This window comes from Microchirus variegatus (assembly GCF_963457635.1).
Source record: "Microchirus variegatus genome assembly, chromosome: 7".
NCBI lineage: Eukaryota > Metazoa > Chordata > Actinopteri > Pleuronectiformes > Soleidae > Microchirus > Microchirus variegatus.
The window spans coordinates 26,411,694-26,482,598 of NC_139808.1; the positions used below are offsets into that span (position 1 = coordinate 26,411,694).

The window sequence follows — 70,905 nt, forward strand, 5'->3', positions numbered from 1 at the left end:
TTTAGAGAAAGGGTCCTATGTTCCCCGCTTTGTATGAGACCGGGGAACATAGGACCCGGGGGAACGATTTTCGCGAGATGTTTTCTTCATCCAAAAGGGGGCATAACAGAAAATAATTGAGAAGCACTGGATTAGACCAAGTGCTGACTACGCACAAGATGCCTGTTTCTCTAGAAGTTAGAGCTTAGATTGGGCCCAAAAAATCAGGCCCGACCCGAGCCTGTGCACGTTTTCTCCGAGCCCGACCCGGACCCGACACATTAACCGTAATTGAACGCATATGTTGCTAATGGCGATACACTTCCTGGTTTTTATATGACGTTCACGGCTGCAGGTTTTTACACCTTCACACAATACGACGTGCTATACCATACACACGGACACGACGAGGGAGAAAAAATACAAATGCTTGATCAAGGGCCTGACCCGAGGATAGTGGCGGGAAATATTGGTCGGGCTCGGGCACGGAATCTAAACTCTACTAGAAGTTCTTCCAAATGTGCTGTCCTAAACCTACCAAACAACTGACTTCAAGTGGAAGCCTTTCACAAATATATATATATATATATGTATATGTAGGATTTTAAACCGTTGCATGTTGTATCTGTGACTTTAAAGGAGAGTCAAACACTCAGAATATCCAGGAGAATGTGCGCTCTGCAACTGGAGGGAACATGTCACTGTTCTCTCTTGGATTTGGTAACGGCGTGGATTACGCTTTCCTGGACGTGATGAGCAAACAAAACAAAGGGCTCGCCCGCAGAATATACGAAGCTTCAGATGCAACGCTTCAACTCCAGGTGAAAGCTTTAGAATATGATTAATAGTTTTCTCTTCATTGTGGACAGTGCTTTATGAGTCACTTGTCAAGGTTGAAGCCTGTCAAGGAAACCGTTTGAAAGATGTGCAATAAACTGTATGTTACATTTCTACCAATAACTTATCCAAACACCATCAAGTGGGCACTGGCCTTAGTTATTTACCTGCTCATGTTGAAGCCTGTCAAAATTGACAGTTTTGCAAGTACAGGTACCTGGCCAATCACAAGACAGTTGAGAAAGCTGTCGTTGGCTGGCCAATCACAACACAGTCTGGCTACTGGGGTGAGATTTCAGTCTGAAACAGCGCGGCTGACGAGAGCTTCAGTGAGGAGAGATTTTGATCGGCTCGTTTGAAGCAACTAGGAGGTTTTTGACCATGAAAACAAGTTAATGTATGTAAGCAGACCTCCATAACTCACATATATGTGCGACAGGACCACTCTATGGGAGCTTTAATAAACACAGAGTTACCAAATAAGGAAGTAGCAGACCAGCAGTGAAATCTATATGTCAGTAAAAATACTTTATTATCTCTTTAAATCACATTGTACCAGCTTCGTCACCTTCATCCACAATTATAAACATCTGTAAAAACCTGTGTACAAACTTTGTTTGCGTGCTTTTATTTCAGGGCTTCTATGATGAAGTTGCCAGTCCTCTGCTTCTGGAGGTGGACCTGCGTTATCCTGACAACACAGTGGATATGTTGACCACAAACCACTTCAGCCAGTTGTTTAACGGCTCAGAGATCGTGGTGGCTGGTCGGCTGACCGACAACGACCTGGACAACTTCATGGTGGACGTGATGGGTCAGGGGGTGAGAAGAAGAAGAAGACAACTGCAGAAATGACTGCTGTGTCTGTTATTTACTTTGTTGATTTGACGTAAACTCTTCCCTGTAGTTTGAGGAGGAGTACAAAGCACAGGGTCTGGCCAGTCCTGTGAACTGGACCGACATATACCCAGATGAGGAGTACATCTTTGGGGATTTCACAGAGCGTCTGTGGGCCTATCTGACCATCCAGCAGTTACTGGAGACGAGGTATTATTGACGAATTATGAATGTGTCGCCACTTTCTTAAAAAATCAGACTCTCGTGCACCGAAGTCCACGGAGAAAATCAATGATTTTACATCAGAGCACAGAGGCATTATTGATCATGTCAAATTTTGGTCAAAAAACATTAAAACTTTTTGTCAAATGTTGGACGACATACTATAGGATGACTTTTCTGTCAAATTTTGGACAATTATTTATTTATTTATTTTGTTGTTTGTCAAATATTGGACATGTTTTTTTTTTGACAAATTTGGGACAAAATTTTTTTTTTTTTCCTTTTGTCAAATTTTGGAGAGCGTATCAGTGTCTCAGGCTGGTTCACCGCTATTTCACTGCCATAACCTTTTGTTTTTACTTTTTTGTCAAATTGTATAAGTCATACTAATGTATACTTTTTTTGGTCAAATTATAGAAACATTTTTTTTTTACTTTTTTGTCAGATTTTGGACAAAACATTTTTTTTTCTTTTACTTTTTTGTCAATTTTTGGAGAGAGCCTATCAGCGCCTCAGGCTATTTCACTGCCACTGCCTTTTGTTGAAACCTTAAACAGCCATATTTGTCACTCCTGCAGTAAGAGTGGTCCCTCAGATGAGAAGGAAAACGCCACAGCCAGGGCATTGGACATGTCTCTGAAGTACAGCTTCGTCACCCCTCTCACCTCCATGGTGGTCATCAAGCCTGAGACTGAGGATGGAACAGACAGCCCTCTTATTGCAGACAAGCTGACTGAAGGTGAAGATGGAAATGAACGTTATTAGTATTATTATTATTATATTATGAACCTGCACCACTGGCTGTTGAATTGATATTTTCCAACATTATTTCTCTTTGCTCGACTATAACAGTGGTGGTTCGTGCTTCACTGTGAACTGTGGAAAGTAATAAGCTGTTGTTTTCTTTTATTTGGCAGAACAAAGACAAGCGGCAGAAAGAAGAGGTGAAACGGTCATACGTTTTTACCATAAAGCAAAAAAGATTTATGTTCATGGACTGCACCAACTAACTTGGTTTTATCATTCCTGTATATAGGGTATTACCACACGCCTTCAAGCCCTCCAGTGTACGGTTTCTATCGTCTACCATCACCAACATATTTTGGTCAGTCAATTTTTGTTTTTCTCATACTGTGTGTTATTTGATGCTTTGTGAAAGTTTATTTACAGACATACATGTTCCTCAGAAGCTGACTTTAGTCATCCTCTGCGAAGGAGCTTGGCTGCTGTCTCTTAGCAGTGTTGTCTGTCCTCTACTGTTATTGTGATCATTTGCAGTGGACGGAGATCCTCATTTCATGATAGAGCTGCCAGAGAAAGAAGACGCTCTGTGCTTCAACATAAACGACAAACCAGGAACCATTTTCTCTCTGGTTAAAGACCCAGAATCAGGTCAGTCCTGAGTCCTGATCATCATCAAGACTACTTGGTCTCCTTCTTTTTGACCAATATTTGAATATTTATATGACTGAACATATCGTTTCCCTCAGGTATTTTGGTCAACGGCCAGATAATCGGAGACAAGAAAATCCCTCCTGATGGTCAAATTAACACGTATTTCTGGCGGTTTGGGATCGTCCACCAGACTCTGGGGGTGAGGCTGGAGGTGAGCACTCATGACATCTCAGTGTTCCAGGACAGCAAATGGGTCAAACTGCTGTGGTCGGACTCTGCCTCTCTCAAAGGACTCAAGTGAGCGGCTGCACCATCACTTTCTCTTAGTGAGAGAAACATTTTCCTTTAACCAGTTCAGAATAATCTCCTCCTCCTCCTCCTCCCACAGTGTGGATCTTCTTGTGACCAAGGATCGCAGCCTGGCGGTGACTCTGAAAGATTCGGTCAAGTTTGTCATCCTGCTACACAAAGTGTGGGAGAAGCATCCGTACCATCGGGACTATTTAGGTTTCTACACAGTGGACAGTCATCTCCTCCCCTCTGGTGTTCACGGCCTGCTGGGTACAAACATGACACTCTTAGCAGGAAGTAGATCATCACATGGTTTAAGATTATAGCAGCTCAAGAGTTATCCTGGTTATTCTGACATCCCTTTGTCAAGCACGTCAGAGAACTACAGTGGCTCAGCCCTAAAAAAGATGTTGACCTTCTTTGTTTGGGTAGTGAGTTTCTGCTTTAAATACTAAAAAGCACACTCCGACTGGTTTGTCTGTTTGGGCGACTGTAGAAACATGGTGGTGCAAGATGGTGGCCTCCATAAAGCAAGAAGCTTAGACTTACGGACAGTAGATTTAAGTTCTGACAATACACACTACCAAATGTAGTTTCCCTTCAAAGGGTTCGAGAATATTTACTCATTCATGAATCGGCTTGTCCTACAGGTCAGTTCTACCACGGGATTGAATATGAGGTGTCTGAGCTGCGTCCAGGTGAAGTCCCAGAGAAACCGGACGCCACCATGTTTGTGAAAGGTCAGCAGCTCAATGTGACCAGGTACATGCCTCAGATTGGTGGTTCCCAAACACTGAGTCGAGACCCACAGATGGGTTGCAGGAGATTTAGCCAAAAGGTCGCTATATTCTGTTTTAATCCAGTTTTTTTCCGTCCACAGAGGCTGGCAGAGAGACTTCAGGAACGACGTGAAGAACGGGGAAAACGTTCCCTGCTGGTTCATTCACAATAACGGAACCGGCCTCATCGATGGAGACGCGACAGACTACGTTGTGTCAGGACTTTTCAAAACTGTCTAAAACCAGGTTAAACATCGTTACCTACCGAAGACGTCATCAAAATGTAATGAAATGAACATTTCATATGTCGATAAAATTTCTCCGTTATCCGAGTCATAATCTTCTTCAATAATTAGCTGTAGGCGACAGGACAGAACAGCACATTATGTAAAGAGAAACATTTTTGGAAATATGAGAATGGGAAGAATAGTGAAAGGCCCCATTCACACCTGGCATTAAACCCTAACCCATACCCATGCATTGAGAGCAGATTGTTATCCAATCTGCCAAACCACTTCGGGAGGTGGTTGAAGAACGGAAGTGTAAATACAACGATTCTCCGATGCTGGGGAAGATCAGATAGCAATTAGATCTTGATGTGGACACCGAACGACGCATGTTAATACCAAATTCAAACTCAATTCAAATTCATCTCATTGTCGGCTTCACGACAAAAAATCCTTGTTCTTCCTTTTCACATTTGTTGTGGGAATACTTGAATGTTTTGTGACAAATGCTGTGGCTCTGCTCTCGATGCGTACATTTAAATGCCTTTCTTTCGCAGTGTGGGCCAATGATTAAAACAACCACTGAAAGACAAATGCCAATGTAGTGGGAAACTCATTCCTCGATGGTCAAAGAAAAACTTTCTCTGTGTTCCAGGTGTCTCTTTGTCACTCTTTTACTCCACAAACATTCTTCACGTGACGTGTCGAGAAGATGATTTGTGGAAATGTTAGCGGTGACGTGCTAAATGCACAACGTAGCGGGCAAGTCAGGACTGGCTGCACCCACACACACAATGTATGGGAAAACCACTTCACCCAAAATCTAACCGGTGGGGATTGACGCCGGGCAGACGTCGAAGCAGAACTGCAGCACGTAACGTGTCCAGTGGAAATCCGGGGAAGTGCTAACATAATACAAACACTGTGCAACCTCATAGTGTAGCTAGATGTTGTGAGCGTCAGCCCGGTGGCGTGGCTAATCGAAAATGGAAACATTTGCGTATAAATACTGTGCAACCTCATTTCCTAATGAGGTTGCACAGTATTTATATTATGTTGGCCTTTACGTTCCTTATAATGCATGGGACCGTAACTATGTTCCCCGGGTCCTAGGTTCCCCGGGTCCTAGGTTCCCCGGGTCCTATGTTCCCCGCTTAGTTATGTGACCGGGGAACACAGGACCCTTTCTCTAAAAAAGGGTTCTATGTTCCATGTTCAATAAATGCGTTGTTTGCCAAATATCCGAAAAATAGATTTTAAATCCAATATCTGCCGACACCAATGTTGAGACGATAATATTGCGCATCTCTAATTTATATCGAGTTAAATGAATGAAAAAAATAATATTGACTTACAGTGAGTGGTTTCACCCAGTGGTGAAACCTTGGTACTGCAATAAAAAAAAAAAAAAAAAAAAAGCACAAACACATAAATGGCTGTTTAATCATGTTGCCGTCATTCTTTTGCTCTTTTTGGAAGTAATAATGTAACAATGGACTTGTTGTTGTGTTGTGAATCGTTTTATTGGATCCACGGTTGTTTTGCAATGATGCGTCAGCATTTCTACCTCAGGGTCTCCAGAGCACAGAGCTCAGGTCTGTATGTCAACATACACACACACTTTCTGACCCTCCCCCTGGACAGAGAGCTTTTTTCCCCCTCAGTACTGAAGTCAGTTAGTGTTCAGTGGACGTTTGGTCATGTCTGGACTGCTGCGTGTTCATCTGCTGCTGCTGCTGTCGGGCTGCGTCTGCCTCTGGCTGCCCAGTCTGAGCCGGGCAGCTCTGGTCATCTCTGAGGACCATGAAGCTCCACAGGTGAACTCACTCACACACACACACACACACACACACACTGATCTTTTTGTTCCCTGACTTTAATCCAAACCTTTTTCAGAAATTGAGTTTAACTCTGTCCCTATTTGTTTTTATCGAGTACTTTCCAGGACCAATTCCCTCAAAGTCAAGGACTTAAGATGGGAGGGCGACTTGTCAACAAGTGATTGTCTTTCAAGCAGCTGAAATATGAAAGAGCTTGTTTTCAAACGCTACGATTCATTTAATTATCGATTAATAATTAATGAATCTTTACAGCCCATAATTACAATTAGTAAAATATTTCACTATTACATTTACTGCAGTTTAACTGTAGAGTGTGGGGGTGTGTTTGTCTTGTGTGGGGGCGTCATGGCCGTTGAACTCACTCTGCTGTGTTTGCGCTTCAGGAGACGAGAGGAGCTGCCAGGTCACTGCAGGTATTTGATAGAAACGCATTCACACACAGAAATTCAGTTGGCTTAAACCACAATATTGTAAATAAACTGAAAAATACTCAAATACTTCGTTTTTCCTTTGTTTTTCTTACAGAAAAGAAGCGCCAACGAGGCTACGGTAAGATAATTTTGCTTGATGTTCATGTCGAGACTCTTGTGTCACATATGAAGTTTCGAGGCGATCGATCAATGTATGGCGAAGTTATGGGGCGCTTCCTGTTTCATGGCGAATGGATGCAATTCACCAAATCTGAGAAAACCTTTGATGCATGGATAAAAAAAATTATGCATTTTTTATGTTGGTATTTACGAAACGTGCAAATCACCAAGATATATTGTGAGCTTTCCACTCACTGGGGTTCCGGAAGGACGACGAGATGGCTGAGAGTGAGTAAATTGACCAGTTTATTGCAACAGAAATAACCAAAACAAACAAAGGTAGACAGTGTTGCTGCGTCCGTGCTCTGCTGCGCTTTCTCCGCAAATGTTCACTTTTCTTCTCTCCGTCTCTCCGTCTCTCTCTCTCTCTCTTTCTCTCTGTCCGTGTGTGGACCCAGCCTACTGCAAGAGACCAGAACCAGGTTACAAACGTGCTTATATAGCTGACTGATTACCTGATTCTGTCCAGCTGTCTGATCACCGGCTGAGCCACTCCTCCCTTCTCTCCAGCAGCCGTCGCTCTAACCAAGCCCCACTGCCACATACCCCCACCGCCCGACTTAGGCCGGCACCCCGCCGGCCGCAAGCCCACTCCCCCCCCCCCTCCGCAGAGCGGGAGAAGAAGTCGGCCACGGCCATGCGGTTCCCCGGCCTATGGATCACCTTGAACCGGAAAGGCTGTAACGCCAGATACCAGCGAGTGATCCGCGCGTTGGCATCTTTCATGCGGTGGAGCCATTGGATCGGGGCATGGTCCGACCAGAGGGTGAATGGGCGTCCCAGGAGATAGTAGCGGAGGGCACCGACCGCCCACCGTATGGCGAGGCACTCTTTCTCCACCGTACTGTAGCTCACCTCCCGCTGAGCTAGCTTCCGGCTGATGTACAGTACGGGGCGGTCGACCCCCTCCACCTCCTGGGACAAAACAGCCCCCAGCCCGCTGTTCGAGGCGTCGGTCTGCAGGATGAAAGGGAGAGAAAAGTAAGGTGTATATAAAAGTGGCTCCCCACAGAGGGCTTGCTTTACCCTCTCAAACGCCAGCTGACACGGCTCCGTCCACTGGACCGGATCTGAGGCACCTTTTCGGGTCAGGTCGGTTAGGGGGCTGACCAGCTCCGAGAAGGCCGGGATGAACCTCCTATAGTAACCGGCCAGCCCCAGAAACCTCCTAACCTCTTTTTTGGACTTGGGTCTTGGGCAGGCTGCAACCGCTGCGGTCTTTTGTATCTGTGGCCGCACCTGCCCTCCCCCCAAGTGGTACCCCAAATACCGTACCTCCCTCCGTCCAACTGCACACTTCCTTGGATTGGCCGTGAGCCCCGCCTTCCTCAGGGACTCCAGCACTGCTCCCACCTGCTGCATATGCTGCTCCCAGGTCTCACTATGGATGATGACATCATCCAAGTAGGCCGCAGCATATGCAGAGTGAGGCCGCAACACCCGGTCCATGAGGCGCTGGAACGTAGCTGGGGCCCCGAACAAACCAAACGGAAGCGTGACAAATTGGTACAAACCATACGGAGTGGAGAAGGCCGTTTTCTCCCTGGACTCTGGCGACAAGGGAATCTGCCAGTAGCCCTTGGTCAAATCCAGTGTCGTGAAAAAGCGAGCCGTGCCCAGCCGATCCAGGAGTTCGTCGACCCGGGGCATTGGATAGGCATCGAATTTGGACACCTCGTTGACTCTACGGTAGTCCACACAGAACCGTATTGACCCATCGGACTTGCGAACCAGTACAATGGGGCAACACCAGTCACTGTTGGACTGTTCTGTTACCCCCATCTCTAACATGGCCTGAAGTTCTGCCTGAACAGTTTTCCTCTTGTGTTCTGGCAGCCGATAGGGTCGTGAACGCACTGTCACACCCGGGGAAGTTTCTATGTGGTGGTGTATGAGGTTCGTGCGCCCTGGCAGGGGAGAGAACACGTCGGCAAACTGCCGCTGCAACGAGGCCACGTCTGCTCTCTGGCCCGGCGAGAGATGATCGTCAACGGGGACCGGCGCCGACCTGTTTGATTTAGTCACCTCCGGTCCCAGTTCATCTCTCTCAATCACCGTGGTGGCCAGAGAAACAGACGCCACCTCCCTCCAGGCTTTGAGGAGGTTAAGGTGGTAAATCTGTGTTGCTCCGCCCCTGTCAGAACGCACAACTTCATAGTCGACATCCCCCACTCGCCGTGTGACCACAAAGGGCCCTTGCCACTTGGCGAGTAATTTGGAGCTAGACGATGGTAGCAATAGAAGCACTTTATCTCCCGGTGAAAACTGTCTAAGTTTAGCCCCTCTGTTGTACAGCCGCTGTTGACGTCCCTGGGCCTGGAGCAAATTCTCCCGTGATAACTGACCCAGTGAATGGAGCTTTGCTCGCAGGTCCAGGACGTGCTGTACCTCGTTTTTACTGGTGCTTGGACCTGCCTCCCAGTTTTCCTTAACCAGGTCCAAGACACCCCGAGGTTTTCTGCCAAACAAGAGTTCAAAGGGCGAAAAACCCGTGGAGGCCTGGGGCACCTCCCTCACTGCAAACAACAGAGGGTCCAACCATTTATCCCAATTACGACTATCCTCGTGCACGAACTTACGAATCATGTTCTTTAGTGTTTTGTTAAACCGCTCCACCGGGCCGTCAGTCTGGGGATGGTACACACTAGTCCGAATTGAGCGGACGCCCAGTAATTCGTATAGTTTGCGTAGTGTACGTGACATAAACGATGTGCCCTGGTCAGTCAGGATCTCTTTCGGGATCCCAACTCGGGAGATGACCTGAAACAGTGCCTGTGCAACACTCTTCGCCGAGATGCTGCGCAGGGGCACTGCCTCGGGATAGCGCGTTGCATAGTCCACTAGAACTAATACAAAGCGATATCCCCGTGCGCTCCGGTCTAATGGCCCGATGAGGTCCATGGCAAGTCTATCAAAAGGGACCTCCATTAACGGTAATGGGCGCAAGGGCGCTTTTGGGGTGGCCGGAGGGTTGAGTAATTGACATTCGCGGCAGGATGCACACCACCGACTTACATCCGCCCGAATGCCCGGCCAATAAAATCGGGCCATGATCCGGTTCAGTGTCTTATCATATCCGAGGTGACCCGCCATGGGGTTGTGGTGAGCCGCCTGGAAAATAGTTTCTCGGCGGATTTTTGGGACTAACAACTGGGAGAGCTCTTCCCCTGTTTTAGTGTCACGACTCACTCTGTATAATCGGTCTTTAACGACCACAAAGTAGGGGTGAGTGAGTGCTGCGTTAGGGTGAACCGGACAACCATCAATTTCCATCACTCGGTCAAAGGCGTGGCGGAGGGTCTCATCCCGAGACTGTGCAAGTGGAAAATCTTCCATGGGAGCCATCTGTGCCCCCCCCCCCCAGCAGCGTCGGGACGCGGCACCTCCGCCTCACCACAAAGGACAGCACATAACCCACATTTCCCTGACTTACGTGACCGCACCCTCATGGTTTCCCCCGCTAAGCTCGTAAACCCCGGCCAATTTGTTCCCAAAATTAGAGGGTGCGTGAGGCGAGTACTAACTCCAGCCTTTACTCTATGTTTTTTTCCCTTAAAATAAATTTCCAGAGCCACCACCGGATAATCGTGAATATCCCCATGCACACACCTCACCCTCACCCACGATGCCTCCAACAATGCCCCGGGTCGAACCAAGCGCTGATGGATCATGGTCTGTTCACAACCAGTATCCGGCAGAGCTTGGTGTGTACCCCCTTGTATACATACCGGTATACGGTACGTCCCTCCCGAACCGGGGGAGGCGGCCGGCGGCCCAGCAACCCGAACCACTTGCCCCACTTCCATGAGTGGGCACTCAGCTCTGATGTGGCCGGGCTGCCCACACCGCCAGCACACCTGCCCTGGCGTCTGAGGAGCCCCCCGGGGTGCCAGGTGATCAGACACGTAGGCTGGGCCCTGTGGGAAAGACGGCAGAGAGTAATTAGTGGACCGGAGCGATGCATGCTCCGGCTGTGTGTGTGTGGGGTTGTGTGTGTGTGGGTGTGGGTGTGGTGCAGGAGCCACTGCCGCTGCCGCTGGGAACCTCCTCCTCGGGGCTGGGGTAGGACGGCCTGCAGGGGTCGTCGCTGGCTTGGTTTCCTCCCTCATGCTCCGCCGGGGAAGAGAGAGATGGTCCTCCGCGAGGACGATCGCTGCCTCGATGTTGGCGGGGCGGTGGCACTGGACCCAATTGGCCGTAGATGATGGTAATCCCGCGATGAACTGCTCCAGTGCCACCTGTCCAACGACGTCCTCGGCGGAGTGGGTCCCCGGCTGGAGCCAGCGCCTCGCTGCGTCCAGGAGCTGCTGCGCATATGCAAAGGGGCGCCCGGCTTCTTCAAACGAGAGCCCCCTGAACCGCCACCGGTGTCCCTCCGACGTACTGCCCAGCCGGTCCAGGATGGCTCTCCTCAGCTGTGTGTAGTTGTGGCGCGCGGCCGCCGGCAGGCTGTGCACGGCCAGCTGCGCCACGTCGGTGAGCAGTGGAAGAAGCCGGACCGCTCTCTCCTCCTCCGGCCACCCACACGCATCCGCCGTGCCATCAAAGTGCTCTGCTGCGCTTTCTCCGCAAATGTTCACTTTTCTTCTCTCCGTCTCTCCGTCTCTCTCTCTCTCTCTTTCTCTCTGTCCGTGTGTGGACCCAGCCTACTGCAAGAGACCAGAACCAGGTTACAAACGTGCTTATATAGCTGACTGATTATCTGATTCTGTCCAGCTGTCTGATCACCGGCTGAGCCACTCCTCCCTTCTCTCCAGCAGCCGTCGCTCTAACCAAGCCCCACTGCCACATATATATATATATATAAATATATATATTCAATGGCTTTAATGGCTAGAAAAACATCTGTGTCAGACTCTGGTATCAGCACTGGTTTTTGCTGAAAAACACATTGACATTGAAGCATTTAGGATTTTCAGCTTTTACCCAAAGCGACTTCCAAACAGGAAGAAACTGCATAAAAGAAGTCTTGGAAAGAAATCCACTAGATAGGAAGTGAGTGGACTGACAGAGGGTGAGGGTGCCGGGGTGGATCCAAGTGCAGAAGGAGATAAGGGTTAAGGTAAGTGCTAGGACAGACGATGCTCTTGGGACACCCCTGTTCTGGTGGCACTCCGTAGGTCATTCTACCAGCGTGGAAAGACACATGAAGTAATCGAGGGGCAACATAAGCCTTTATACCCATGAAGGACTTTGTAGGCTAGCATCAGTTATTTGAATTGGACGCGGGCGGCTAACAGTAGCCAGTGGAGCTCAGTTAACAGAGGGGTGTGGCATGTGCCCTTGTAGGCCGATTGAAGACCAGGCGCGGCCACCACGTTCTGGACCATCTGTAGTGGTTTCACAGCACAAGTCAGGAGACCTGTTATCAGGGCGTTGTAGTAGTCAAGGCAGGAGACGATCAAAGCCTGTGCTAGGATCTGGGTAGCTTGTTGAGTTCAGTACGGTCTGATTTGTCTTATATTGAATGCAACACATGGTACAGAGTCCTCTCTAGTTAAAAGGTCCTGAGATTGACTGACCAGAATGCAAAATTGTCTTTGCTGAGCAGCCAACATGTTGTGTCCATGTCCTTCTCCTTCTGCGTCAGGTGGAGGTTCACAGCGTCACCGTGGACTGCACTGTGACGTCTCGTTTCGCCCGCACCGTCATGACGTCCGTGGCTCTGAACAAAGCAAACACCTCGCAGGAAATCTTCTTTGAAGTGGACCTGCCCAAGACGGCCTTCATCACCAACTTCAGCATGTCTGTGCCTCTACACACTCTAAACTTCCACTGTCTCCACACTCGCAGAACTTTTCTTCCTGAAAACAAGCTGAATTTTATTGTCTTGTGGCGTCTTTGTCCGTCTTTGTGCCTCGCAGGGAAATTGAAGGTCGGGTGTATGTTGGGGATGTGAAGGAGAAAGAAAAAGCCAAGAAACAGTACGAGAAAGCTGTTTCCTCTGGACAGACTGCTGGACTGGTCAAGTGAGTCGGTCAAGATGAAAATGAATTTAAATTGATCATTATGTGTGAATGGTTGTTTGTCTCTCTCTGTTTTGGCCCTGCAATAAACTGGCAACCTGTCCACGGTGTGAGCCTTGCCTTTTGCCCGGTGTTCCCAGTGGCCCTCGTGTGGAGGATGAAACGGTAGAAAATGAACGAATGAAACCGACACAGTGATCATGACTGTGTTTTATTTCAGGGCCTCTGGGAGAAAGATGGAGAAGTTTTCAGTGTCTGTCAACATCGCAGCTCAAAGTAACGTGACCTTCGTTCTGACCCACGAGGAGCTGCTGCAGAGGAAACTGGGCCAATATGAGATTCTAACACGAGTTAAACCCAAATCACGGGTGCAGAAATTCCAGGTGTGTCTCTGCTCGTGATTCAAATCTCACGCTGAATTCCTTCACAATGGTCACTTTAAGACTTGATAGTGGGTGGACCTAACACTTGTTGCTAGTGGTAGCCAGCTAGGTTAGCAGGGCAGTGTCTGTCATGGCTAATTACGCAGCAAGAGTTGCTAACGTTGCTATAGTTGTTGGATAAAACATTTTCTGACAACAAACCTCAGTCATGGTGTTTTAGCCCGATATTTATCGTGATTTGATTAACTTGACCTGATCAGCTGACACTCACTGGAAAGTTGTGCTAAACACAACGTGAGCAAAGCAAAACAACGGACCCACAAGTTTCTGGTTATACCGCCACTAAGCGTCACAGGGATTTTATTTGTTTCTGTGTTGAAACAGATCGTGGCAAACATCTACGAGCCACAGGGCATCTTGTTTGTTGATGCACACGCAACCTTCCTCAGCAATGACCTGCTCCCCCTGGTGGAGAAAACTGTCACAGACAAAAAGGTGAGCAATAAGAAAGGCCTTCAAATATTCATGGTTGTTCATTAGTTTCCTTTAATTTTGTCTTCACATTTACTACGTTTTGTGTTCATGTCCTCCTCAGGCACATATCTCCTTCTCACCAACGATGGAGCAGCAGAGGAAGTGTCCAGACTGTGATGGAACGCTCATCGATGGAGATTTCATCATCAAATACGACGTAAACAGAGGAAAGAGCTTTGGGGACCTTCAGGTCAGCTGTCAATCAACAATCTGTGATGACATGTAACTGTAGAGCGAGGTTTGCTGTCAGACTGACTATATCTGAACATTATTATATCCAACGTTATTCCAGACCGGCATCGCTGTGACATCTTCAGCTTTCTAATAAACTTTTCCTCATTCTGCACTGGAGATCATCACAATTAAAGCATGCAAAAGAAACACGATACTTCAGTTAATTAGTGTTGGAGTCTATGGAGTTGGCATTCAGATTCACACATTCCTGGTTTAAGGGAAACTTAACTTGACAACGATCATGCCCCGAACTTTGTCCAAACAACATGGAGGTTTTATTCAAGTGTAACTAAACCCGTTCTTCTTCGAGGCTAACTCTACCCAACATAAACAGATAAAACATGCAATGTTGACTTCCGCACTCGTTGCTACGTCACAATGAGACATTCCTGGAATTGTTGTCTAGCAGAGCTCCGCTTTGTCCCTAAAAACAACCGTGAGAGTCAAGCGAGAATAGTGTCCGGAAGATCGGAAGTAGTCTGCGAAGTGTTCTATTCTTGACGGCGCAGTGCAGCACAGAGTTCTACACAAACTTCCAGCCTCATTACGTGTCCAGTGGATACATTTGGCAATAATGATGGCTTTTCCAAATGCTAACTGCTGTTAGCTGCCAGAGCCTCAGTGACGCCGACGTAGTTTCCTGTGTCTCATTTGCATATTTAAAGAGACAGGCACTCAAAAGCGAGCGTTCTGAACAGGGCTGTTTTGGCAGGGCGCTTCATCCTTAAGGTATTTTGACCAAAGCATGTCAGAGACATGTTCATTAGGACACCAGGGAAATAGGTTAACTCGGTTTAATATGTCTACTTTAAACACTGTTTGTGATTCTCTTTCCCTCAGATTGTGAACGGGTATTTTGTCCACTTCTTTGCGCCTCCTGACCTGCGCAGAGTCCCTAAGAATGTGGTATTTGTAATAGACATAAGCGGATCGATGCATGGGAGAAAGATGGATCAGGTGAGCGACTGCTGAGGCGACTGTAAAAATATCAACGCACACACTTGTACCTCTGACCTTTGATCTCTGACCCTTTCTAGACACGAGAGGCGATGTTGCAAATCGTCAAAGACCTCCACGAGGACGACCACTTTGCCCTCATCAAGTTTGATGACACCATTTACACCTGGAGGGACTCACTCAGCAAAGCAACCAAAGAAAATTTAACTGAGGCCATTAAATATGTGGAGGGCCTCCAGAGCAACGGAAGTCAGTTTAGAAATATGACTTGGGCTCCAAACGCTGTCCTTCTGTGTCACAAACAATATATTTTGACTCTCGATTGCATGTTTTACTTTCAGTGACCAACATCAACGACGCAGTGTTAAGAGCGGTGAACATGCTGATCAAAGACAGGAAGGAGAAGAAGCTCCCTGAGAGGAGCGTTGATATTATCATTTTACTGACTGATGGGATGCCAAATATGGGTGAGTAACTGGAGACTTCCTTACTTAGCATTCACGTCCTTCACGTATCTGTTAAAGGAACACTTCAAACTATTGCTCTTAAGCACCTTTGCTCGTGCTTTGCTTGTGGACAGTTGAATGAAATAAACAAAGTAAAGAATTAATAATAGTAGGCAATATCATAGGGCTGCAGCGATAACTCGTTTTAGCACACGGCACATCCGGGTTTCAGCTGGCACGATGGCAGAGACGCAGAGTGAAACTGTCAATGAAATGGCATTTCACGCTTCAACAAGAAGCCAACATGGTGCAGTGTAACCGCTCCAAATATAATGCATTATCATTATTATTATTATTATTATAATTACAGCTGGCGTACCACAACAGCACGTCCTCAATGATTCAGCATCTGAGCCCAAAGCATCCAGTTGCTCACGCTTCCGGCACATGAGCTAACATAGCTTCCAGCTAACATAAACATTAATGTTAGCTCAAAAAAAAAATCTTTTTTTTTTAGTTTTTTCAAAAAGAAAACTTTTTTCAAAAAGAAAACTTTTTTCAAAAATAACTAAAAAAAACTTTTTACAGAAAAACTTTTTACAAAAAGAAAACTTTTTGCAAAAAGAAAACTTTTTTCAAAAATAACTAAAAAAAACTTTTACAGAAAAACTTTTACAAAAAGAAAACTTTTTACAAAAAGAAAACTTTTTACAAAAAGAAAACTTTTTACAAAAAGAAAACTTTTTACAAAAAGAAAACTTTTTACAAAAAAAAATTCTGAAAAAACTTTTCGAAAAAAAATAACTGTGAAAAAACGTAAAATATTTTTTGGAAAAATAATTAATTTTTGGAAAAAAGAATACATAAAAAAAAATTATTGTTTGAATACAGCTGAAAGAGAAAGTCACATTTGAATGAGGAACTTCATAAACAATGTAGGATTAAAACTGTGCATGTTGTATCTGTGACTTTAAAGGAGAGTCAAACACTCAGAATATCCAGGAGAATGTGCGCTCTGCAACTGGAGGGAAAATGTCTCTGTTCTCTCTTGGATTTGGTAACAGCGTGGATTACGCTTTCCTGGACGTGATGAGCAAACAAAACAAAGGGCTCGCCCGCAGAATATACGAAGCTTCAGATGCAACGCTTCAACTCCAGGTGAAAGCTTTAGAATATGATTAATAGTTTTCTCTTCATTGTGGACAGTGCTTTATGAGTCACTTGTCAAGGTTGAAGCCTGTCAAGGAAACCGTTTGAAAGATGTGCAATAAACTGTATGTTGCATTTCTACCAATAACTTATCCAAACACCATCAAGTGGGCACTGGCCTTAGTTATTTACCTGCTCATGTTGAAGCCTGTCAAAATTGTTGGACAGTTTTGCAAGTACAGGTACCTGGCCAATCACAAGACAGTTGAGAAAGCTGTCGTTGGCTGGCCAATCACAACACAGTCTGTCTTCTGGGGTTAGATTTCAGTCTGAAACAGCGCGGCTGACGAGAGCTTCAGTGAGGAGAGATTTTGATCGGCTCGTTTGAAGCAGCTAGGAGGTTTTTGACCATGAAAACAAGTTAATGTATGTAAGCAGACCTCCATAACTCACATATATGTGCAACAGGACCATCAGTGAAATTTATATGTCAGTAAAAATACTTTATTATCTCTTTAAATCACATTGTACCAGCTTCGTCACCTTCATCCACAATTATATACATCTGTAAAAACCTGTGTACAAACTTTGTGTGCGTGCTTTTATTTCAGGGCTTCTATGATGAAGTTGCCAGTCCTCTGCTTCTGGAGGTGGACCTGCGTTATCCTGACAACACAGTGGATATGTTGACCACAAACCACTTCAGCCAGTTGTTTAACGGCTCAGAGATCGTGGTGGCTGGTCGGCTGACCGACAACGACCTGGACAACTTCATGGTGGACGTGATGGGTCAGGGGGTGAGAAGAAGAAGAAGACAACTGCAGAAATGACTGCTGTGTCTGTTATTTACTTTGTTGATTTGACGTAAACTCTTCCCTGTAGTTTGAGGAGGAGTACAAAGCACAGGGTCTGGCCAGTCCTGTGAACTGGACCGACATATACCCAGATGAGGAGTACATCTTTGGGGATTTCACAGAGCGTCTGTGGGCCTATCTGACCATCCAGCAGTTACTGGAGACAAGGTATTATTGACGAATTATGAATGTGTTGCAACTTTTCTTCAACAATCAGACTCTCGTGCACCAAAGTCCACAGAGAAAATCAATGATTTTACATCAGAGCACAGAGGCATTATTGATCATGAAATCCTTAGGTTAAAGTTACCTAATAAACATACATTTATAATGACTCAGCAGTAGACCAGCAGCACCTGTGTGCCTGTGAAACTTTTTTGTCAAATTTTGGTCAAAAAAACAAAAATTGAAACTTTTTTGTCAATTTTTTTACTTTTTTTTTTTTTTACTTTTTTGTCAAATTTTGATTTAAACATTTTTTTTGGACGACATACTATAGGATGACTTTTCTGTCAAATGTTGGACGACATACTAAAAGTATGACTTTTTGTCCAATTTTGGTCAGAAACAAAAACATGTAAACTTTTTTGTAAAATGTTTGACTTTTTGTAAAATTTTGGTTAAAAGAAAAAAAAAGAAAAAACGTTTTTGTCGAATTTTGGACGACATACTAAAAATATGACTTTTTGTCAAATTTTGGAGAGAGCCTATCAGTGTCTCATGCTGGTTCACTGCTATTTCACTGCCACAGCCTTTTGTTTTTGGCCTAAATTTGGTAAAACAAATTTAAAACTTTTTTGTCAAATTTTGGATATTTTTTTGTTTTATTTTTTGTCAAATTTTGGATATTATACTAATGTATTAGTTTTTTTGTCAAATTATGGTAAAAATGTGTTTTACTTTTTTGTCAAATTTTGGACACATTTTTTTTTTTTTTTTTTATGTTTTATCAAATTTTAGACAAAAATATATTTTTTACTTTTTTGTCCAATTTTGGAGAGAGCCTATTAGTGTCTCAGGCTGGTTCACCGCTATTTCACTGCCACTGCCTTTTGTTGCAACCTTAAACAGCCATATTTGTCACTCCTGCAGTAAGAGTGGTCCCTCAGATGAGAAGGAAAACGCCACAGCCAGGGCATTGTACATGTCTCTGAAGTACAGCTTCGTCACCCCTCTCACCTCCATGGTGGTCATCAAGCCTGAGACTGAGGATGGAACAGACAGCCCTCTTATTGCAGACAAGCTGACTGAAGGTGAAGATGGAAATGAACGTTATTAGTATTATTATTATTATATTATGAACCTGCACCACTGGCTGTTGAATTGATATTTTCCAACATTATTTCTCTTTGCTCGACTATAACAGTGGTGGTTTCGTGCTTCACTGTGAACTGTGGAAAGTAATAAGCTGTTGTTTTCTTTTATTTGGCAGAACAAAGACAAGAGGCAGAAAGAGGTGAAACGGTCATTTGTTTTTACCATAAAGCAAAAAAGAGGAAGTCAATGGACTGTACTAATTATCTATCCTTTATCCAGGCAACAGGCATACAAGCAATCTTCAATACGGTTACCAGCAACCGCCTACTTATTCTAGTGAGTCTATTTACGTTGTGTGGTTTTCGGTCACTGTGCCAAGTTATTAGATGCTTTGTGAATTTGTATTTACAGACATTCATGTTCTTCAGAGATTGGGCATGACCATTGAAATGCTGAATATTTCTCACACAGTTAGCGTAGTGGTTAGCGCTCTTGCCTTTGCAGCCAGCAGAAGAACCGGGTGTAAACTGTGTGGTTTGCGTTTCCACCGCACATCAAAGTTATAGAAAACGACACTCGAAGTCCCGCTGAATACGCTCAAAAGAGCCTGGAGCTCGCTGCCCACCCACTCGTCATACGTCCTTTTCGTTTGCTCCATATATTCGAAATGACCGAATAAACGAAATGAGTAAGTTCTCCTGAAACAGCTGCAAAATGTGTACCGCCAATCAGGGTTCTTCTGCAAACAGGCTCCGCTAATCCTGGTTATCTGAAAAGTCCTTACTCAAGAGGAGGCACTTGTTAGGGGTCGAGGGAAAGTTTTTTTCCCCGGGTAATTTCAGTGGAAAAACCCTGTATTTTCAAAAATCCAGGGTAAATGAGAAAAGTTCCTGTGCTAGACACAGGAAACACAAAAAAATATACGGTGTTATACACCGAAAATCTGCGTTGGTTCAAAGGTGAATTTATGCACTCCTTGTGAAGTTGTGTACTTTGAGTTGAGAGTATTAATATGCTGGACTACAAATGACAATATATATATATATATGCTATTCAAAAAAAAAGGATTTCTGGATTGACGTTAATGGGCTGCACTAATTTTATCATTCCTGTATATAGTGCAATCCATACCCATGCCTGCAAGCCCTCCAATGTACCATCATCCTATCATCCCAACATATTTTGGTCAGTCATTTTTTATTATTATTATTATTATTATTATTATTATTATTATTATTATTATTTTGCTGTGTGTTATTAGATGCTTTGTGAAATTTTAATGACAAACATACATGTTCATCAGAAGCTGACTTTAGTGATCCTCTGAGTTCACCTGTAGACCATTTAAAGGTTTAATATTTCCCACAAAGATGTTTGTGTGGTTGTTAATGAGACAATTCTGGGTTTAAAATTGCCCATACTTTACATGTTAGCATGTTATCATTGTTGGCGCTTAGCTCCCAGCTTGGCTGCTGTGTCTTAGGAGTGTTGTCTGTCATCTACTGTTATTGTGATCACTTGCAGTGGATGGAGATCCTCATTTCATGATAGAGCTGCCAGAGAAAGAAGACGCTCTGTGCTTCAACATTAACGACAAACCAGGAACCATTTTCTCTCTGGTTAAAGACCCAGAATCAGGTCAGTCCTGAGTCCTGATCATCATCAAGACTACCTGGTCTACTTCTTATTGACCAATATTTGAATATTTATATGACTGAACATATCGTTTCCCTCAGGTATTTTGGTCAACGGCCAGATAATCGGAGACAAGAAAATCCCTCCTGATGGTCAAATTAACACGTATTTCTGGCGGTTTGGCATCGTCCACCAGACTCTGGGGGTGAGGCTGGAGGTGAGCACTCGTGACATCTCAGTGTTCCAGGACAGCAAATGGATCAAACTGCTGTGGTCGGACTCTGCCTCTCTCAAAGGACTCAAGTGAGCGGCTGCACCATCACTTTCTCTTAGTGAGAGAAACATTTTCCTTTAACCAGTTCAGAATAATCTCCTCCTCCTCCTCCTCCCACAGTGTGGATCTTCTTGTGACCAAGGATCGCAGCCTGACGGTGACTCTGAAAGATTCGGTCAAGTTTGTCATCCTGCTACACAAAGTGTGGGAGAAGCATCCGTACCATCGGGACTATTTAGGTTTCTACACCGTGGACAGTCATCTCCTCTCCTCTGGTGTTCACGGCCTGCTGGGTACAAACATGACACTCTTAAAAGCACACTGCGGCTGGTTTGTCTGTTTGGGCTACTGTAGAAACATGGCGGTGCAAGATGGTGGCCTCCATATAGCAAGAAGCTTGTCTACAGTATTTTTAAAAGTCTTATAGTAGATTCAAGTTCTGCCAATACACCCTACCAAATGTTACACATGTAGTTTCCCTTTAAAGCAGGGGTGTCAAAGTCAAATGACTTGGGGGCCAATGAACAGCTAGTAGAGTCAATAGGGGGCCGGCCTAGAGAACAAAATGTGTGTGTGTGTGTGGGGGGGGGGGGGTAAACAACTTTTGTCAACTTTTCGATGTGTCTAGCTCATATTACGAAGGGTGCATATCGCCAAAATTCAAAAAGGCCGACTTCCTGTTGAGTTGAGGCCATGCATGGTCTTCCCGCCAAATTTTGGGGAAGTTCAGTGGAATTCAATCTATGCCGAAGTTAAAGGGCAATTCCTGTATCGTGGCGAATGGTCGAATTTCGCCAAGGGTTGCCGTGTTCACGACATTTTGAGTCCGTAAAACCTTTTTCCGACAACAATGCTAACATTGCAATGCTACATAGATTTATAGAAACGTAGATAGACTTGTACATAGATTCGCAAATAGCCAAAATGGACCCCAAAATTCAAAAAGGCTGACTTCCTTTTGAGTATGTGTTTAAAAGACAGTGAGGTTGTGGGCCATGTTTTCATTATAACATAATATGCAATCGATTGGGGGGCCGCATATGGCCCGCGGACCGGCAGTTTGACACCTGTGCTTTAAAGGGTTAGGGTTAGAGAATATTGTAATTTACTTGTGCTCGATGTACAGTCAGAAAAATAATATTTCCTGTAAATGTTGCTGTTGTCCTTCAGGTCAGTTCTACCACGGGATTGAATATGAGGTGTCTGAGCTGCGTCCAGGTGAAGTCCCAGAGAAACCGGACGCCACCATGTTTGTGAAAGGCCAGCAGCTCAATGTGACCAGGTACATGCCTCAGATTGGTGGTTCCCAAACACCAAAATCTGTCATTTAAGATTTGTGCGCTATTTTTTTAATTTTCTTAATTTATCTTAAATAACATGCATGGAATCAAGTTTTAATGAACATCTCTTGGAAACGGTCGCTATATTCTGTTTAAATCTATGCCCCCCCCCCCCCCACAGAGGCTGGCAGAGAGACTTCAGGAACGACGTGAAGAACGGTGAAAACGTTCCCTGCTGGTTCATTCACAATAACGGAACCGGCCTCATCGACGGAGATGCGACAGACTACGTTGTGTCAGGACTTTTTAAAACTGTCTAAAAGTTAAACGTCATTACCGACCGAAGATGTCATCAAAATGTAATGAAATGAACATCTTATATGTTGATAAAAGTTCTCCGTCATCTGTGTCATAATCTTATTCAATAATTAGCTGTAGGCGACGGGACTGACTGTGAAAAATCTAACAGCACCGGCTATTGACAAAAGATCGTAAAAAATAAAAATAAATGTTACGCAACAATGACGTCAGTAATCCATAATATGGGCCTAAAATAAGATAATACAATGGTTTTCATCATTTTTATATCTCTATTAACAAAGAAAATAGTTCATTTGTAGCGTACTCGCTTCACTGCTTTCGCCGCCATCTTTGTTATGTCAAAACACGCAATGCATTCTGGGTAGCCCTAGGAAAATCTCAATATTGAGGGCGATACAGCCCTTAAACTTGTCCCTCAACTTAATTCTTCTGGAATTGGAATTCACCCCAAGTTTCTGCTTGACGACAACAGACCAGAAGTAACAGTCGTAAGGTTTCAATAAACATTCCTCGAAGGTCAAAGAGAAAGTTCCTCTGTGTTCCAGGTGTCTCTTTATCACACGTTTTACTCTACAAAACATTCTTCTTCACGTGACGCGCTGAGAAGGTGATTTGTGGAAATGTTAGCTAAATGCACAACGTATCGGGCAAGTCAGGACTGGCTGCACACACACACACACACACACACACACAGTGTATGGGAAAACCACTTCACCCACAGTTGCATAAACAAAGCTAAAGGGACCCTCCTCCTCCAGCAGCACCACGTGGGCGGGGTGTAAGTCTTACGGGAAGACTTGATCCCCACATGCCTCGGATTCCTTCCACACTTGTTTTCAGCCATGCCGGAGCAGGGGCTATTCAGCGTCGCAGGGATGACTGTGGTGTGGAGGAAGCTGCTGCTGCTGCTGCTGCTGCAGGCCTGGGTCTGCATCTGCCTTCCAGCCGAGGCCGGACGAGCTCTGGTTGTTTCCAGGAGCGATGCTCTGACGCAGGTATCCAGTACTTGGCATGTGCACGTGTGTGCAGAAACTGCTTGTTATGTTATGTTGTTGTTTTTGTAATGGTTTGCATTTGAAGTTTTGCTTTCGATTTACCTGCATGTGTTAAAGGTTAAAGTATGAAATGAGAGGATTTGATCATCCATGTGTGGTGTCACACATTCTTTCATCCTTTTCAGCTTCTACAAGTCGAGGCTTTCTCTTAATACCTGAAAAACTAATTAACTAAAACTAAACTGAAATAAAAAAAGCAAACTGAACAACTAAATAAAAATTAATGAAAATTTCAAAACTATAACCTTGGTTCTTACAAAGTGCTTTTCGAGTCACGTCGACCACTCAAAGCTGCTTCACACTGGAGTTTTTGCCGTGTGTTGCCCTGCTGCCTGGGCACAACGGCAGAGTGGCAGAAGTGGGAATTGAACCCACACCTTTTCAAATTGAAAGACAGTTGACACACTCCAGTGTCCTGCCAAGTTTGAAGCCCCGTGGACGGAAGGCGTGTATACTTTGCACACTTGTGCAGTTTAAAGATCACGTCTTTCCCATGCAGATGACTCAGGGGAGCAGGATGATGGCAGCGAGCCATTTGTTTCCTGAGAAAAGAAGAAGACCAATGACACATCTGTTTATGATAAATAAAGCTAAAAGTGGAAGGGGGGGAAGAAAGAAGTCACAGAAAACCATAGTTCAAGCAATACGATTTTAATAATGTCTCCCAAGAGTGTTCTGATGGTACATCTACTTAAGACTACAACGTTCTGCTCCTGGTCTCTGTCTACACTCTTAGAAATAAGGGTTCCAAAAGGGTTATTCTACAAGGGCTGAGGTTCTACCTGGAAACCATTTCTGAAAAACACTTTCCCGAAGAAAGGGTTTATCAAGGGTTCTTGGTAACACTAATGGTTCCAGTAAGAACCATTTTGATCCAGAGAACCCTTTAAAAACCCGTTCCTGAATAAAGGGTTTTAAAAGGGTTCTTGGTGGAACCCTCCAAAAGTGTTCCAGGTGAGGACAAGCCAAAGAACCTGATATGGTTCTACTTAGCACTTTTATTTCTAAGAGTGTATCTATCCAAGTTATTGTGCTAGTTATCATGCTAGTTAACTGTCTACCATGCTAGTTAGATATCTCTCTATCTAGTTAGCATGCTAGTTAACTATCTATCCATTTATCTTGCTAGTTAGATTATCTATCTATCACTAGTTAGCATGCTAGTTAACTTTCTATCCATCTATTTTGCTAGTTGTCTATCTATCTATTTAGCATGCTAGTTAACTAGCTATCCATCTATCATGCTACTTAGCTATCTATCTATCTTGTTAGCATGCTGGTTAACTATCTATCCATTTGTCTTGCCAGTTAGATTATCCCTCTATCTCTCTAGTTAGCATGCTAGTTAACATTCTATCCATCTATCATGCTAGTTAGATGTATGTCTGTCTGTCTGTCTGTCTATGTATCTACCTATCTATCTAGTTAGCATGCTAGTTAACTATCAATCCATTGTTTGTGCTAGTAAGATTATCTATCATCTGTCTATCTATCTCTAGTTATCATGCTAGTTAACTATCCATCTATCGTGCTAGTTGGCATGCTAGTTAACTTTCTATCCATCTATTTTGCTAGTTTTCTATCTATCTATTTAGCATGCTAGTTAACTATCTAGCCTACTCTGTATTCAAACTCCATTTTTCTGTCGTCCTGTTTCCGTTTCTTATTTAAAACAGTGTCGGTGTGGAAAGGAACTTAAAATAAAATGATTAGTATTATCATTTACAGAGCCTTGAGATAATGTGTGTTGTGATTTGGCGCGATAGAAATAAAACTGAATTGCACCAAATTTGTGTGTTTTGGCCCAAGCATCTCGGACCTAATTTTGTCAACACTCAAATTTGGTAAAAGTGGTTCGAATGGTGTTTTTCCTGATTTTTCAGAGACTTTACAAAGTGAGATTGAGATATAGGGAGGTGTATGACTCTGTGGGAAAATGATCAAGTTTTTTTAAATAAAAAAACTGATTCCCAGCTCACACCTCATTTCGCAACGCTGCCTTCATATTCCTGAAGAACCTGCTTTTTTTTTATCTTGACATAACGGGAAAACTGTGACAAGTCACGTCTTGGACTTTTCTAACGTTTAAAGGATTAACTGCGAATGTGCCGGGGAAATATCGGTTCACGGCACATCATACACAGCGCAGGAATCACTGTTTCTCTAAAGTGTGTGTGAGTACTGCAGGTACTGAATAATATTGCTGTAAAATGTGTACGATTTGATTTTAAGAAATTTAAGAAATAACTATTTAAATGATGTTTCTAAGGCTTGATTCAATATTATATAGTGAAGTAAGGTTTCTTGCCCGTTAAAGGCTTCTTCGTGTTGATGTCGGGTTTAATATTGTGACATTTTCTCAGCATAGAGACCTAACATTTCAGTATTTGCACTCGTTTTAATTCCCAAATTGTCCTTTCTGTCGATGGATATGACGATACGTGCTTTGTTGTGAAGCTAAACCTTTCGGATATGAACACATGGAGCCCAGCTGTAATAACCACATGCATGTGGTGAAAGATGTGCAAGCGCACATGATAATAATAACAATAACAATATATATATATGGGAATTTTTGATTATTGAAAGCTTGTGTGTCGATCAGACTCATGATTTAACCCTTTAAGGTGCTACTCAACCATTTGGTCGACCTCACTTTAAGTCACTATATCTCATTGAAAAAATGCATCAAGCTGAACTCACTAACACTTAATTAATGTGACTTGTTATGAATGTTGTACTTTATGAATTATGCAAACCAGGTTTATTATGAACAGATGTCTCAACCGTTTGGTAGAGGCCTGTATCTGAAATACTGTAGGGTCTAATTATCTAATTAACTATCTATCCATTTGTCATGCTAGTTAGATTATCTATCTATCTATCTATCTATCTATCTATCTATCTATCTATCTATCTATCTATCTATCTATCTATCTATCTATCTCTAGTTAGCATGCTAGTTAACTATCCATCTATCGTGCTAGTTGGCATGCTAGTTAACTTTCTATCCATCTATTTTGCTAGTTATTTATCTATCTAATTAGCATTCTAGTTATCTATCTAGCCTACTCTGAACAGACATCTCAACCATTTGGTAGAGGCCTGTATCTAAAATACTGTAGGCTCTAATAAAAAATTTGTCGTTTTTGTTATCATAAATAAATAAAATAAAAAAATAAAAAACACAAATAAATAATTTTTCCTCTGCTTTTTTCTTGGTGCATACCTTAAAGGGTAAAGGTCTGGGTGTGTTTACCACGATTTCAAACAATCATGTAAATGTGTTTTCTTCTCTTCCAGGAGCCCAGAGAATCCATGGACACCAGGTCTATAACGGTATTTCGCTTAAATACTAAGAAATATGATACTGAAAATCCTTCCTAATGCCACTTTCACAAAGCTCAAAGCAATGATAAGTATTTCTCTTTCTGTTTCCCCCTCCCTCAATAGAAACGAAGCACAGACTCTGCAAAAGTAAGAAAGTCATGTTTTTTTAAATGTTGATATAAAACAGCCAGTTCAACACAGTGGTCTGTTGACTGTAAACTTTCTACGTCACTGCCACTGAAATCCAAACGTGAACAGGATAATTGAGTAAACTTGAGGCCGCGGTCGACATGACTGGAAGCTTTGGAGCTTACAGTAGTGGTATTGTTCATTTCCCATAAAGTGCATCACTTCCAGATGCCTCCTGTTCTCTGCGTGCAGTGGCACGCACTTGTGCTTCCAGTTGCTTCGACTGGGGACGGCGCACATGCTGGAGGTTATTTGGGCATCTGTGTTTTATTTCTTCCTGCATGACTTCTGTGACATGAATAAATCTGGGACATCCCAGAGTCCCCAGACTCGCACACGATTCTGAAAAGTTGACGCTCATGTCTCCACACAAAGAACGTCCTTATAGTCAATTAATCTGGCGAATATTTTCTTGGGTTAATTAAAGGTGCATTATGTAATAAATTTAAAGCAACTGGCCATAAAATCCTCTTAATATGTCACAGAGACTCAGGAATAATGTTCATATAACAAACTGAACTCACCAACAACAACAGTACAGACAAAATATTTGCATTAAAAAAAAATTTTTTGCAGACTGCAAATCATGTTTATGTTTTGAAATCATGTTTTTTTTTGCATGTGGCGCCACCTACCGCCGTCCACCAATCATTGCAGTCAGTAGAGTCTCAGCTGCCGAGCGACCACTGGTTGCCAGTTAGGTCAGAAAACGAAAACCTAAAAGACCTCGGTATTTTGAATTTGAATGTAGTAACTGTTTTTGGCCACATTCTTACATATGGCACCTTTAAGTACTTGTTTGGTCCGTAAAAATGTAGATCGGTGTTTCCCACAAACCAAAATGATTCAGTATTAATGATTTATTTGTTATATGGAGAAAATAAAGTAAAACTTAGTTGACTATTCCAAACTTTTCTTTTCTAAGCACAATTCCATTCTTCTCACTCAAAAATGACAGCTATGGAGTAAAGAATTACGGAGTAAAACTGTTTTTTTCTCCAGTGTTTTGTTTGCACATTTGTAGGCGTGTCTAAAAATATGGCTCAATGATGCAATAGAGCCATCGTTAGCATAACTCCTCCTCCAGCTCTGTAACAATATGAAAACCCACAGAGAGTTTTATCAGTTAATCACAGGTAGAGGAAGTTACTGCTCCTGACATGTTTGCCTTTGCTAGTGAAGCTGAGAAGTCTTTGTCCCGAAAACCCCGTCTTAACTCGATGTAAAAACGCATAGAAAATCTCCTAAAGAGGAGGAAACGAAGTGGAGAGAAAGAACGGGACTCCTGCTGTATGGCTGCAGTACCACGGATAGACAAAGAGGGAGACAGAGAGCAGGACTGGAGCTAAACCAGATGTGTGTTCTTTGTACGGTATGTCGTTAAAACTGGGACCAAAATGTTGCGTTTATGTTAATATTCTGTACATTCTGAACATTTACGGACAACGATGAAAACATACTTATAAACCAGTGTGTGTGTGTTTTGGCTCCTCCAGTGGACAGAGCAGAAATTACACTAATAGCAACTTTATTATTAGTAGTTAACTATTATTATTTAGAAGTAAGAAGCAATATTTTCACTTTATAAGGATTTAAAACATTTGATTAAAAAAAATTTGTGCCTGTGATTTATTGATGTTAAGGCCCTACATCACTGGTCTGCAACTGGTGGCCCGTGGGCCAAAAGTGGCCCGCCAGCTTCTGGCCTAGCAAATGATTTAAAAAATCAGATTTTATTATTGTATTTATTTATTTATTTTTTAAATGGCCACGCTTCAGTGTTAAAAAAAAAAAAATCACCCGCAGGATATCCCCTCGTGGGAATACACTACCGTTTAAAAGTTTGAGCTCACTTAGAAATGTCCTTATTTTTAAAGGAATAGCACTTTTTTTCAATGAATATAACATGAAATGAATCAGAAATACACTCTATACATTGTTAATGTGGTAAACGACTATTCTAGCTGCAAACGTCTGGTTTTTAATGGAATATGTACATAGGTGTATAGAGGCACATTTCCAGTGTTCTAATGGTACATTGTGTTTGCTAGGGGCGTTTGAAGGCTATCGGATGATTAGAAAACCCTTGTGCAATGATGTTAGCACAGATGAAAAAAAAAAAAATCTTGTCAGTGTCTTGACTATATTTTCTATTCATTTTGCCTCTTTTGATGAATAAAAGTGACTTTTAATGGAAAACACCAAAAACAAAGATATAGGTGAGCCCAAACTTTTCAACAGTAGAGTAAATGTAGTCATTTTGTGACCCCGATATTTACCCTCCATTCAGACGGTGGAGGTTCAGAGTGTCCTCGTCGCCTGTGCAGTGACGTCTCGCTTCGCCCGCACCGTCATGACCTCGGTGGCGTTGAACAAAGCGAACCACTCGCAGGAAATCTTCTTCAACGTGGAGCTGCCAAAGACGGCCTTCATCACCAACTTCAGCATGTTCGTTTGAAAACCTCAGGGTGTTTTTGTTTTTTTTTTACTTTTAACGATCATGTTTGGTGACGTATCGACTCTAAATGTGTCCTTTTTTTTTTACCTCACAGGGAAATTGAAGGTCAGATGTATGCCGGAGAAGTGAAGGAGAAGGAGAAGGCAAAGAAACAGTACGATAAGGCGGTTTCCTCTGGACGGACTGCTGGACTGGTCAAGTGAGATGAACGACGCGTAAAACGTAAACGCTCAAAGCGACGTCCGCATTTCGGATGCTTTCATTTTTGAAGCCTGTGTTTTTTAACGACAGGGCCTCCGGGCGAAACATGGAGAAGTTCTCGGTGTCCGCGAACATCGCGGCGGAAAGCTACGTCACGTTTGTTCTGACCTACGAGGAGCTGCTTCAGAGGAAATTCGGCCGTTATGAGATCGTGACGCGCGTCAAACCCGAGGCGCTTGTGCAGAACTTTCAGGTGCATTTTCTCTGCTCGTGATTCAAGCCTTCACGGTGATTTGATTTATGCTAAATTAATATATTTTTTGTTTGGAGACAGATTGTGGCAGACATCTATGAGCCTCAGGGCATTTCCTTCGTTGAGGCCACTGCGACGTTCCTCACCAATGACCTGCTTTCTCTGGTGGAGAAAACAGTCACAGACAAAAAGGTAAAGGGTAAAACTACGGTGGCCCTGAGGTGCAAAACACAAACGCAAATCAAAAAACACAAACGCAAATCAAAAAACACAAACGCAAATCAAAAACACAAATGCAAATCAAAAACACAAACACAAATAAAAAACACAAATCACAAACACAAATCACAAACGCAAATCAAAAAACACAAACGCAAAAACACAAAACACAAATCACAAAACACAAAACACAACACAAATCACAAAACACAACACAAATCAAAAAAACACAAACGCAAATCAAAAACACAAACGCAGAAATTTGAGTTAATGTTTTCGTGTTTTCTGCAGTTTGGGGGCCCCCTAGTGGCTGTGGGGCCCTATGCAGCTGCATAGTCCGAATATAGCAAGAAACGGCTCTGATTCAGACCAATGATCCAGATGTAGAGCGACTAAAAATGTGTCACCAAACGGGATTTTCTAGCAACGATGGCTATCTAGTAATGACGTCTAAAGACTTTTGTTGAGATCCCTTAAAATTGAATTATTTTGGAAATGGGGTGTTATATTCAGACCCACAATGGGTTTAGAGTGGTTCGTCCTTTCCGTTTCCGCAGTGGCTACCTGGGTACTAAGTGGGCAAATTATACAGATATATCCCATAGGGGTGTGTGCCAAAAAATCAATTCACATAAGAATCGCAATTCTCATTTACTACGATTCAGAATCGATATAAAATGTCCCAGAATCGATCTTTTTACTAGTTTTTCCTTCTCCAGACAGAACAAGGCAAGGCCTTTTACCAGTTAGCTCCATTAGCTCCGTTAGCTCCATTAGCTCCGTTAGCTGTGTTAGCTCCTTTAGCACTGCAAATGGACCAAAACACCAAACCAAAACATAAACAGCGCTTGTGGCCCACAAATAAAAACAATACAAGTGCTATATATATTCAATATTTCAAATTTCCCAAAAGTAGTGACACATCATTGGTCATTTTGTAACATATCCCTTTTAAGAACACTTTGATTAATATTATTATTATTACTATCTAAAAATGTCTCTCTTTTTCACACAGGCGCACATTTCCTTCTCACCAACACTGGAGCAGCAGAGAAACTGTCCAGGATGCGAAGGCACCGTCATTAACGGGGATTTCGTCATCAACTACGACGTTAAACGAGTAGGAGGCCTCGGGGAAGTGCAGGTCAGCGTCCGAAGTCTTTGGCACACAAAAAAAAGTAATTAGACAAGAATCATAGATTCAGAGCGCTCATCAAAGTCTTCCTCTACCTCCCTTCAGATTGTGAACGGACACTTTGTGCACTTCTTCGCTCCCCCCGATCTGCCCAGAGTTCCAAAGAATGTGGTGTTTGTGATTGACAGGAGTGGATCGATGAGCGGAACCAAGATGAAACAGGTAGAAGAGTGCGTGTGGTTTAAAGGGATAGTTTATAGTTTATAGAGCACGCTCACCTCTTTATTTTACTGTTCGACACGGTTACTGGCTGGAAACATGAGAATTGTAAACTCCTCACTCACCCGCACCAAAATCCAGAGAGGACATTGATGTTTATTCTTGGAAATAACAACACGATCAGCAGTAGAACTTTACTATCGTCAGTGCTGATGATGATGTGTCAATGCTTCCAGGGTCTCTGCAGGTTTCAGCAAGTCAAACTTTTTAGGACTTTTTTTAAGACCAAAATAAATAAAATTTAAGACCCATTTCAAGTCCATACTGGCAAAAATGTACAAAAGACGTGAAGGAAAATTGGAGCCACAAATCGCTTGCACTTACCCATCTTATGCAATCAATTCGGCTTAGCTGTGGGCTTTCGTTAAGTTTTCTCCGCTGATATGCTAAGCTATAACACACCGCGGCGCGCGCACAGCACACTAGCTAGTGGTGCTGGATAAATTCTCACCGGGCAGCACAGGTGGACTACTTTAGTTCCGTGTTGTAGTTCTGTTATCGCATCCTCAAAAAGCGAGACTGAAGTTTATGCAGGTTTTAAATAAAAGTAACGTTAATAGATTTTTAAGACCTTTCAAAATTGTAATTAAGACCTTTTATGAGATTTAAGGAGAATTTAAAGGGACACTGTGTAGTATTTATGGGTTTATATAACCCAAAATCCACTTTTTTATACATATTATGTGCTCCTACATTGTCTAGTCGCTGTAATATATTTTCTGTTTCATTTTCGTAGTGTTTCAAAAAGTCATGTAAAATAACATGATCGCGGGCCGCGGTTGCATAGCCACTGTTAGCAGCGAGACGCCATGTTTCTACGGGAGCCTGTAAGGACAAACGCGAGAGAACAAATTGCGTCGATTTACTTGTAGCGGAAGTCCCGCCTCCTCACTCTCCGCTTCGTCTGCTACGGCCGCGGTAGCTCGCCCTCTCCCTCGCCTCACGAACCTCATCTGCTGACACGGAGAAAGACGAGGACGACATTTGACCGGCTGAGGATACCGTATCGCTCAGGGAAGGGAGGGGGTGAGCAGAGGAGCAGTTTCTCTCGATGTCACTATAAACTACTTACTTCACCTTTAAGACATTTTAAGGCCATGAATTTAAATTATTGGATTTAAGACTTTCTAGGACCCCGCGGATACCCTGTGTTTCATACAACCTTACACCATGATCATCTTCCTGTGTGAAACTGTCAACATTTGCAGACGCGCAACGCACTGGTGGCCATTCTGAACGACCTCCACGTGGACGACCACTTTGCTCTCGTCACATTCGACAACAGAATCATAACCTGGAAGGATTATCTCACCAAGGCAACGAAGGGAAACGTGACCGCAGCCATAGGCTACGCCAAGAGCATAAGAGAGGATGGATGTACGGTACAAGGAAAAACTGACAGCCATATCTGTACTAACACCTGATAATAAAAAAAACAGTATAGTGTCCTATTCAATTTGTTTCTCTGCTTTTCAGCCACTAACATCAACAGCGCTGTATTGAAGGCGGTGAAAATGTTGAAGACCGAACGGACCCAGAAGAAGCTTCCAGAGAGGAGTGTGGACATGGTTATTCTACTGACCGATGGGATGCCAAACTCTGGTGAGTGAAAATTATGATACTTGACAACACTGACAAAGGTCAGTGTTTCCCAACCCTGGTCCTCAGGGAACTCTGCCCTACCATTTTTTTGACAAAAGTTGAAACGTAATTTTTTTTATTTTTTTTATTTTTTTTGACAAAAGTTGAAACATTAATTTAAAAAAAATTGACAAAAGTTTAAACATTACATTTTTTAAGATAATTTTGACAAAAGTTAAAACATTAATTTAAAAAAAAATTGACAAAAGTTGAAACATTACATGTCTTGAAAAAAATTGACAAAAATTGAAATATAACATTTTTGGGGGAAAAAATTGACAAAAGTTGAAACAATAATTAAAAAAATTTTTTTTTACAAAAGTTGAAACATTACATGTTTTGGAAAAAAAAATGGACACAAATTTGAAAGTAAAGTCCATAAACCAATCTTAAAAACCGGCACCAAAGTCCATTTTTCTCTATGTACTTTGGCACAGGAGTGCGTTTGGTTTACAAACGACAGTGTCCACCTGGAAAAGGCTGTGAAATAAAGGTGAAACATGCAGAATTCTCAACTCATCGTCGATTTTTAGGTGAGGGGCTTAACAGGTGGCCAGAGGCGCAGCTTGTGAACAGGCAAAGCAGGCAACTGCTTTGGGCCCCCGAGCTGATAGGGGGCCCCCCGACACTCGGAGTCTGAGGGCTGTTTTTACTGAAATGTGCAGTGAGCAGCCAACTGGTTGGAAGGAAGGGCCCCCTGGGAGTTTTTGCCTAGGGCCCCTACAGACTCTAGAATTGCCCCTGACTGTCAGCTGTATGAAGATGCGGACTACATAACAGAAACTTGAAATATAATTTTTTTTTTTAAAAACCTAAAATGTCTATTTAAGTTTTTGTAGTTGGTGTCCTCATACATGTGTGCATGTACTATAGGAGTGTCTCGACCTGAGCAGATCCAGCAGAATGTGCGCGACGCCATTGGAGGGAACATGTCTCTGTTCTGTCTTGGATTCGGTAACAACGTGAAATACTCCTTCCTGGACGTGATGAGCAAACAGAACAAAGGAGTCGCCCGCAGAATATACGAAGCTTCAGATGCAACGCTTCAACTCCAGGTGAAAGATTTTCGACTATGAATCGTGGCTTGTTATTGTTGTCAGCTAAATTGTTGCCATGTTATTCAAAACATAAAGGTAATATCCACATGTTTGTCTACACGACCTTTCGTGGGAATACACTACCGTTTGGGCTCACTTAGAAATGTCCTTATTTTTGAAGGAAAAGCACTTTTTTTTCAATGAATATAACATTAAATGAATCATAAATACACTCTATACATTGTTAATGTGGTAAACGACTATTCTAGCTGCAAACGTCTGGTTTTTAATGGAATATGTACATAGTTGTATAGAGGCACATTCCCAGTGTTCTAATGGTACATTGTGTTTGCTAATCATGTTAGAAGCTATTGGATGATTAGAAAACCCTTGTGAAATTACGTTAAAAGTGTGACTTTTAATGGAAAACAAACACAAATTGTATCGGTGAGCCCACACTTTTGAACGGTAGTGTATGTCGGTTTAATGGTAAAAGTCAAGTTAAGTCAACTTTATTTATAGGGCACATTTAAAAAACAACCAAAAGCGCTTTACAGATTTAAAGGCACAGCAACATAAAAGGTATAAAACCAACAGAAATCTGTAAAATCAACAGAAACAAAGTAAGTAAGTAAAAAAGTGACATAGTAAAATGGTCAAATCTACATGTGGAGTGTAGATGGTACGTTGTGTTTGCTAATGGCGTTAGAAGGCTATTGGATGATTAGAAAACCCTTGAAAACACCTTGAAAAACAGTTCTGCTGCTTCTTTGACCAAAGCAAAGTCATTATTTCTAATCTGGTCAATGTCTTGACTATATTTTCTATTCATTTTTCGACTTGAATGGAAAACAGAATTGTGAAAGGTGACCTCTGACTGTTAAGAGAACGATATTAAATGTATTTGAGGTTTCAGGGTTTCTACGAGGAAGTTGCCAACCCTCTGCTCTTGGACGTCGACCTACGTTATCCTGACAACGCAGTGGACCTCTTAACCAAAAAACACTTCAGCTACTTGTTTAACGGCTCAGAGATCGTGGTGGCCGGCCGTCTGCGTGGCAACGACATGGACAACTTCCTGGTGGAAGTCAATGGCGAAGGGGTAAGAAGTGGACAGCAGAGTCTGTCCGCGAAACAGACGATATACAACTGTGTTTTGGGGACCCATTATTAGCTGCCGTAATAAATAAGAACGATCATTTTGGAATTATTGACTAAAAGCACCAAATAAAGATTCTGTCTACGTTACTTTTAAAACTACGTCCTGCTGGTGAGGCTGTAGTAGACCCTCACCCTTGTCAAAGTAAACTTAGGGTGCTTTCACACCAACGGCAGTTGGTGCGCACCAAACGATCCATTTGAACCAAAAACTCTAGTTCGTTTAGTTTTCGTTGGTGTGAAAGGATCAATCGCACTCGGGTCCGCACCAAATTAAGCGGACCGAGACCGCCAAATAAGAGGTGGTCTCGGTCCGCTTGACTCCGCACCAAATGTCAGACTCTGGTGCGGTCCCTCTGGTGAGAACGCGAACTCGGGTCCAAACCATATTCTGCAGTAAATGCCATGGACATAGCCTACCTTGTAGGTCTTTGGAGCAATCTTCGTCTCATAGTTAGCACGACCACATTCATGAAAATAGCGCGTCTCCTCCGCCTGAAATGACGCGCTATACGTCTTCGCCGACTCCAGAGCATCAGCAGATTGTTCTCCATGTTCACTAGTTCTCAAATTGGATATTTTGCCATAAATGGCCAATACAGAGAATGTAATAAACGAAGATCAGAGCAAGTAGCAATGTGCGAACGTGTTGCTCCATAGTGAGTCAAAAGTGGCGCTTTTCTACCGGAAGATATAAACACATTGATGAAACGTCAATCGGGCCAATTTTGGTTGGTTTGCTGGTGTGATAGCGGACCACACTGGAGTCATATGTTACATGATAACAATTGTATTGCCTGGTGCGGATCAAATAATCGAACTAGTGGTGTGAAAGCGCCCTAATATCATCCTGTCATGCTATTACATAAATCTGTACTCTTTCTCCAGCCTGACCAGGACTTCCAAGTGCAGGGAAAGGCCAATGTGCAAAACTGGGATGTGATCTACCCAACAGAGGACTATGTCTTTGGGAATTTCACAGAGCGTTTGTGGGCCTACCTCACCATCCAGCAGTTACTGGAGAGCAGGTTAGTTCACCTGACTTTTCTCTGTCAATGTTTTTTTGTTTTTTTTTGAATAAGCAGCAGCTTATTGAAAGAAAAACCTCCCTCATCTTTTCTCTATCTTCCGTCCGGTGAAAGTGGTTCCGAGCAGGACAAAGCCGAGGCACTGGAGATGTCTCTGAAGTACGGCTTCGTCACCCCTCTCACATCCATGGTGGTCACCATGCCGGAGACCGAGGACGGACCCGACAGCCCTCTGGTCGCAGACAAGCTGACTGAGAGTGAGGGAACTGTGGCCGGATAAAATGAAACGCTCAGCTAAATATTGTAGGAATAGAACAAACGCCATTATAGCACAAGTTGTATCTGCTAAACATACTGGTGGCCTAGGGTTTTCTTTGTTTGCGTCACATTTTTACATTATTATAAGCTAGTGCTGGGCACGTTAGCGGCGGTTACCGCGTTTCAATGACGACTGACCGTAAAAAGACGCGCGTGACGTCATGTTTACGTGACTCCCCGATTGTTAAAATGAGTCTCTAAAGTAACGCAAAACTTAAAAAACAGAGGCACACATACGCTGGTTATTTGTAGCGCCGCTCTTTTCGTTTAATAATAAACAGACCGCTCCAGTTCGACTGTAGGCGCGCTAACGTCGCTAAAGGAGCTAACACTGTCAACGGAGCTAACTGGTAAACATGATGTCACGCGCATCTTTTTTCAGTCAGATGTCTTGGAAACGCATCATGCATTAATGTATGGCAGTGTTTCCCAACCCTGGTCCTCAGGGAGCACTGCCCTGCCATGTTTTAGATCATTGGTTCTCAAAGTGCGGCCCGGGGGCCAATGGCGGCCCGCAGAAATATTTCTGGCGGCCCGCAATGAATTACAGTTGATAGTTTTAATCCAGGAGCTACTAAGCTTGTTAAATGTTTATTGGACATTACTGGATACAGACCAATAAGTGTTAACTGTACAACTGTATTTACTATGTCATCCAATTTTGGATGACATAGTGACACAGTATAGTATGACGTTTTTGTCCAATTTTGGACCAAAAACTTTTTCCCCAAAAATTGTAACATTTTGAACGACATAGTATAGTATGACGTTTTTGGCAAATTTTGGACCAAATAAAAAAAAAAAAATTTAAATTGTCACATTTTGGACAACATAGTTATTACGTTTTTTTTTCCTTTGGTGGCCCTCAGTCCAATGTTGGGTTCCTAAATTGGCCCTCAGGTATCAAAACTTTGAGAACCCCTGTTCTCCTTGAGTCAGATGAAACATTACATTTTTGAAGAAAAAAAATTGACAAAAGTTGCAACATTAATTTCTTTATTATTATTATTATTTTTGACAAAAGTTTAAACATAACATTTTCTAAGATAAAATTGACAAAAGTTGAAACATTACTGAGAAAAAATTTACCAAAATTGAAATATATAATTATGTTTTTTTTGTTTTTTTAATGACAAAAGTAAAAAAACAAGGCAGGGCAGTGTTCCACACTTCCAACACTGAAGTATGGTAACGTTGACGTCGTGTTAACGTGCCCAGCACTATTATAAACCTGTTAAATCAGTGAAGCTGCATTTCCACCAAGTGGCAGCCCGGCTAACACCAGAGTGGGGAATTGAGTTTGAGTCCTGGAAAGTGTGAAGTCACCTCCCACGTCCAACTGTCCAAGATCAGAATGCAAGCAATTGGACAACCAATCAGACCAAAGAGCCATTATCCCGATGATAATGCAGAACGCCAGAAAAAACGCGCTTGTTGTAGTTTTCTAGGAGTGATGGCTACACTATATGGACAAAAGTATTCAGAGGCCTCTGAAGACATATTCAAATACATGTACAGTACTTGAGGTCAGGCACTGGTGTTGGAATAGAAAAAGGACCTTCCTCAAACTGCATTGTCCAAAATGTCTTGGTATATAAGGTTTCCCTTCAAATGTAATACAATACAAATACTTTTATCCATATTGTATATATCTACTAATGGCATCTAATGACTTTTATAAGAGGGAGCTCAGGGGTCAAGCAACAAAACTGAAAGACAGCTGGTTTTTGGTTTGCCGCCTTATTGGATGTTAAGCCACGTCTCTAGTGAAAAACACATTTCACGATCGGTCGCCCTTTTTTCAGAGATTCCGTAGTATGCACTGACACATGCATCCAGGGTGACACCAGCATAACACTTGGTGGAAACGGAGCGTTGTTCCAGATGAATCCAACTAAACCATGTGTTTTGTGGTTTACAGGCCAGCGACAGCATCAGGAGGAAGACCCACGTATGATCATCTTTTTTTTTTCTAACAAAGTTTTTGTGACATTATACAACCTCACTTTGGCAAAGAAGACTTTCGATGACGTGTGCGTTTGTTTCCTTAGAACGTCCAGTTGCTGCTAGTTCCCCTCAAGGTTCCAGTTCCAGTAGTTCCAGCTCTCGAGGTTCCAGTTCCAGCTCTCGAGGTTCCAGTTCCAGCTCTCGAGGTTCCAGCTCTCGAGGTTCCAGCTCTCGAGGTTCCAGTTCTCGAGGTTCCAGCTCTCGCTCAGATGGTAAGGTTCTTCTACAGTGGTCGTTCACCTCATACTTCGTTGATATCCACAGCAGGCTCTACTGCGCCCCAGCTGGTCATAGCTATCATAGCATCACACTTATCTGGTAACAGTGTGGCTGTTGTAAAGCTTTCTGTCTGTTACGAAACTTGTACACGATGATTCTTGTGCAGTGGACGGAGACCCTCATTTCTTGATAGAGCTGCCAAACAGAGGCGACGCCCTGTGCTTTAACATCAACGACAAACCAGGAACCATTTTCACTCTGGTCAGAGATCCAAAATCAGGTCAGGTTTTGACTCTTATTCCACCAATTATTCAGAAAAAAAAAGTAAATTGTGGCTTGAAAAATGGAAGAAAAAAACAATTAAAATGTCCGTCTACTTATGTTTCAGGTTTTGTGGTGAACGGACAAATTATAGGCAAGAAGACAGTTGTTCCTGATGGTAACGCCAACACCTACTTTGGCCGTTTTGGCATCAGCCACCAGAACCTGGGGGTGAGGCTGGAGGTCAGCACTCAGGAAATCTCCGTCTTCCATGACGGCAAACAGGTCAAGCTGCTGTGGTCCGATACAGCATATATCAAAGAAACCAAGTGAGTAACTTTGCTTTGCAAATACTGGATTATCCAAACTCTTCTCGCATCCAAAACCCATCGCATTCCGAAGCTCTATATCGCAAAGTTCTCTTTCATTCTCACATCTTCTTGCATCTTCTTACTTCTTCTTGCATCTTCAGTCAGACGTGCAATGCTGCCGAACCAGATTTGAAGTTCTTTTGACGTCTGACATCACAGTTTTAAGTCCTTTGAACTCTGTGTCTCGTCCAGTATGGACCTCCAGCTCACAAAGAACTGCAGCCTGACTGTGACGCTGAGGCACTACGTTAAATTCATGGTCATCAAACACACAAAGGTGTGGACGAGACGCCGCGCTCAGCAGGACTACCTGGGCTTCTACACTGTGGACAGCCACCATGTGCCTGCTTCAGTTCATGGTCTGCTCGGTAAGAACAGCAACAGATGGTTTTCCCCTTATTGTAATCCCACTGTCCCAATGTTTAATTTAAGATACATCAACATATGTTCAGCCAACTTTGGTCTTTTCCTCCAGGTCAGTTCTACCACGGTGTAGGCTTTGAGGTGGCAGACCTGCGCGTGGGTGAAATCCAGGAGAAGTTAAATGCCACCTTGTATGTGAAGGGACACAGAGTCAACGTGACCAGGTGAACATGATCGTTCTTCTTCTTCTACTACTTTTTCCAGAAGACTCTTTCTTTATCACAGTTCTTCTCATCCTCTTATCTCCTCAAACTCATCTTCTTCTTCTTCTTTTTCTAATAAATTTCAACATGCTGTACATTAAAAGGCGCTATGCTGCCCTCCACAGTTCGATTTCAGGTTTTAATCTCAGAATTCTGACTTTAATCCTGATTTCAATCTCAGGATATTCTGATTTTTTTATGACTTAAGTCCATATTTTACTCTCAGAATACTGAATTTAATCCTGATTTACTCTCAGAATACTGAATTTAATCCAGATTGTAATCTCATAATTCTGACTAAAATCCAGATTTTGATCTCAGAATTCTGAATTTAATCCCCATTTTAATCTCAGAATTCTGACATAAATCCTTGTTTTAATCTCAGAATTCTGATTTAAATCCATATTTTTAATCTCAGAATTTACACTTAAATATTATATTAGTCTCAGAATTCTGAATTTAATCTAGATTTTAATCTCAGAATTCTGAATGTAATCCTGATTTTAATTTCAGAATTCACACTTTAATCCCTGTTTTAATCTCAGAATTCAGACTTAAATCCCTATTTTAATCTCAGAATTCTGAATTTAATCCTGATTTCAATCTCCAAATTCTGAATGTTATCCTGATTTTAATCTCAGAATTCAGACTTTAATCCCTGTTTTAATCTCAGAATTCAGACTTTAATCCCTGTTTTAATCTCAGAATTCAGACTTCAATCCTTGTTTTGATCTCAGAATTTTGAATTTAATCCTGATTTTACGCTCAGAACTCTGAATGTAATCTGTAATTCAGAAGGTTTTTTGTTTTATTTTACTTTATTTTTATTTTTCTCTCTGTTACAGACACTGGCAGAAGGACTTCAGTGAGGACGTGAAGAACGGGGAAAGTATCCCCTGCTGGTTTGTTGACAATAACGGTTCAGGACTCATTGATGGACGAGCCTCAGATTACGTTGTGCCTGGGCTTTTTAAGACGGTTTGAATGTTTAAAAAACGACTGGGAAAACAACATTTAAATTGAAGATACTATAAAATCGTGGTTTATAAATCCAGAAGGAGCAACATGTTTGTTTGTTTTGTTGTTTTGTATGCGGTTATATGTCTGCACAGATAACAACAACATGTCGTCAAAGAATTAATGCAAAAACTCAGGCGTGTTTTATATAGTTTAGATTAGGGCTTCAATGCTTCATAGATCACTAAAATAATCTTAATGGCTATTTTGATAATAGATAAATCAGTGTTTTTTAATGAATGTAAATGTCCAGGTAAAAAGTAAATAATTTCCCTATTTACCTTTTTTCCACCAGTGGTTTGGCCAAACAAACAAAAATGCAGAAAATATAACCAAAAAAAAGTCCCACAAAAAAACATATTTTCCTTTCTTTTTTTTTTATAAATTTCCATTATAAATTTCCCATTTAGGAAAATAATTAAGGAATCAATTAACCAAAAGCAGCATTTCAAAATTACAAAAAAATACATGGAGAATTAAACATAAACCCAACATTCCCCAAAACCCCCCTTCCCTCCAAACTACACATGGTACATTCCTTCAGGAACCTGCCAAAAAAGGACTTCTCTTGGGCGGAGACTGGTTTGGTAGTTCCTGATCTGAATGAAGAGCATGGCCAGTCTGGAGGAAAGGTAAGAAACAAACATTTAAAGAAAAACAAAAAACAAAATGTTGTCACCAATGAACACTTTCTGGACAGAACAACAAATCAATCAATTTCCAGATTAGTTGATTATGAAAAAAATTATCTGTAGCTGCTGTAAAGCTTTCATCGTTCCTCACATTAAACCATATCTTGAGACCAGCATATTTCCGAATGTGATTTTTATTTTTAAAAGTATTTTTTAACAACATTGTTTAATGTAGATTATCACTACAAAGCATCATAGGACGTTTCAAAGTCTTGAAATGTGCACGGTTTCCCTTAAAAAAAATTAGAAACTACACTGGACTGGTCCAAAATGGTTTAACCAATGCTAGATTATATATATTTTATATATGTACACAGTATATGCTCTGACATACAGTATATTTTTTTAGTCTCATAAAGGATTTGAATCCTTCTTTCGCCACTGACGGCAAACATTTAAAATGTGTTAAATGTCACTTCCTGTTACTGATGTTGAATGTTGTAAACTCTTTATTTTATAGTAACTGTTTTGACACTGGTTCTTATTGTGATGTGAATTAAAAAGTAAATAAATACACTATTGTGTTTATTGTGTTTAGCCCCCTTTGCAGTGGGTATATGGTGTGTGCAGTAACTGCGTATCATGTTTCCCAACATGGGGTCCGAGCCCCCCTCAGTCCCTCAACAGGAAGTCAGCCATTTTTAATTTTTGCATCCATTTTCGCCATTTGCACCCTACGTAAATGAGCAGACTTTTCAAAGATAAAAAAGTTGTTGAATGGTTTGGCGGATTCAAAACCGTGTGGCCACGGTAACCTTGGCATTTTGGCGAAATTTCGACCGTTCGCCACGAAACAGGAAGTGCCCTTCGGCATACATTGAGTTCTACAGAATTTTCAGAAACTTGGTGGGAAGATGTTGTATACCAAGACGAACAAAAAAGTTGACTGTAACCATGGCCCCAACTCAACAGGAAGTCGGCCTTTTTGAATGCTTCATTTGCATCCGATGTAAGAGTTCCACACATCAAAAGCAAAAAGTTGTCGAAAGGTTTTGCGGATTCAGAGTTAGATATTGAGTTGGATACTCAAAGATTGGTATCACCCAAATTGACGTAGACGCCTAACTCCTGATCACAGAGTTGGGCAACGATGAAGGAAGTTGCCAGAACTAATTTCTCAAAGCAGAAAAGAGTCCAAGCACTTTCTGCGACTCAGAGTTTGGAGATGGTCCACAGTGAACACACCCCTTAGGTTTTATGTTGATGTTGAAAAGTAAACAGTTTACCTGTATCCCACAGCTGGTGTCAAAATCACAAGTTTCCACACCCTGGTTGACTTGTCAAGGATCTTCCAGGACAGATTCCTTCAAATTCAAGGACCTCGAGAACTTGTAAGAGCCACTTTGTCCATGGCGTCCACTTTTATTGATTTGCAGTGCACGCTGCATCTGAAGTGATTGTCCTTGGGATCTTGGTCTTTGTTATTTTCTTTGGTGAGACAGAGATCTCACACCAATCTCACGTCAACAGTGGACAGTGAACACAACACCGCTAGTGATTACGGCTCGACGTTTGCCCTGCGTAGGCCTAGTTCACGTACATCAAACAATACAGTGCATGAAACAGTAGGTGGCGTCGTAAAAAACAAACAAAATTTGTCGCAAAATTCCGGCACTTTTCAATGACCCATGTCTATTTAGGGTGGTTTTCAAAAACTTTCACGTGGAACTGTGGAAACCCGCTCTTCCTCACTCAACTCTCAGCCCACTTCTTGGCATTTTTCATTAGAGCATACTGTTTCATTCACACTTACAGGTAAAATTACCATCAGCGTGAAGACACTGATAAATATATCATAATAAATATATTATTTTGCTGAATGAAACACTGATTCTTCCAAGACTGCATAATTCCACTGTTGATGGTGAAATCACTCTTTTTTTGTGTTTGCATGCAGGTGTTGTGCCCGACCAGTCCCGACTTGCCGATGCAGTGTTGACGTTGAGGTGTGTACGTGTGCTTTTACGTCATGCAAAGTGTGGGTTTCGTGCATCAAAGGAGTCTGAATACATACTGTAATTACACTTCAGCGCATATTGATCCTTTGGCAGAACTAGAATCAGTGATATCTGGTTACACAGATTTTTGATTCCATTTATTTCTCAAATAATTGTGCTTCCCATTCTCATAGTTCTGGGAAAATTAAACCAATAATCTCTGTTGTTTTTTTTAGGTTTGTGTTTGATTTTTTTTCATCTTATAAAAACAGGTGGCACTGAATGTAAGTTTCATTATTTTAGATGATGACGTGTTGTCACCATATTGACAATATAAGTAGAATTCAACATTTATGTAGAGATTTTATTGACCTTTGTGTCAGAATTTAAACAGTTTTGAAAAGTCCCGACACAACGTAGTCTGTCGCGTCTCCGTCGATGACGCCGGTTCCGTTATTGTGAATGAACCAGCAGGGAACGTTTTCCCCGTTCTTCACGTCGTTCCTGAAGTCTCTCTGCCAGCCTCTGTGGACGGAAAAAACTGAATTAAAACACAATACCGCGACCGTTTCCAAGAGATGTTCATTCAAACTTGATTTCATGCTTGTTATTATGAAAACACACAAATCTTAAATAACAGATTTGGGGAACTTTTGGCTAAATCTCCTGCAACCCATCTGTGGGTCTCTACCCAGCTTTTGGGAACCACCAATCTGAGGCATGTACCTGGTCACATTGAGCTGCTGGCCTTTCACAAACATGGTGGCGTCCGGTTTCTCTGGGACTTCACCTGGACGCAGCTCAGACACCTCATATTCAATCCCGTGGTAGAACTGACCTGTAGGACAAGCCGATTCATGAATGAGTAAATATTCTCGAACCCTTTGAAGGGAAACTACATTTGGTAGTGTGTATTGTCAGAACTTAAATCTACTGTCCGTAAGTCTAAGCTTCTTGCTTTATGGAGGCCACCATCTTGCACCACCATGTTTCTACAGTCGCCCAAACAGACAAACCAGTCGGAGTGTGCTTTTTAGTATTTAAAGCAGAAACTCACTACCCAAACAAAGAAGGTTAACATCTTTTTTAGGGCTGAGCCACTGTAGTTCTCTGACGTGCTTGACAAAGGGATGTCAGAATAACCAGGATAACTCTTGAGCTGCTATAATCTTAAACCATGTGATGATCTACTTCCTGCTAAGAGTGTCATGTTTGTACCCAGCAGGCCGTGAACACCAGAGGGGAGGAGATGACTGTCCACTGTGTAGAAACCTAAATAGTCCCGATGGTACGGATGCTTCTCCCACACTTTGTGTAGCAGGATGACAAACTTGACCGAATCTTTCAGAGTCACCGTCAGGCTGCGATCCTTGGTCACAAGAAGATCCACACTGTGGGAGGAGGAGGAGGAGGAGATTATTCTGAACTGGTTAAAGGAAAATGTTTCTCTCACTAAGAGAAAGTGATGGTGCAGCCGCTCACTTGAGTCCTTTGAGAGAGGCAGAGTCCGACCACAGCAGTTTGACCCATTTGCTGTCCTGGAACACTGAGATGTCACGAGTGCTCACCTCCAGCCTCACCCCCAGAGTCTGGTGGACGATGCCAAACCGCCAGAAATACATGTTAATTTGACCATCAGGAGGGATTTTCTTGTCTCCGATTATCTGGCCGTTGACCAAAATACCTGAGGGAAACGATATGTTCAGTCATATAAATATTCAAATATTGGTCAAAAAGAAGTAGACCAGGTAGTCTTGATGATGATCAGGACTCAGGACTGACCTGATTCTGGGTCTTTAACCAGAGAGAAAATGGTTCCTGGTTTGTCGTTAATGTTGAAGCACAGAGCGTCTTCTTTCTCTGGCAGCTCTATCATGAAATGAGGATCTCCATCCACTGCAAATGATCACAATAACAGTAGACGACAGACAACACTGCTAAGAGACAGCAGCCGAGCTGGGAGCTAAACGCTAACAATGCTAACATGCTGTTGACATTTAGCATAAAATGGTCATTTTCAGTTCAGCATATTAATACTTATTGGTTAGCACTTTCAACTCAAAGTACTCAACTTCATACATAGTGGATAAATGTACCTTTTACCAACATTCTTATCAGTTTTAAAGTCACATCAGGGATGAAGCTAACGTGTGTTTCAAATGAAAGGAAAGGAAAGTTCCAAGTACATAATCCAAAAGAAATAAAACCATATTTTTACATTTTATTTTGCCTTTCTGTGTATTCTGTGTCTCCACTGAAATTACCCAGGGAAAAACTTTCCCTCGACCCCAAACTCTCAACCTTAGTGCCTACTGATGAGTAAGGACATTTCAGGTAACCAGGATAACCGGGACATTTCATAATTTTGAAATTGACACCGCTGTACTGTAGAAAAAATGACTTACCAAAAAATGCTGGTGATGACTGGTAAGTGTGTGTGTACACTGCAGGGTTTACGGGCGTGTGTCGATATCCTACAGGAAGGATAAAAGCAGGATAGAAAATGAGTTCAGGCCATTGATTTAAATCTATAAATCTTTATTTGCACTTAAAGTTTCACCTCTTCTTTCTGCTTGTTGTCTTTGTTCTGTAAAAACAGAAAAGAACAGCTTATTACATCCCACAGTTCAAAGTGACGCACTAACCTTGTAAACTATTTAATTTCCCCTCTTCACCTTCAGTCAGCTTGTCTGCAATGAGAGGGCTGTTCGTTCCATCCTCAGTCTCAGGCTTGGTGACCACCATGGAGGTGAGAGGGGTGACGAAGCCGTACTGGAGAGACATGTCCAACGCCTTGGCTGCGGAGTCGTCCTTCTCGTCTGAGGGACCGCACGTGCTGCAGGGTTAGAGTGTGCAAAAAGTGTGACTATATTTTCTATTCATTTTGCAACTTTTTTGATGGATAAAAGTGAGACTTTTAATGGAAAACACAAACAAAAATGAGTATTGGTGAGCCCAAACGGTAGTGTTTGTCACTGAGATAAACCTGAACAAATTATTTCAAACAACCGCAGTCACAAAATACCGTGTGGAGATCTTAATGATGGAGACATCATCTAAAAATGACATAGACTCAAGCAGGTGTCGATTATATCATGTGAGCCTTTTGTTAAGTGGATAAAAGAAATAATTTGATGACACTTCGAACAAACCTGAACTATTTAAGTTGCTCCATTGTGAAAACGTAAACATACCTCGTCTCCAGTAACTGCTGGATGGTCAGATAGGCCCACAGACGCTCTGTGAAATCCCCAAAGATGTACTCCTCATCTGGGTATATGTCGGTCCAGTTCACAGGACTGGCCAAACCCTGTGCTTTGTACTCCTCCTCAAACTACAGGGAATAAATGACGTCACCAAAGTAAATAACAGACACAGCAGTCATTTCTGCAGTTGTCTTCTTCTTCTTCTCACCCCCTGACCCATCACGTCCACCATGAAGTTGTCCAGGTCGTTGTCGGTCAGCCGACCAGCCACCACGATCTCTGAGCCGTTAAACAACTGGCTGAAGTGGTTTGTGGTCAACATATCCACTGTGTTGTCAGGATAACGCAGGTCCACCTCCAGAAGCAGAGGACTGGCAACTTCATCATAGAAGCCCTGAAATAAAACAGCTTTTCTTAATATATCTTTTCAAAAGTGTAATTATTATCTAATTGCAGCTGAAGGGATGGTTCAGGATTTTTGAAGTTTACTGACACAGAATTTTGCGTTCATTGGGTAAATCCCCCAAAAATGTTGATTTTCCCAATGGACTTTGGTGCAGGAGAGTGAGAACTTTGCAAAGCATCTCATACCAGTAAGAAAAGCTGTCCTAACGTTGAGATAAAGTGTGGAACGTTAGCATTTGTAGCATCTGCAAAGGCATGGGAAATATGTGGAAGAACCCAGAGGAACTGAAGAGTTGTGCTTCTGTTTGGTTTCTCAATCATTCATCAATGAATCCCCAGCACCACGTGTCTTTTCCTGCTCTGAACCACCTGATTTATAGGAGCTTTGTCTGGATAATGGAGGTTCAAAGCTCATTTTAAAGCCAACAGATACAAGTTTAACCTTCTTCTTAGGGTTAGGGTATGTGCAAGATGATCTATCTGTGAACGGCTGCTTCAGGGGAGCCTTTGGTTAAGAAGCTAAAATAATATAACATTTTAAAGCTCACATAGAGTGGTCCTGTTGCACATGTTATGGAGGTCTACTTACATACATTAACTTGTTTTTATGGTCAAAAACCTCCTAGTTGTTGCAAACGAGCTGATAGAAATCCTCTTCTCTGACGCTGTTCCCCAGCTGCGATATTTCAGACTCAACTCTCTCACCCAGAAGACAGAGTGTCTTGTGATTGGCCAGTACCCGGAAGTGACATATTCAGCACGCCCGCTCTCAGAACACTGTTTAAAAATAGCTTCTTCACGACTCCCCGCCGCAGTACCTTTTATGACTTTGAGTCAGAAGACACTGTCGCTCGTGAAACACCTCCACAACGGACGTTATTCTTCTTCTGCGGTTGAATGTACGCAACCGGATGTGGCCGGACTAGTGCCCGGAGCATCTGCTTCAGGAGAACCGCTGTTTACGTAACCGAACCGGGTTTTTTCAGAGATCTCACTGAGCCCGAGATTACGAAAAAACAAAGCGTTCTCAGCAGTGGCTGAACTGTTTGTTTAGAACCTTCAGGGCTTCGTAAACAAGGTAATGACGCAGATACACACTAAAAAACAGCGATAATTGGAACTTCCGGTCTAGGTCCGCTTTTAAAAAAGCCTGAAAAAAAAACCCTCTACCTGAAGTTGAAGCGCTGCATCTGAAGCTTCGTATATTCTGCGGGCGACTCCATTGTTTTGTTTGCTCATCACATCCAGGAAGGCGTAATCCACGTCGTTGCCAAACCCGAGACAGAACAGAGACATGTTCCCTCCGGCTGCAGAGCGCACGTTCTCCTGGATCTGCTCGAGGTTTTGTTCCCCTTCAGAGACACAGATATAGACGTGCACAGCTGTGAGCCTCTATACGGCGCGCATTTCGTCGTTCAAATGGGAGCAGATGACTATGATGCTCACCGTGATTTGGCATTCCGTCCGTCAGTAGAATAACCATGTCCACGCTCCTGTCAGGGAGCTTCATCTCCTGCCTGTCATTGACCAACATCTTCACGCCACTTAAGACTGCGTCATTGATGTTGGTGCCTTAAAGGGAAAATGTAAATTAGCAATAAATGCCTCATGAAATGGTTTATTTCTGTCAGCTTTTGGCATTAAAGGTCCAGTGTGTAACATTTAGGAGACTTTACTTATGTCTCCTAAATGAGACATAAGGCACACTTATGTCTCATTTAACATGTGCGTTAACGTTGACGCCGTTAGCGCCGTTAACGCACATTAACGCGTGACGCGTTTCCAGGACGACTGACCAGAAAAAGTCGTGCGTGATGACATGTTTACGTGCCACGGCACCGGAGTCCAGGCACTGTTTACCAGTTAGCGCCGTTAGCTGCGTTAGCTCCTTTAGCGCCGTTAGCGCACCCACAGTCGAACTGAAGCGGTCTGTTTATTAAAGGAAAAGAGCAGCGCTACAAATAACCAGCGTGCCTGTGTAACTGCGTATGTGTGCCTCCGTTTTTAAAGTTTAGCGTTACTTCAGAGACTCATTTTAACAATCGAGGAGTCGCGTAAACATGACGTCAGGCGCGTCTTTTTCCGGTCAGTTGTCATGGAAACGTGTCATGCGTTGATGTGCATTAACGTTGACATGTAGTTTTATTTTTTTATTCTGAAAAGCCTGAGGCAACCTTTAGACAAGGGCCTTGCTTTAAGGGGGCGGCCATCTTGCAGCCCCTTACAACACAAATGGCTGCGACTTCCATGGTTCCCTGGACGACTACATGTAATTCTTGCACACAGGACCTTTAAAGTTACAAGTTGTTGTTCTTATGTCACTGACCTCCTCTGTTGTCGAACGTTTTCACGTCAGCTATGGCCTCGGCTACGTTTTCGTCGGTGGCTTTGCTCAGCGAGTTCCTCCAGGAGACGATCTTGTCGTCGAACTTGATGAGGGCAAAGTGGTCGTCCTCTGCAGCATTGCCTCGCGTGTCTGGAAAAGGTCACGAGGTCGAAGGTGAACGTGTGTGCGGCGGTATTTCACCACAACACCCTCCACTCACCTGTTCAATCTTTCTCCCGCTCATCGATCCGCTCATGTCAATCACAAAAACCACGTTCTTCGGGACTCTGCGCAGGTCGGACGGAGCAAAGAAATGGACAAAGTATCCGTTCATTATCTGATGGGAAGAGAATCGTAGGAAGTCGGAATGTCTGCAAGTTCATGATTAACCCACTAGTTCATTAAAGGTAATTTAAAGTCCATTTCCTCTCAATTGCGTGTGTCTGGAGCTCACATACTGTGTAGTTACAATATATATAACAGCAGAGGGCGCACAAAGCCTAAAAATATGGAAAACCATTATCATCTTCAACTTTTTATCTCATAATTTCAAACAAACAAAAAGTATCTCGGAATGACTTGAAATTTACCATCATAATAGTCGACATCGCCCTGAACAAGGATCTGTTGAAAATATTTGCAAACCATATACGGAATAATTTAATGAATTTTTGAAATTCAGGAAATGATCCCTTTGCCCTGATGCACTGACAGTGAGCTGACTTTCTTCAAAAAAAAAAAGTATTTCGGAATTATTTTAAATTTACCATCATAATAGTCGGCATCGCCCTGAACAAGGATCCGTTGAAAATATTTGCAAACCTCTTACGGAATAATTTTCATGAATTTTTGAAATTCGGGAAATTATCCATTTGCCCTGATGCACTTTGACAGTGAGCTGACTTTAATCTCAAAAACAAAAAGTATCTCGGAATGACTTTAAATTTACCATCCTAACAGTGTTGTGCCTAATGGTTGCACAGTGTTTGTATTATTTTAGCTTTTACATTACTTATCACGCATTACCATAACTGAAAAATCTTCTTCAGCTCCCACTACCGGAATACATACTTCCTACGGGCACTGCACCAGTTGTTTACAATGACAATAACATTTACTATTTTCAGCTGACCTGAATGTCCCCAAAGCTCTTTTCTCTGTTTACGTCATATTTGATGATTAAATCTCCATCGATGAGCGTTCCCTCACAGTCTGGACACTTCCTCTGCTGCTTCATAGTCGGTGAGAAGAAGACTTGTGCCTGACGAGGACATGAACACAGTTTAGTCGATGTGAAGACAAAATTAAACCCGTGAAACCAATGATGGGTGTTTGTCCACCTTGTTGTCTGTGACAGTTTTCTCCACCAGGGGGAGCAGGTCATCGCTGAGGAAAGTTGCGTGGGCGTCGACAAACGCAATGCCCTGCGGCTCGTAGATGTTTGCCACGATCTGTTTCAACACAGAAAAAAACACAGTAAAAAATATTCGTTCAGGATGAAGAGAATAATCATAATCGCGGTGACACACCTGGAAGTTCTGCACCGCTGTTTTGGCTTTCACTCGTGTTAGAATCTCATATTGGCCCAGTTTCCTCTGCAGCAGCTCCTCGTGGGTCAGAACGAAGGTCACGTTACTTTGAGCCGCGACGTTGACAGACACCGAAAACCTCTCCGTCTTTCTCCCAGAGGCCCTGAAATAAAGCACAGACATGATCACGTCTGACATTGAAATGATCAGATTAGAATCTTTGCAAATAACATTTGATCATCGTCTTGACCGACTCACTTGACCAGTCCAGAGGAAACATCTTCCTCAGACTGTTTCTTGACTTTTTCTTTCTCCTTCACATCCCCAACATACACCAGACCTTCAGTTTCCCTGTGAGGCACAAAGACGGACAAAGGCTGTTGGACGACACAGAGCTTACGTATGGTCCCTGTCCAGAGCCGGCCCAAGGCCTAATCAATCAGTCAATCAATCAATCTTTATTTGTATAGCCCACAGTTTACAAAGCATAGTTTTGTCTCACGGGACTTCACAGGGTTGGTAACATCCTCTGTCCTTAGACTACGACCAGGGTAAGGAAAAACTACCAGGGAAAAAACCCTTGTAACAGGGAAAAAGCGAACTAAAGCCCACATTATACTATGCGTTATCCGACTGCGTAACCACGGAGACGACTCGAGCCTTCATACTTCTGCGTCGTGGTGACGGACACGCGCTGCAATTTCCCGCCCGACCAGTAGGGGTCGCTGCGCAAGGTTGTTGTGCTTTTGGCTACAGTGAGCAATGGCGTCGGAGAGAGAAAGACTGTTGTTGTCGCGGAATAACATTGAAACAGTGGCCGTTTCTCACTTTTCTGTGTCACGGAACGCAGTTTTGAGATAATTTGAGGCGAGAAATTGGCCATTTAGTGTCTTAACATGTGGTTTATGTATTAAGATATGACGTATTTATAGTTTGGCAGCGACGTTGTCGCCGGTGATCAGCTCCGCCTCTGTGGACGCTCGGGTGCGCACTGTGAGCCGGCACAGAGCAGCTTATCTCGGCCTGTCCTGAGGAACAATCGCAGCTCTTGCCGTCTCCGTTGTCCCTTGATGGAGTGACGGACACTTAAAAAATATTTCCTGCAGTCGGAGACGATGCTCTGCGTCGACGCAGAGTCTCTGCGTAACCTACGCAGAGCACTTAACGCAGGCGTATAAATTGGGCTTAAGCTGCTGCTTAGGGCCCCGTGACCACTAGATGGCCCCCAAGAGCAATTAACGCAACAACAACAACAAAAGTTTGGATTGCTGTAGTTTATTTAGAATTTTTCTCCCCATTTTTACCAAAGCGTTTTCACAGTTTTTACATAGTTGTCAGATGTGATTATTTAACTTTATATTTTATTTATAAACCATTTTTATGACCTTGTTCCAGGACAAATATCATTTGTTTGATATTTATTGTTTATTTTATTTAATGCTGGGTATTTTTTACATATAAAAGTCAAATCTTTGTATTACAGGAGTGGATATCTTAATATTTTATTTATAAACCGTTTGGTTTTATGTATTGATTCTCTGTGTCGCCAGTAGGGGGAGTTCTTACATTTAGTTTTACAAGTGTATTCGTATTGGTGACAGAGCAGAATAAGTAGAATAGCTTTAGTATAGTAGGTGTGTGAATGATCAATAATCATTATTATTGGCAGTAACAGAGGGGCCCCAAAATCACATTTTGCTCAGAGCCCCATGGAGGCTTGGGCCGGCCCTGTCCCTGTCCTGTGTGGAGACAGTGGAAGTTTAGAGTGTGTAGAGGCACAGACATGCTGAAGTTGGTGATGAAGGCCGTCTTGGGCAGGTCCACTTCGAAGAAGATTTCCTGCGAGGTGTTTGCGTTGTTCAGAGCCACGGACGTCACGACGGTGCGGGCGAAACGAGACGTCACAGTGCAGTCCACGGTGACGCTGTGAACCTCCACCTGACGCAGAAGAAGAAGAAGAAGGACATGGAAACTCGGACACGACAATAGGACGTGAGCCAATCGCAGCTCGGAGGACTAAGAATGACGTCATTTTTGAGGCACTAAACCAGGGGTTCTCAAAGTTTTGATACCCGAGGGCCAATTTAGGAACCCAACGTTGGACTGAGGGCCGCCAAAGGAAAAAAAAAACATAATAACTATGTTGTCCAAAATTTGACAATTTAAAAAAAATAATAATAATTTGGTCCAAAATTTGCCAAAAACGTCATACTATACTATGTCGTTCAAAATGTTACAATTTTTGGGGAAAAAGTTTTTGGTCCAAAATTTGACAAAAACATCATACTATACTATGTCGTCCCTAATTTGACATTTTTTGGGCAAAAAAGTTTTTGGTCCCAAATTTGACTAATTTTTTTCCAAAAAAAAGCTTGGTCCAAAATTTGACAAAAATGACATACTATACTATGTCGTCCAAAATGTGACCATTTTTTGGGGAAAAATTTCAACACCAAAATTGGACAAAAACGTCATACTATACTGTGTCACTATGTCATCCAAAATTTGATGACATAGTAAATACAGTTGTACAGTTAACACTTATTGGTCTGTATCCAGTAATGTCCAATAAACATTTAACAAGCTTAGTAGCTCCTGGATTAAAACTATCAACTGTAATTCATTGCGGGCCGCCAGAAATGTTTCTGCGGGCCGCCATTTGCCCCCGGGCCGCGCTTTGAGAACCAATGCACTAAAAGTTGATGACAACAGACAAAATTTGGCACGCAAATCAGAACTGGAGACACGTTTTATTAATATATTTATTGTGCGAAATGACCACAACTAAGTTGGAATATGCATTTATCGTAAAACGAACTAACTCGTCTGAGAACGTCAATCGTACAATTCATTTATTCATTTTTGTATTTAGTCATTCACTTACACTACCGTTCAAAAAGTTTGGGCTCACCTATACAATTTTTGTTGTGTTTTCCGTTAAAAGTCACACTTTTATTCATCAAAAGAGTTGGAAAATTAATAGAAAATATAGTCAAGACATTGACGAGATTAGAAATAATGATTTTTATTCAAAATAAAACAGTTTTCAGCTGTGCTAACATCATTGCACAAGGGTTTTCAAGGGTTTTCTAATTATCCAATAGTCTTCTAACGCCATTAGCAAACACAATGTACCATTAGAACACTGGGAATGGGCCTCTATACACCAATGTACATATTCCATTAAAAACCAGACGTTTCCAGCTAGAATAGTCGTTTACCACATTAACAATGTATAGAGTGCATTTATGATTCATTTAATGTTATATTCATTGAAAAAAAGTGCTTTTTCCTTCAAAAATTTTGTAAATTCTGTATTTATTTATTCATTCATTATTTTATTTATTATAATGTAATTCCCAGATCGTCTCCTCCCTTATGTATGAATTTTTTCCTTCTGTTTTGCCATAGGGTTCAGCCCATGACTGACTTGTTTTTTTACGAGACATTATGTCATTGGTTCCACTCTGGGAGTGTTGTGATGAGGCTGCTCAGCAGGGTGAATGTGCACATTTTAAAATGGAACGATTATTATTTTTTTCCATTATCAATACATAAAAAAATAAACCAGTCACAGTTTGTGATTGTGATGATGATGATGACCCTTGTTTGTACAACGTTCCTCTGGGTGTGGTTTCCATGTAAGCCCACACAGCTTTCTACCACACCCTCACTCACACTGACTGTATTTTTTTGTACTCATACTTTTTGTATTTATGTGTGTGAAAAATCAAAAAAAAAAAATATATAAACGCAGTCTCTATAATGTCCTGTTGTAATTTGTATGCATTTATTTACAGTATATATATATATATATATATATATATATATATGTTATCAGTACCACCTATGGTGCTAAAAGGTCCAACTGGTGGTAACTTGTAAGTAAAATCAATATTTTTTTATATATTTAGTTTGTCATTACTATTTACTATATTTACGATATACATTACTATATATTATTATTTAAAGGTGCATTATGTAATAAATCTAAAGCAACTGGCCATAAAATCCTCCTAATGTGTCACAGAGACTCAGGAATAATGTTCATATAACAAACTGAACTCACCAACAACAACAACAATACACACAAAATATTTGCATTAAAAAATATATATTTTGCAGACTGCAAATCATGTTTATGTTTTGAAAAAAAAATTTGGGCATGTTGCGCCACCTACCGCCGTCTACCAGTCATTGCAGTCAGTAGAGTCTCAGCTGCCGAGCAACTACGGGTTGCCAGTTAGGTCGGAAAACCAAACCTAAAAGACCTCGGTGTTTTGGATTTGAATGTAGTAACCGTTTTTGGCCACATTCTTACATGTGGCGCCTTTAATGCACATACGATACAATTTTTTAACTTTTAATGTTTTGAACACAATGCTGCTAAATTTTACAAACTGTACCTTTTTTTGTGTCTACTGATGTAGGTGGGGAGATGCATGCATGAAGATCTCATCATATTATATTACTAACTTAAATCATATCATCATACTAACTTAAATTACCCAAGCCTCATTTATGCTCCTTTTCTTTAAAGGAAAATATATATATATATATATATATTCTTTTTTCCCTAGTATTAAATAAGTCTGAGTGTCAGAGTTCACCTGCAGAGCTCCATGATCCGTCGAGATGACCAGGACAGGCAGCCACAGGCAGACGCAGACGCACAACAGCAACAGTCCAGACATGACCAAACATCTACTGAACACTTACTGACTTCAGTGCTGAGGTGGAAAAAAGAACTCTGTGTGTCCAGAGGGAGGGTCAGAAAGTGTGTAAGTGTGTGTATTTGTACATGCATCTTTGTGAGGACCAGAAGACAAATACTGTATGCGTTATGTCACATTTAAAAATGTTCGGTCATTGGTTAAGACTTGTTTTTTATTGTTCGGGTTACTGTGTGTGTACTTGTTTTTATAGCTTTGTGAGGCCCAAAGAAAATGACAACGTTTTTTAATGACAAAAGTTTAAAAACATTAACAAAAGTTGAAGCATAACATTTTTGAAGATAATTTTGACAAAAGTTGAAATATAAAAAATTTTGAAAAAAATTTACCGAAATTGAAATATACTTTTTTTTTTTTAAATTTACCGAAATTGAGATATACATTTTTTTTTATTTTTTTTTTTTATGACAAAAGTAAAAAAAAAAAAAAACATGGCAACATCTAAAACAAGGCAGGGCAGTGTCAAGTTATGTTACATTATGTTAAATCAATAGATCATCATTCACGACCTGGAACGTCTTTGTGATGAATTTCTATGTGGTGATGATCCGAAAGAAGCTTGGATGCATGTGGATATTACCTATAAAGTTCCAATTAATGACAGCAACATTAGTACGTAACGTGGGAGATAATTCCAAGTACTACAATTTCTTTCACCTTATTTTAAAGCGGGTAAACAAGTATCACTTAGCATTTTCCAACTAAAATGTGTCACACATGCTAACTAAGCTAAACTATCCTTTTTAATAAGACAAGCTGTTTATTTGTTGGTGCAAAGAACTGAACAAATCTGCAAGGAAAGTCAAACCTGTAATAATTTATTTGGCCACTGGAGGGCAGTAAGACAAAGACGATAACACAAGACAACACAACAGCACTCCATGAGTGGCTCTGTACTTTGCAACAAATCAAAACAAACACAGTATTTCAATAATTATAAAAGACAGATTAAAAAAAAAAAAAAGACTGAACAAATCCATGCAAACACATGCTAGGTTGTTGTTGTTGTTGTTGTTGCTGCTGCTGATATTGTTGTTGATGTTACTACAGTGTCTCTACTTGTTGAAAACACTGGCTCCTGGAGCTTTGGCGGCTTCGTCTTTGCCCAGTACAGTTTCTGTTCCCGTCCTCACGTTGCTGAAAACAGACGGAGCCACTTTGCCCATTCGCTCTGCACAAAAGAGAGAGGTTTTAGTTTAGCAGCGGCCGTCAAAAGCACCACCTGAGAAAAACATTCAAATACAGCGGCTTTTTCCGAGGTTAATACCTGGTTTGAGGGTTAGGTTTATTTGCGGTGTGTCCTCATAGTGTGAGTCATTGTATTTATTGCCTCTTTAGAACCTTTTTCTGGCATAAACTGTGATCCTTTCAAGACAGTAGTCCTCATGGAGACTAAAACCTGGTCCTAATGAGGCTCTCAGGTTAAGATTAGAGTTAGCCATTAACTAGTTGTAGTTAAGGTTAGAGATACTGGTTTGGATAGACGGTCCAAATGAATGGAAGTCAATGTAGTGTTTTTTAATCGATTTAAAGGACTATTTTGTAGAATTTAGGTGAAATTGTTTCTATTTAAAACGATGACACGTTTTCTTTATTTCTATATTTATTTATTCGAGTGTAAAATCTCAATGGACAAACTATGCACCTTTACTCACAGCTCACATTGACATAATTACATAAATCCCAGTAAGTCTAATTTATACTTTATTATATTATATTATTGATACCACATGGGGAAATACATTTGATAGTAGTAGCGGGGTTAGCAAATACAAAAGATGGAACTGAAATGATGTTGAAATATGAGAGAAATATTAAAATACTATTAAGATATCTATATAGTATACTATATACACCTTATACTATGAAAAACAACAGTAATATTCATTTATACATGAGGAATATATGTACTAACGTCTATACATTTACACATTTAATTTGACTTTTTATCTAATGTTATTCTCTTCAACTAAGTGAGTTTTAGTTAGGGATGCACCGATTGCCATTTTTGGGGCCGATTCCGATTTCCGATTTTTCAAGAAGTTTGACCTGCCGGTACCGATTTTAGCCGATTCCGATTTCAATTTTTAAAACCACTTTACAGCATACAGAAAGATATATATTTTTGCATATTTTCTTTAATAGAACATTTTAACGTAGAGTACAATCAGTTCACATCCAATATCCAACTAAAAAATACAAAAACGGATCACTACCTGTATGTGTAGTTTATTTAAGTTTAAACATATTTCACAACATAGTACCTACACACAAATAAGTAAATGAACTAACGACCAAGAGCTCAGATCTCACTCTCTCAAAAATAAAAACGGTATTTGGTGTGAACCGGTATACCGCCCAGCTCTACACTCTACTACATGTGCGTGTAGCCGTGTGTTGCTGATGCTGCGCGATGCGGGTGCATTTGATCGGCTTATTAAAATCGGAATATTTCTGTCTGACCGGTCGGTCGCCATTTGCGGCCGATCACGTGAAAATCGTCCGGTTCCGGTCACTGGCCGATTAACCGGTGCATCCCTAGTTTTAGTGCAGATGTTTAGATTTGAGGGCTCAGTTTGTGCTTGTTTCGTATATTATCTCAGCAAAAGCTTGGTTAAACAGTGGCAGTGCTGTGTGCTACGTGTGCTACGTTGCTCACTCACCACACTCCACCATGACCTCATAGGTTTTGCTCTTGACCTCGCCCTTTAATCCCAGTTTACTGCGAGCTCCTTTCAGGTCCTCCTCCTTCATAGGTGGACGCTTCTTCTTCTTCGTCTTCACCTCGCCTGGCTTTGGAAAAAAAAAGAAAAGGAGAAGACAGATTAACATTAAGCGTAACAGTATTTGTCAGTATTTGTGATCATCTTCACTTACCTGTGACATAGTGACTGAATTAGATTCAACAGAAAACTCTCCCAGCGAGACGAAATGACTGCTGTGTGTGTGTGAGTCTTTGTCTCACAGCACTTTGTCTGCCATTATATATAGTCTGGGTCCAGACTCAGTGAGTCAATCGGAGCAGCTGTTGTCCTGTTGTCAGGGTGTATTATTAGGTATGATGCGAGGCCTGCTACAGTTGGAATGAGTCTCAAGTCTTTTATCAAATGCTTGCAGGCCCAACAGCTGATAATTCAGGAGACGGCACAACAAACTAGATCATCGTACACCGAGGGGAGTAAATAAAGTTAGACTTATAGGTCAAAAATAAATAAATAAATCATGACAGAAGTATGTGCATTGAAATGTCAAAAATAAGTAACAAAGTATGTTCCGTGTGTGTTCTATAAATCTTGTTTTTATGGAATGGTTAGCAACTACTGCAGCTTTCTAATATGACACATTTTAACCACTTTAAAGGTGCCATACGTAAGAATGTGGCTAAAACCGTTAGTACGTTCAAACTCAAAACACCGAGGTCTTTTAGGTTTCGTTTTCTGACGTAACTGGCAACCCGTAGTTGCTCGGCAGCTGAGACTCTACTGACTGCAATGATCGGTAGACGGCGGTAGGTGGCGCCACATGCAAAAAAAAAACATGATTTCAAAACATAAACGTGATTTGCAGTTTGCAAAAATATATTTTTTAATGCAAATATTTTGTCTGTACTGTTGTTGTTGGTCAGTTCAGTTTGTTATATGGACATTATTCCTGAGTCGCGTGATTTTATATTGTTGATTTTAAATTGTTTAATGTTTTAAATTGTTTAATGTTTTAAATTGTTTTAATTTCTATAATTTATTTTTTATTTGATTGTGTTGAGTGATTTTATTAGTGATAAAACAAAGTCAACGTCAGAAAATATTCAGAAAAACTTTGTCTTTACACAAAAGTCAGATTCAAGATGTTGCAAAGAGGGTTAAAGATAAATTGAACGTAAAACGATTATAAACAAAGATTAAAGTAAACATTTAAATCCAGGATTATGTTCATGAATCAGAGAAAATACAGTTAACTGAACATGACGACGTGTTAGAGCTGAAACAATGACTCCAATAATCCATCACTATTTTCAGGATTAAAAGCAGATTTCTGATTGTTTCAGCTTCTTAAATGTGAATCTTTTCTTTGTTTCTTTGCTCCATAAAAACAAAGAAATCATTTAAAAACTGAATCATTTTGCGTTTGTGGACAAAAACAAAGACGTCATTTCCACGTTTGACAAACTCTGATCAATGTTTTCTAACATTTTCTGACGTTTCATCGACAAAAAACAGGAAAATTAAGTGATTTTATGGAGAGAATCGTTAGCTGCAGCTCCACTACAGTGTTTTACACCTCCAAAAAAGTTGTGTTAACCAAGAAATAAACACTAGCTCCTCATTTTTTATGTTGTGAGTACAATGAAATGTATTTTTCCTGATTCTGGTTTATTTATTCAAAGAAGCACTGCATGTAAAAAGCCAGAAATAGACAATACAAGTATTAACTGAGCACATATTTCTTTGTAATGTATGATACATTCTTTTAATAGGTCTTTTTAAGGGATTTAAATGAGATGAATATGAACAATGATAAAAAGAATCTTAAATACTGTAATATTTGTTTTTACTTTTACACATCTGTCTTTCTGTGGAGCCTAAATTCCATCCTTTTTTATGTCAAATTTCTCCATAAAAAGTGATGAAAGTCCAGCAGAGACAGCGTTAATGTGGGTTTTGAAGCGTTGAATTAAAACCATTTGTCATTGGTGTTTAAATGTGACTTTGTGTTTCTTTCTTTCTCATTTCTCAGATGAACATCACTGTAAACTGACCACGTACATTTCAAAAGCTGAATAAAAAAGTATTTCTGAACTATTTAAACAATAACATAAATTTACAATACATTGATAATAAATAAAGTGAATATTGTTGTTTAGAAGTAGTTTTAGTTTGAAAGACAAAAACTGGTTTCAAAAGAGTGAGGTCACGTGGAGCGGAGGCCACGCCCCCCCCCCCCAGCGGCCAGGTATCACAGGTGACGTAAATGAGCAGGTGATTAGGCCAAACTACTGACACCTGTGTGTGTGTGTGTGTGTGTGTGTGTGTGTGTGCGTGCGTGTGTGTGTATATAAGCTTCATTCTCCGCTGAGCCGCAGTGAATCATCACCTGAGCCTGAGCTGAAGGTGAAGTAAAAACTCTCAGTCGATCCTTTTGTCTTTAATCTTGTTCACATTTTAACTCCTTGTTTCTTTCTAACGTCTGTTTTTTCCTTTTTTTTTTTTTTTTACAGACTCTGCGACTGAAATACTGTTCATCCTCCCGGCGTAATGATGTCTGTTCGGTAAGAGCCACAAACCAAACCCTGTTCAATGTTCTGCCATTTTTGTGAACTAACGCTTTAATAAGTGACTTTCTTTCCAAAACTCTTGTATCTAGGACTTTGTTCCGGCTCCGTTTGATCAAGCTGAACAATTCGTCTCATCGACATTTGTGATAGAATCTCACCTTTTAACGAACATTTTAACTTGTATTACTTTCATCTCTTAACAGGTTCCGTGAGCGTGACAAACCAGTCCAAACTCCAGCGTTAACGCCGAGACTCACGAAGGAGGTTTGTAGAAAATGACTTTTGATAGAAAACTAGTGGAATTACTTTTGCCATTAACGAGCATCATTATTCATCACCAGGTGAAAGAAGACGCCATGACACACGGCCTGAGTCCAGCCTCTTCACTTCCGCTTCCGCCCGGAGTCGGCATCACTTCCGGTTGTAATACTTGTTCTTAAGCTTTGTGTTTTTAACGTCTTCTCTTTGCTCTGTTTCAGAATCCTGGTTTAAACTGAAGGCAGTGATTTAACTGTAGCTCCAGGTAACCACAGCATTGTCTGCATGTTTCCTTTGTGCTAATCACATGTTAGCTGTCATAATGGAGTGTTCTCTGACCGTTTAGTTTTTTCACTCTCACAGGTTTCAGAAGCTCCATCCTGAGTCACTGCAGCAGACTTTCAACAGGTGATTTAATCCCCCCCCCCCCATGTGCTCACTTGCTCACAGCAATGGTTGCTAAACTTACTCCTGCACCAATTTCTACATCATGGCACACCGGTGTTAAATGGTGACTTAAATGTTTGGGATTCCCTTAACATAATTACATCACCATTTAATGATCAGGTAAAGCTACGTTTCCTCTCTATTTATGCATTTGTCTTTCTCTCATTCAGGTGCTAAAAATGATCCTCAAGAGAGAAAATCCAGGCCAATGGATGTGATGCAGAAAGTGCTTTTATTCAAGTTGAGGTACGAGCTGCAACACGTAGCTTTTTTTGTCACATTCTCCTCTTGCACTTCTTCAGGATTCCTGTGCTGACTTTTCCTGCAGCAGTGGAAACTTAGACAACAATCTGCCAGAGAAGCAGGTAAATCTCCATCCACTCATCTGTTTGACCACAAGATGGCGCCAGAGGACAGGCTTTAACCTTGATTTTTCTTGTCTTTTTTTTCAGACTCTGGGGATGTGTGAAGGAGTCATGCAGGAAGTGAACCCTCCAATAATCTGCACAGGTACATGTCATTGAAACTGTTGTGCAATTGTGTTGAATAAACATTTGCTCAAAGGCATTTAAACAAAGTTACTTGTTGGTGTTTTGATTTGAGGTCAAGCGTTTAGCTTATATTTAATCTGGCTTTTATTTTCACTCGGTCCTTCCTGTTGGCCACACATGCAATTCATGCAACAAGCTGCTAATTTGGAAGATGCTAAATTTCCTCCATTTTGCTAAATTTGGAGTAACTGACTAAAAGTTGGTTTAAATTGCTTCAATTGTATCGAGCTTTAGTTGTGTTGCATCTCCTTGACTCTCAGGTCTAACTTTAACTGCTTTAGAAATTACCTTGATGTAGAGCTGAAACGATTAATTGATTACTAAATCAATCGCCAACTATTTTGATAATCGGTTTAAAGCTTTTTTTCATGATTAACAAGATTTGTGATTGAAGTCTTTAGTAGTGTTGGCCACAATCCAAAAAGGCTGTTAGCTTTGAGTAATGCAACAAGCTGCTAATTTGGAAGACCATAGTCTTTAAGTACTTGTGCTAATGTCTGAAGAAAGTCTAATTTGTTTCAATGCAGACTTATTGTGAACACTCAGCCTTATGTTGACTGTCATTGTGTCTCGCATGGACAATGTTTATTGGTGTTCTGCAAAACAAGGGTCACTTTGTCTCCTAGGTCTAACTTGGTGTCTCGTCTTCTGCAGGATGCTGTTGAGATGATGCTCCACTCGGCTGAGAAACCAGAAGCTCCTTGAAGAGACAACTGTGCACCATCATGTGAGTTGTGTTGCAGCATGTCAGCACTTCTGTTGAAGTTGTTTTTCTTTGTCTTCCAGAATGAAGATGGACTCTTGCAAGAATAGTTTCCTCCAAGCTGTGCTACAAAATAGTAAGAGATGTGGCCCCAACCCCTCTTTCACTCCCTAGTTTAGTTAGTCTGCACCAGTGTTTGTTTGTTAAAGTTAAATAAAAAGTCAGAAGAAGTTGAGATTGTGTCTGTCTTTATTTGCTAGATGAGGGGTTAAACATTCAATCATCAACTACTTTGGTGATCGATGAGCGTTTTTTTTGTTTTTGTGGTGATGAGTATAGATCAATGGTCTGATTCTAGCTCAGCGTTATTCAGTATTAAAAACCTGCACTCTGAATCTAGACAAGATATTGTTGATGATATAGTGCAGGTTGTGAATAGATTGATAAAATCAGGAGCTAGCATTGTGTTGTGTTGGGCCCCAGCCCATGTTGGAGTCATGGGGAATGAAATTGCAGATAAATATGCTAAACAGGCAGCATTAATATCCAAGTAAAATATAGTAAAGCATGATGGTAAGCGTGAGTGTGCTCATCCAGAAACCATAGAACGTGTTCTAGAGCAGTGTCCTCAGTACAATCAGGAACGACAAACACTGAGAGAACAGCGAGCAGAAGTCAAGATAAATGTGAATAGTACAGACGTATTGCAGAGAAATTCTGGAGAACAATGTTTTCGAAGTATTTTTTTATGACTTAAAGGTGAAGTAAGTAGTTTATAGTGACATCTAGAGGAGAGGCTGAAATTTACAAAAAAGAATTGCTCCTCTGCTCACCCCCTCCCTTCCCTGAGCGCTACGGTATCCTCAGACAGTCAAATCTCGTCCTCGTTGTCTTTCTCTGCTTCAGCAGATGAGGTTCGTGAGGGAGAGGGCGAGCTACCACGGCCGTAGCAGACGAAGCGAGAAAGCGGAGAGAGTGGAGGCGGGACTTCCGCTACAAGTAAAGCGACGCTTGATTTGTTCTCTCGCGTTTGTCCTTACAGGCTCCCGAAGAAACATGGTGTCTCGCTGCTAACAGTGGCTATGCAACCGCGGCCCGCGACCATGTAATTTTACATGGTTTTTGAAACACTACGAAAATGAAACAAAAACTATTATACAGCGACTAGACAATGCAGGAGCACATAATATGTATAAAAAAGTGGATTTTGGGTCATATAAACCCATAAACACTACACAGTGTCCCTTTAAAGGTTATTTCATAGACTGTAGTGTTGTAGAATTCAGAGCCACACTCCTATCCAGAAAGTGGCGCTAGTGCACCGAAAAGCACTTTGTGACACCGCCAAACAGGAAGCGCTGCATCATGGGAAACGGAGCAAACATTTGATTAGCAGGTCAGGTGTGGCGGTGGCGGTGGCGGCGGCGGCGGCGGACAGGTATAGAGGAAGAAGACCGTGCTACAAGCCGTCTGAGAGGGCAGAGATGTCCGGGAGCTGTCGGCCGTGTCGAGCCAAAGCGAAGAGTTCCAGAATGTTCTGCTGGAGAAGAAGACGAGCCGCCATGAAGACACTGAAGACACGTCCGCCGCTTCTTCTTCTCCTCTGACACGAGGAAAAAACAGTTTGTCCATTTTGTTTCTACCCTTATATTTTGACCAATTCTTTACAAAAAAACAGACTGTATACTTGGTAGACGTATTATTGTGATAACACTGATTAGAAACCAACTCCATTCAAATGTCATTAAAATCTAATTTCAGCTCTTCAATATAATGTGATAATACATTTTTGTCCATTTTAGGAAGATTATAGACCAGTGTCTTCTTATGTGAATCCTGATTTGTCTAATTTAACATCTAGTATTGTCCACTTTTTAAATAAACCTTCTGTGGGGGAAAAAATAACAAAAATAATTCATATTGAATTGCCTGTGACAAAATCTAAAAATGTATAAAATCTTAATTTTACTATGTATTTTATAACATTATTTTCTGTATAATTTTGCAACAATCAATCTTTGTGCAGTTGTCAGACTTTACAATAAATGTAACCCAATAATCCTCAAAGAAACATTACATTCCTGTTTTATTACCAGCACCAGCAAAAACTCAATTATCTAAATTTGAATTCTCCTGCTTAACCTGGAAAATCCAATGTTTCTATATAGCATCTCCTTTTATATTTTAAATAACTGAAATGTCACTTTTTCCAATTTGTCAAAATATATTAAAAAAAATTATAAAATATACATTTTACTATGTTTTTGTAACGTTTTTTATATATAACTTTGCAACAATTGAACATAATCTCGTCTTTTGCAAATCATGCTGCCTTTTTTCATAAATTTAAGCCAGTTTTCATCAAATAAATGTCAAACTTGGATAATCCTGAATCAATTTTTCTTGTGTAGAACAGGTGAATAATCTAATCCAGTCCAAGTTAAAAACAACAAGAGCTGGAACATCAGAGATAAATGAATACAAGTGTAAAAATGGGCTGTTTAATGAAAAAGTGTAGGTTAATGTCAAATGTAAATAAAGTGATTGATTATTTTCAATGTGAGCCTCTAAACTATGACAGTTGATGTAGACAAAGTGATGTCAGAGCCTGTTCTGACCTTTTGTACTTGACTTGTGAAAGAGCACCAGTTAAACCATGTCCTGTCTTCTCTTCTGCAGAAACTGGTTGACGTCCATCATCTTCTCCACGATGTCGGCTGCTTCTTCCAGCGCTCTGAGACGATGAGTATTCACGTCCATTTGTATTCACCAGTGTGTTTAGTCTGCTCCATGTAGTCAAACAGTGGAGAAGAAACTCTGTTCTTCCTCGCTTCACTATATCTACATAAAGTAATGTTTACTGTTGTAGAGTCATTTGTTTATCTAAATAAAGCTAAAAGTTAATGACAAACATTCCTGTTGCCTGATTATTTTAGTGAACGTGTGTCTGTCAGCAGGTGAACACAGATTATCAGCTGAGACGACAAAGTTTAACCTCAAACTAACAGTTGTAAACTTTGACAGAGACGTCTTCAGTGACTCTGTCAGTGATCGTAGTGACACAACTTCAGAGGTGGTGACGTCTCACACTTATCACTGAAGTTGTGCGTTACTATGATCACTGACAGTTACTGAAGACGTCTCTGTCAAAGTTTACAACTGTTAGTTTGAGCTTAAAGTTTGTTGTCTCATCTGATAATCTGTTCTTTGACACTCACACTTTGTCTTTAGCTCCAGTTTTTTTAAACTCAGTCATTGACTTTGTTAGTGTCACTTTAGATTTACTAAATGTTTAACTTATAGCATTTCTGGTTGTTGTACTTAGTTATAATTTTTTCTTTGTCCTTAGCTCCAGTGTTCACTGGCTCATTGTATGTACTTAGTAAATTTATTTTTGGAAATGTTTAACTTAGTTGTCTTTATAGTTAGTAATGTTTTCTCCATGTCCTTTACTTTCTTCAGCAGCTCCTCTGGTTGTTCTTCACTGAATGTATTTAGTAAATGTTTTTACTTTTAATATATAAATGTAATAAAGACAAAAAGAAAATTGTATGCTTGATTTTTTTGAAAAAACAATTTGAAACAAAGTATAGTTGAAGTTTTTATTTTTGAAACACAAAAACCCCTGCATTGCACTATCTAAACACGTTTCTCTCCAGACAATGAGTGAAAAATGCTCGAAGGGTTCTTCTTCTTCTTCTTCTTCTTCTTCTTCTTAAAAATCATTAATTAATTAAATAATGATTTAAAAATCATTAATTAATTAATTATATTATTAATTATTTGTATTATTAAATTATTTAAAATTAAATTACTTTAATTAATTAATTAATTACTTAATTAATTAATACATAAATACAAATCACCAAACATAGCACTCAGTTATTCCTGTGAAAACTGTTTTATTTTTGTAAAGGAAATTAGAGATTAGTGTACCAGTGTATGCTAGAAACCATACATTTGTAATTGTCATCTTAGGGTTTTTTTTTGTAGAATCCCTGTATATGTAATATGCAATAATAATAATACATTTTATTTATATTGCACTTTACATTTGATCATCTCAAAGTGCTACAGGTCAAAACATTAAAATCTAGAATTAAAAACATAAAACCATAGAATAACAATTAAAAGAAACATGGCAGAAAGTTGAGGTAAAAATAAACAGTTATAAAATAAACAATAACAATAAAAAAATAAATGCATAAATACAAAATTAAAAAAACATTAAAAAATGACAAGATCAATTATAAAATGTAGGATATATAGGCAGAAGGTTGAAAATTAGAGGAAAAAAGCTTAATGTATTGAGCTTCACACAGGAATCTCACAGTGGACGTGCATGAAGGTGGTTTTTCTTCCTTTACTTAATTTAGATCTCACAAACTTTACCAGAGAAAAAAGTTGACCTCAACACTCTCTCCACACGAGCAAAAGCATAAAAGTCTGTTGCAGCCCACTCTGCAGCCCGAGCTTCCAAGAAACACCTACCTACACAAGCCTCCTTCATCCTTCCTCCTCTTCCTCTCTCCTAGGGGACTGTCGTATCCCGTTTTCAGCCGTGTACGCCACGGTGGGCTTCAAGGAGGCCAGCGCCAAGGTCTACCTCTCCACTGTGCCCATTACCGTCCGAATCCTGGAGGTGGAGAGGTTCACCACCGCTCAGGACCGCTTTAACCTGTCGCAGAACCGCAGCGTCAACAAGGTAAAGCAGGAAGTCAAATGACCTGGGGGCGGAAATAATAATATATATGATGATATTGCACAGGATTTCAAAATAAAAGTTTGTTTTGATGTGGAAAGATAAATAGTTCAGAATATAATAGTGCTGGGCACTAGGTTAACACATGATGCGCTTCCATGAAGATAGACCGGAAAAAGACGCATGTGACGGCATGTTTACGTGCCGCGACACAGAAGTCCAAGCACCGTTTACCAGTTTGCTCCGTTAGCTGCATTAGCTCGTTTAGCGCCGTTAGCGCGCCTACAGTCAAATATTATTATTATTATTCGTCGTCGTCGTTGTCGCTGTTTGTCTGAAATCATCTCACGATTGGTTTTTTTAAGTGTGAAATTAAAGGTCGTGTTAAATGAAAAAAAAAAACAATAAAATAAACTAGCGCTGGGCACGCTAATATATAAACATCTTTATGCAATAAATATGCAAAATGAATCTATTAATTCATTAAAAAAACAGACAATAATAAATAAATGATAGCTTGGTATAAGTATTATTCTACCTGTGTTGCCGCTGTATGCACAGAAATGCTCCCTCAGTCAGGTCTGATAGTATTGCTTCACAGAGCTGTTATGATTCTGTTTCTCTAACAGTTACTGTTGTCGTCTTTAAATCAACTGGTTATAATAATTTGAGTTTATCCCCCTCGTTAAATGTGCTTTAAAATAACCGTACGTAAAGAAATTGTTCAAATCTAATCCCCGCTCTCATCTCGTAGTCTCTGCCGGCCGTGTTCAAGATTGAGCTGAAACACGGCGAGTTCACCTGGATGGTGAAGAGGAAGGAGAAACATTTCATGGATCTGCACAGAGAGCTCAGGACGTACAAGACCTTCATGAGGATACCGCTACCGTCACGCAGGTGGGTGTCTACACACACACACACACACACACACACACACACACACACACACACAGGTGCACAATAATCTACCCATGTGAAACACAATGTGCACACGCCAACAAACAGGTTAAATTCATATGTGTGCACCGTGCTAAAATATGCTCATTATAAGCTTACATAACAGTTAGATTAGCCTCATTTAGATGAGAATATTTTTTAATCAATGTGAAGCTAGAGCAAGCAGGCGATTAGCTTAAATTAGCATAACATAGCTGCGAGGAGCAACCGGTCTGGCTCTTTTCAAAGTTAAAAAACGACTTCCTGGCATATTAATTTAATTATTTTTAATTAAATTAAATTAATTAAAATTAAATTAATTTAATTTAATTTAATTTAATTTAATTTAATTTAATTTAATTTAATTTATGTACTGTAGTTACTGTGCGTGATATTCACTGTCTATTGCATACTGTAGGGTGGCTATTTGAATAAATGTGATGCTAGCGCAAGCATGCGATTAGCTTAAATTAGCGTAATGTATTGTTGCTGCGAGGAACAACCGGTCTGGATCTTCTCAAAGTTAAAAAAAAACACAAAAACAACTTCCTGGCATATTAATTTAATTATATTAATTTAATTTGGTTTATGTACTGTAGTTACCATATGTGATATTCGCTGTCAATTGCAGTGTGGTGATTTTAATAAATGTGCAGCTGGAGCAAGCAGGCGATTAGCTTAGATTAGCATGACGAACCGGTCTGGCTCTTTTCAAAGTTAAAAAACAACTTCCTGACATATTCAATCAATTTGGATTATGTACTGCAGTTACCGTGCATGATATTCACTGTCTACTACGTATTTTAAGGTGGCGATTTGAATTAATGCGAAGCTAGAGCAAGCAGGCGATTAGCTTCGATTAGCATAATGTAGCTGCGAGGAGCAACCAATCTCGCACTTTTCGCATTTAAAAAACAACTTCCTGACATATTCGTTTAATTTGGTTTATGTACTGTTGTTAACGTGCACGATATTCACTGTTAGGGCTGAACGATATATCGTTATCGTATCGATATCGAGATATGAACATTCAAGATATTAATATCAAAAAAGCGACGATATAAACGATATAGATTTTCCCCCTCACACACACGACACAGAGTGGGAAAATAAAAAAAAAGAAAGAATAGTGACATGTGTGCGGAAGATAATGAGGCCGGTGGCGATTTTGTGCCATTGATCATTTCGCCACAACCACGGACCTGTGGTCAAGCCGGACAACCGAACCTTGCATCAGTTTAACGATCCGTTTTATTACAACAAACTCAGGACCCGCTGTCTGCAGAAGTCCTTCTTCCCCGGGGAACATACAGGTGATAATATAGCGCAGGATGAGAGCTGCGTTAGCTGCTAACGGTTAGCACACTGGGACTTGAAGGAGGACCAACAGGTTTGCGTGATGACTGATAACGCATCGAACATTAAAGTGGAGCTGCAGTAAAAAATGTGATGATGATGAAAAATGATTTTTTATTTATTCTTTGGTGACTTTATGTTAATGTTGATGACTGGCAGTGAGTTCTCATCAATAAAACTGCACTTTCCACAGTCTTTTGTATAATGTTTTTATTTTTCTGAAAAATGCTTGGTTTTCACCGAACCTGTAGTCATATCGTATCTTATCGATATCGATATCGAGATATCTGGCATGAATATCGAGATTTGACATTTTGTCCATATTGTTCAGCCCTATTCACTGTGTCTATTATATATTTTCAGGTGGAACATTTGATTAAATGTGAAGCTAGCGCAAGCAGGCGATTAGCTTAAATTAGCATAATGTATTGTCGCTGCGAGCAACAACCAGTCTGAACCTGAACTCTCTTCACAGGAGAAGCTGTGTTCTCCATTGTGGGTTTGAAATGAATAATAATAACAAATAAAAGTATTTTTGACACAACAACAATTGTCGTACGTCCATCATTGGTCACTGGCAGGACACACACACACAAACACACACACACTGACTCACCCCTAAAAAGGGACCAGCGTCGCCCATGGTTGTCTTAGCCCGGTCCACAACAGCGAGGTTTGCAGGTTCTGTTCCACAACCATGTGATTTCTCTGAGCCTTATCACGCAGATGCTTGTTCAAAGAGGTTTTGACTGATTGCATTGA

General features: G+C 41.2%; 3 protein-coding genes and 2 pseudogenes across 6 annotated transcripts in view; 3 read left to right on the top strand and 2 right to left on the bottom strand.

Annotated features, from left to right (window-relative positions):
• The window catches only part of LOC310929290 (inter-alpha-trypsin inhibitor heavy chain H3-like), a gene marked incomplete at both ends in the record, with an annotated part of 16,347 nt that extends 11,767 nt beyond the window's left edge, over nucleotides 1-4,580 (top strand). Inside the window, 10 exons of the mRNA XM_083892013.1 lie at nucleotides 619-800; nucleotides 1,453-1,638; nucleotides 1,724-1,863; nucleotides 2,454-2,614; nucleotides 2,793-2,819; nucleotides 3,154-3,267; nucleotides 3,366-3,567; nucleotides 3,659-3,831; nucleotides 4,212-4,323; nucleotides 4,442-4,580. Of these exons, the coding sequence (XP_083748139.1) occupies nucleotides 619-800; nucleotides 1,453-1,638; nucleotides 1,724-1,863; nucleotides 2,454-2,614; nucleotides 2,793-2,819; nucleotides 3,154-3,267; nucleotides 3,366-3,567; nucleotides 3,659-3,831; nucleotides 4,212-4,323; nucleotides 4,442-4,580 (1,436 nt within the window). The remainder of the gene's footprint in view (nucleotides 1-618; nucleotides 801-1,452; nucleotides 1,639-1,723; nucleotides 1,864-2,453; nucleotides 2,615-2,792; nucleotides 2,820-3,153; nucleotides 3,268-3,365; nucleotides 3,568-3,658; nucleotides 3,832-4,211; nucleotides 4,324-4,441) is intronic.
• A 1,687-nt stretch (nucleotides 4,581-6,267) lies between these two features.
• Nucleotides 6,268-22,287, top strand: LOC310929428 (inter-alpha-trypsin inhibitor heavy chain H3-like; annotated as a pseudogene). The gene is made up of 20 exons: nucleotides 6,268-6,384; nucleotides 6,792-6,821; nucleotides 6,934-6,957; nucleotides 12,589-12,743; nucleotides 12,863-12,967; nucleotides 13,185-13,347; nucleotides 13,732-13,842; nucleotides 13,943-14,071; nucleotides 14,956-15,072; nucleotides 15,153-15,321; nucleotides 15,414-15,539; nucleotides 16,495-16,676; nucleotides 17,279-17,464; nucleotides 17,550-17,689; nucleotides 18,614-18,799; nucleotides 20,236-20,416; nucleotides 20,515-20,716; nucleotides 20,808-20,980; nucleotides 21,858-21,969; nucleotides 22,149-22,287. The product of its transcript is annotated as an inter-alpha-trypsin inhibitor heavy chain H3-like (transcript).
• Nucleotides 22,288-23,164: 877 nt separating this feature from the next.
• Nucleotides 23,165-42,267, top strand: LOC310929427 (inter-alpha-trypsin inhibitor heavy chain H3-like). 2 transcript variants are annotated; one of them, XM_083892186.1, is made up of 22 exons: nucleotides 23,165-23,283; nucleotides 26,647-26,682; nucleotides 26,797-26,820; nucleotides 29,153-29,310; nucleotides 29,415-29,519; nucleotides 29,612-29,774; nucleotides 29,856-29,966; nucleotides 31,009-31,137; nucleotides 31,234-31,350; nucleotides 32,616-32,784; nucleotides 32,884-33,009; nucleotides 33,922-34,103; nucleotides 35,002-35,187; nucleotides 36,132-36,271; nucleotides 36,386-36,528; nucleotides 38,511-38,540; nucleotides 38,632-38,808; nucleotides 38,982-39,095; nucleotides 39,204-39,405; nucleotides 39,640-39,815; nucleotides 39,923-40,034; nucleotides 40,919-42,267. In XM_083892186.1, exons 2-22 carry the CDS (start codon nucleotides 26,662-26,664, stop codon nucleotides 41,055-41,057), a joined length of 2,724 nt encoding a protein of 907 aa, XP_083748312.1. In that variant the 5' UTR covers nucleotides 23,165-23,283; nucleotides 26,647-26,661; the 3' UTR covers nucleotides 41,058-42,267. The 2 variants fall into 2 exon arrangements, with proteins under 2 accessions (XP_083748312.1, XP_083748313.1); XM_083892187.1 differs by having other exon boundaries at nucleotides 38,641-38,808.
• Nucleotides 42,268-44,105: 1,838 nt separating this feature from the next.
• On the bottom strand, nucleotides 44,106-55,879 carry LOC310929291 (inter-alpha-trypsin inhibitor heavy chain H3-like; annotated as a pseudogene). Its single transcript has 21 exons — nucleotides 55,796-55,879; nucleotides 52,969-53,123; nucleotides 51,444-51,536; nucleotides 51,186-51,348; nucleotides 50,997-51,107; nucleotides 50,789-50,917; nucleotides 49,877-49,993; nucleotides 49,657-49,806; nucleotides 49,007-49,015; nucleotides 48,777-48,902; nucleotides 48,501-48,682; nucleotides 47,134-47,319; nucleotides 46,914-47,053; nucleotides 46,395-46,555; nucleotides 46,280-46,306; nucleotides 46,125-46,193; nucleotides 45,502-45,615; nucleotides 45,202-45,403; nucleotides 44,938-45,110; nucleotides 44,446-44,557; nucleotides 44,106-44,244 (listed from the first exon to the last, which is right to left on the bottom strand). The product of its transcript is annotated as an inter-alpha-trypsin inhibitor heavy chain H3-like (transcript).
• An 841-nt stretch (nucleotides 55,880-56,720) lies between these two features.
• On the bottom strand, nucleotides 56,721-58,914 carry mustn1b (musculoskeletal, embryonic nuclear protein 1b). Its single transcript, XM_083892251.1, has 3 exons — nucleotides 58,796-58,914; nucleotides 58,582-58,711; nucleotides 56,721-57,089 (listed from the first exon to the last, which is right to left on the bottom strand). Exons 1-3 carry the CDS (start codon nucleotides 58,802-58,804, stop codon nucleotides 56,974-56,976), a joined length of 255 nt encoding a protein of 84 aa, XP_083748377.1. The 5' UTR covers nucleotides 58,805-58,914; the 3' UTR covers nucleotides 56,721-56,973.
• Nucleotides 58,915-70,905: the final 11,991 nt, after the last annotated feature.

Bases quoted from the DNA above. Each gene is read 5' to 3' on its own strand.
- LOC310929427 (XM_083892186.1), top strand. From the start codon at position 26,662: ATGGACACCAGGTCTATAACG. The intron at 31,138-31,233 runs GTCAGCGTCCGA...ACCTCCCTTCAG, and splicing joins GAGGCCTCGGGGAAGTGCAG to ATTGTGAACGGACACTTTGT. The intron at 32,785-32,883 runs GTACGGTACAAG...TCTGCTTTTCAG, and splicing joins GAGCATAAGAGAGGATGGAT to CCACTAACATCAACAGCGCT.
- mustn1b (XM_083892251.1), bottom strand. The intron at 57,090-58,581 runs GTGAGTGAGCAA...TCTTTTGTGCAG, and splicing joins TGAGGTCATGGTGGAGTGTG to AGCGAATGGGCAAAGTGGCT.